The sequence below is a fragment of the Hemiscyllium ocellatum genome, unplaced genomic scaffold, assembly GCF_020745735.1.
Source record: "Hemiscyllium ocellatum isolate sHemOce1 unplaced genomic scaffold, sHemOce1.pat.X.cur. scaffold_115_pat_ctg1, whole genome shotgun sequence".
Taxonomy (NCBI): Eukaryota; Metazoa; Chordata; class Chondrichthyes; order Orectolobiformes; family Hemiscylliidae; genus Hemiscyllium; species Hemiscyllium ocellatum.
Window position 1 is genome coordinate 484,558 of NW_026867690.1, and position 72,089 is coordinate 556,646.

The following is a 72,089-nucleotide window of genomic DNA, read 5'->3' on the forward strand; positions in this document are numbered from 1 at the left end:
CCATCAGATGCAGCATAATACCAATCTTAAATTCAGTGAGGTTGTGAAAGGCATACCTTTTATTAATTCTAATTTTCTGCTGTTCCCCATTTTCACCAGTCACTCTGTTCCCCTGTATTTCTGGAAGTTTCTTTCTGTATCTTCCTCAGGGAGATGGACACAATATGTTGCTCTCAGCGTACAGATTGGTTCTGTCAGCCAGTGAATATCTCGGAGGACTGCACTCCAGTGATGATGGATATGTTACTCACTCCTGCCTGGAAAGTTCCAGAATTAATCCAGTCGAATTCGTGGTGAACATCTGCACAGTTCTGTCACAGGTGTGAGGCTACACAGTATACTGAAGGAGGGGACACAGCTCAGTGACCACCTCAATTTTGAAACAAATTGGTTTCATACCTGACTCCTGGTCCAACTTAAACAAATGTCCCGGGAAATCCCAGGAAAGATATTGCACTGTCCTGCACCACCCGTTTGATAGAGAGTCCCTCCTGTGGTGCCCCATCTCCATTTGTTTACCATGGACCCAGACACTCTGTAAATGCAGTGTACAGAGTGGGGTCACCAGACCCAGCAGCTGACAATACAAACCCGAGATAAGCATCCACAGAAACTCCATTGATTTTCCAATGACAGGAACAAGTCAATTCCCCACACGGAACGTGCACGCGCTCAGTGTTGGAAACTATTTCCACTCCTGAGTTTCTCTTCCTGGCTGAGAAAGCCATTACATCTCTGCACACTCCCACACTAACAGTTTCTGTCTCCAAAGAAGTAGTTGACATGTAACATTACCTTTCTCTACATCTCAGCAACTACAAGGGCAGCACCTGTATTGCTAATGGATTTGATCATCACACTCAGAGAAGAGAGGTACAGAGAACCTAACTCACTTTAAACAGGGACAAATCTAAATGGATGCAATATTCAGGAATATGGGAAAACGGGGAAATGTGAGAATAGCTTGCCATTTTGTTTTCCTTTCAGTTCATCATCAGAAATCCTTTTGCTCACTTTTCATTTCTTTTCCTCTCTTTTTCTGGCCATTTCTCCACCCATTCGATTTAAACCTGCCCCCCATCTCTCTCTCCAAACTAACCATCCATGATCCCAGGATAAATAATATTATTGCCCAGTTTGCTTTCAGTTGTGACACAGGGTCACTGGACTCAAACGGTTGTCTGCATTTCTCCTGACAGAGGCTGCCATACCTGCTGAGATTCTCCAACACTTTCAGACGATGGAGAATTTTATTTTCGATCTGTAGCACCCACCGTTCCTTGGTTTATTTCACCTTTCATGCTGGTGTTTCTCGGGATGCCAGCATCACGGGCAAGGGCAGCATTTGTTGTCCATCACTAATTGTCTGTGACTACGCGGCCATTTGTCAAGTCAAAATGGAACCCACAATGTTGTTGTGGGTCTGAAGTCCCACTGAGTTCAGACTGGGTAATAATGTTAAGTTTCTTTAGCAAAGACATTCAGGGAAATAATAAAAATAAATCTTAACGGTTTCTGGTTTCCATGAGTGGAATTACGTTTCATTCCAATTTTTTCATTCGAATTTAAACTCTGTCATCGGCTGTGGTAGAATTTTAAACACTGCCTTGGAGTCACAACCCGTGCCTCTGAATTACCCGTCTAGTTACATGATCATTCTGATACATAGTCCTTATTGCCTAGTCCGTATTCTCTAGTTCCTGCCAGAGGGAGATGGCGGGGAAATCAGTTTAAGTACCAACAATCATAAGGACTTTGGGGAATAAAGCGAAAGGGAGATTGAGAGACAATTTCATGTAAGATCACAGGTTTCAGAATGCTGAAATGAAGACATTTCGACATCATCCTGCAACATGAGCCAGTATTCCTAGGAATGATAGGTGAAGGGGATATTGGCATCAATAAAGATGAGAGAGAGTTTTAGATGAACATTTGTTCTGCAACTTTGTAACTGGGTGTGGGGTCATCAGAGTCTTCGACTCATTGGGCTGTATCTAACAATAGTTTGTCACAGTGACATGTTTATTGAGTGTGACAGAGGGATTGTCTGTACCAGACTGAACTAGTTTCATGGTGCTATCTTATCGAACTCACCACGTTAACTACTCACTCAATCTCATAGTGTTCCTCGCATTCAATGCCACTCCAATTCTCCAACCCAACATGGCTGGAGGGACTCACCATCGCACTGATGCTCCGGCTATTCTATAATCACTGACACTTGTGCTATCTTTCAAACCCCAATGGGCACACTGTTGTACTTCCTCAGTTTGGAGCCACCCTGCACAGGTGACCCCGAGCATGACAGACAACACCACGATTTTTCAACAGGGGCACAGTGGTCCTAGTGGATGGGCTAGTATGGGGTGTCCAATCTCTTCTGAGAGGAGGCCTAAGCATGGTCTGAGCTCACCACCCAGCTCAGTGCAGTACCTGCGGTCTTTCTCTCTCTCCCTCACACACATGCACACACTTTAATATGAATTCCAGGTCGTGTTCCAAAGAATTCCCATTTTCAGGTATAGGAACTTTCAGCCATTCAACCTCCTGGGTTCGTGCAAAAATATGCACTTATTTTATATCCAATCACAATTAGTAATTCTGGCTATTTCACCTTGTCTCACTTTATTGTATTCAGCCAAAAACTGCTTCTAAACACTTGTCCTGTTATGAAATACAATTTTGAGCAGAGAACGTTTTATCCTCAGCTGTTAACTTGACCTTTATCTGAATTGTCCCATTTTCCTTGTTATGAAAGTTTCTCTTGCCCTTTGCCTGTGCCTGTTTCTGTCTGTAACAGTTACACTGTCTCCCACTCAGTTGGCTGGAAGGCTGGTTTTTGATACAGAGAGAGGCCAGCAGCGCAGGTTCAATTCCCCAACACTGACAGAGTTTACCATGAAGAGGACGCTCTTTCAACAAAGGGCAATCTAGCATGGCCAAACCACTCTGAGCTGCACATCTCTGTACTCTGGGAGGAAACTGGAGCATTAGGAGGGAATCCACACAGATATGTGGAGAATGTTCAAACTCACCTGAGGTTGGAATTGAACCCAGCTCCTTGGTGATGTGCGGCCTCAGTGCTAACCACATATCCATCAAATTCCTCAGTTGGTTCTGTTAATTACTTGTAGCTGACTGAAGAAATCCAAATGGCTTGTTCTGATAACTGAACCTGACGCAGTCTTAGACCTTTACCATCGGTCATATTGCCAACCTGGTTACATTCAAAATTTATGGTGAGCAGTGGAGGAGTGGGTCTAGAAATGAAAACAGTGACACCCTCCAACCTCAGTCAGAACCGGAATGAGGAGAAATTCACGAAGTGAGAATTCATTCAAGTGGGAATTCTCTCACCCAGAAGATTGGGAGGGCTGAATCTTCATATTATATCGAGGCTGACTTTGTCTGATTTCCCATAGACAGGTGAATCAGGGATCATTGTGAAATCAGAGAAAAGTGCAGCTGGGAACACAATGAGATGAATCATGACCTTATTGACTGGTGGAAAAGTGTCAAAGTGCCGAATGGCCCAGTTGTGTCTGTCAGCCCTATGTTCTGATGTTCCATTCAGCCCTTCGGTCCTGCTGTGCAGGAGCAGATTAAGGCCACTTCGATGGTTTGGTGTAGTTTGGCAAATGTATTGGAAAATCCAGGTTGGGTCAGGCAGTGACCCCCTTCCCCCAGTCCCTCTTTTCAGGCTTCTCCTCTCTGTAACTTCTGCTCCTGATGTAGGTCATGTTATAGGCACAGATTCGTATTGAATACAGCCCCCATGCCTGACCCAAGGTCAACTCAGACAAATCCTCTGCTGTCTGAGAATGCAACAATTTACATCTTGAGGTCCAGGAAAACAATTATTTTCCAAAAACATAAATAAGAACGTAAGAAATAGGAACCTGCGCTGTCATTCAAGAAGAACATGGCGGATCTACTCCACTGTTTAACTCCATTTTCCTGCTAACCCCTTGCATCCCTCAACTCACTGAAATGTCACAAACCAATCCATCCATCTGTAAATACAATCTGTGAGCCAACCTCCACAACTCTCGGGTTAGGAAATTCCAGCCATTCACTACCTGCTGAAAGATGATATTTCTTTACATCTCAGTTTGAAATCGATATTCCTTATTCTGTATCTACATCCCTGACTTCGAGACTCTGCCCTGGTGTGGAACCACATTCTTAATACCGACCTTGTCAAGCCCCCTCTGTATCTTGTCCGTTTCAGTAATGACACCCTCATTCATTTAAACCACAATGAATAATTGCCTCAGCATTTTTGATGTATTCAAAAGTTCAATCATTTCATCCCAGGGACCAGTCTAATGAACAAACATTTCCGCATCAACATGCTGACGTTATGTTTCATACACAGAAACACACCACTCCATTGTACTGTTCCTTTTTGGGAGTTCTCTCCATTTAATAACAACCTGCATTATGGTTGTCAGTGTCATCGTCAAATTCAAATGTATATTGCACTCAGCTCCCACCGTCAGGAGCTGAGTGCAGCTCTTGCAAGCATCTCTTGTCATCAGACTGATATTTGTGGTAATCCAGTAGATACTTGCTTTTCGTAAAGTTCGATGAGGCGTGACTCTCCGATTTTTAAGTGTTTACCAAGTGTTATCCCATGCTCATGCATTATCCACCATACTATGAGCTTCTGTCTTGCGTAAGAACCTTTATTTAGTGATATCTTGTGGTAAATCTCTGGAAAGCCTCGTGTCTACCAGTCCTCCTTTATCAAATCCACTTGTTACATTCTCATGGATTTCCAGAAAAAACTTTGCATGATTTTACAGGCAAAATATAGTTCGCCTTTAACAAGACCATGCTGACTCTGTGTGAAGCTTTTCTAAATGATCTGAAGTCCCTTACTTCATAACAGATTCTCACAGATTCCCAGTAATAATGACTAGGCTAAGTGGTTCCTGCTTTCAGTCTCACTCGTTTCTTGAAGACAGGCGCAACATTGGAGGGTCTCCAGTTTCACTGGAACACTCCTTTAATCCAGAGAGTTATGGAGTATTTCACACTGTGCCACCAGCCACTCTGGGATCACTTCTTTTAAAACCAGCTATGAATTGCTGATGACCTGCTTACCCTTGGTCTTACCTGTTTGAGAAATGCCTTGTTCCTTCTGTTAGAGACTTCCCTCCTATTACTATTCTGTGTGTACCATTGAAATATTTACAGCACCTTCCCTTGTGAGGAACGATGTAAAATACTGGTGTAAATTATCTGTCTGTTCCCTGTATCCAGTTCCCCAGTCACACCCTCCAAATCTCCTCAATATACTTTCCTGACTTTCTTTATACCAAAGATCACACACACCTCTTTTACTCTTCTCTGTTACATGGAAAAGCTCGTGCTGCTTGTTTTTATATTTCTTGCCAATTTGCTTACATCACATCTTTTCTTCCTTTCCTTCACTTTCTATATTCATACAATCATATCGCGCACAAACACACTCTTTGGTCCAACTTGTTCATGACGGCCAAGTTTTCCAAACAAAACTATTCCCGTCAGCTTGCATTTGGCACATATACCTCTAAACGGTTCGCATTTATATGTTTGTCCAAATGTCTTTTAAATGTTGGAGCTGTACCTGCATCTGCCAGTCTTCCTCTGGCAGCTCATTCCATAAACACATCACCCTCTGCGTGAAAAAAAGAAGTTCCCTCTTCCTCCCTTTTAAATCTTCCCTCTTCCAGCATAAACCAATGGCTCAATGATTTAATTTTCCTATCCTGTGGAAACGATCTTGGCTTTTCAACCTGACCATGCTTCCCCTGATTTTGTAAATTTCTATAATGTCACCCCTCAACCTCCTACTCTCCATCTCATACTAACTTCAAGAACAAGCATTGCAAGTTAAGCACTGTAAATTTGAAACAATGTTAAAAGTGACGGGTAAACAGCCCTCGGCCCAAACCTCGTACTGTCATTTGCTTTCTTCTTTATGTTACAATACTAAGGCAGCATGAAAATCTTACTAGTGCCAATAAGCCGGCAAGCACCTGAATTCCTTTGTCTGATTCCTGTGATGATTTCTACAGTGAAAATGTATCTCAGGCCATATCTATGTAATTCTACATGTTCAACATTCTCCCTCCTGGCCTCCATACGACTTTATGTGGTTGTGTTTTCTTTATCTTGCACTCAATAGAGAGAATCCCTATCTTCATTCTCATCTTAATTTAAACTCATTTTATATCACGTTCTCGTTCACTACAGCTAAAAGCCTGTTCATCTGTTGTCACACCCTCAGTTCCCTGTCACCTACCCCCCACCTCTGGCAAGGAACTAAAATGCCGAGTTTCCAATTCTTTTCAGTTCTGAAGAAGTGTCCATTGGACCTGCTTAGTTTCGTCAGCAATTTGTGTTTTTCAGCATTATCCAAAGATGTGTGTTAAATCTGCTCAAAAGCTCTGTCCATCACAAAGTGCTGTACATTGGGAAGGGAACAAAAACGCAAAGTGCACAGGTTCATTGGCTCTGAAACGACATAAGGCTGGCATCACTGACACGACAGAGGTCTTAATCATGGTCAGGGAGAAAAACAGAGGAAAAACATTCACTTCAAATATAGAAGATGGTATGACTGGAAAGAAAATGATTCAGATTAATATGTTAAAGTATCTGAGTAATGTAACAAATTGGAGGTGTGACATCAGGGTGAGACCCTCAGCAGAATGAGATTATGAAACTGGATGTGCTCTCACATCAGAAACCAGGTTAGGTTACTGAGTACAGGGCTAATGGGTGAATGGGTCTCGGTGTGAACTGGGGGGAAGTCAGTAGAATTGATTTGCAGATATTGTACCTCATACTGGGTTGTCATGTGATGCTGTAGGTCTCAGCAGCAGCCGCAGCAGAATTGCATTCAATCACAATCCATAACTTTTCCCCCAGGATAATCCATCACTCCACCATTATCATCAAGCCGAGTGATGGTTCAGTGCCAAACATGCCAGAGTCAGAACCATGTGCATCGAAACCTGATGACAACCCACTAAAGCTACCACACTTGACTGGTTACATTACAAACAGCAGAACTACCATGTGATGGAGAGAATGAAATTATCCCAAAACAAACTGATATGATCGAAACTCTACAGTCAAGCCACATCCAGTCATCAATGTCGATGGACTATTAAACAACTTACAGTAGGAGAGGACTGCACAAATATCCCTAGCCCTGCACATCAGTGTACAAGACAAGGTTGTAGTATTTGCATGGGTCTGCGTGGGTTTCCTCCGGGTGCTCCGGTTTCCTCCAACAGTCCAAAGATGTGCGAGTCAGGTGAATTGGCCATGCTAAATTGCCCGTAGTGTTAGGTAAGGGGTAAATGTAGGTGTTTGGGTGGGTTGCGCTTCGGCGGGTCGGTGTGGACGTGTTGGGCCGAAGGGCCTGTTTCCACACTGTAAGTAATCTAATCTAATCTAATTCTCAAAATATCGAGTCATAAAATCTGGTGCCAGTAATATTGCCCTTGAATCTAATGTCCATTGTAAACATCTGTTCCTTCCCCAATGTACTTTCAGGAAGTGAATCTCCCGTGCTTCCTGGTCTGGCCTACATCTGTCTCCAGACACACAGACATGTGATAAACTCTACAATGGTCTCTGTAACGGCCAAGCAAGATACTCAATTGTATCGAATTGCTCTGAGTTCTTAAAGGATAAAACCAGACAGAACACCAGCAATGAGCTTTCATCCGGACAGATGCTGCCTTCTGAATGTTTAAGAGCTTGTGACAACAATGACAGAGCTTTCCCGCACACTGCACAGAAACATCAGGAAGGGAGCAAGACATTAGACACTTTTAGCTTTCCCCGTTCTAGTTCATGGAGACAAGTTCACTTTTATAACCCTAGTTAATACATTCTTCTGAAACTGATCAATTCCTGTCTTATGCTGCTCAATGATTGACCGTCCAACCTATACAATCACAGAAGCACTGGCTCTGTAGTGTCATAAATACAGCACGATCTACATTAGTCCCACTTTCCGATACGAGGCCCATACCATGGCACTTCAAGGGCACGACCATGTATTTGTTAATGGTTGTGAGGTTACCTGTGCCAACTGCCCTCTCAGGAAGTGCATTCCTGACCCCAACAGCCTCTGGATGAAAACCAATCCTTAAATCCTGAATAAACATCAAACCCTTCACTTTAAAATGGTACTCCCTTGTTCTTCGCCGTTTGACTGAAAAGAACAGCTGCTGTCTATCCATGCTGTCCGCGCCCCTGGTAATCTTATCCTTCTGAAGCACATCCCTCTCAGCCTTCAATGCTTCAAAGTAAACAACCTGGGCTGAACTACTCCATCCAAGGGAACATCCTGGTGAATCTCTACTGCACCCTCTCCAGTGCATTCACATACTTCCTGTAATGTGGCTCCCAGACCTGAACATAATATTTCATTTGGCCTAACCAAATTTCCACATAGCCCTTATAATCTGTGCCTCCATGAATAAAGGCTATGTTGATTGTCGCTATGCTTTGTCAACTTCTGCATTAACCTGTTTAATCACATTCAGGTATATGTGGAGAAGCACTCTCTGAGCTTCCTAATGTGCTTCTATTCATTGAGTCCTCCACTGTCTGGTTGCTTCTTTCAAAGTACATCACCTCATATTTATCAGGGTTACATTCTATCGGCCATTGATCCACCCGTTTCATCATTGCATCTGTATCTTTCTGTAATATAAGACCATCCTCCTCACTGCCAACTAACCAGCCAAACTTTGTGTCAAACGCAAACTTATTTATCACACTCACTCTAACCCAATCCAAATTCACAGCATTTATGAATACTACAAATAATAAGGTTAAAAATCACACAACACCAGGTTATAATCCAACAGTTTTATTCGCAGGCACGAGCTTTCGCAGCGCTGTTTCTTCATCACGTGATTATGCTCTTCGAAATGTCGTGCTTAAATAAACAGCTGGACTATCATCTAGTGTTCTGTAAATTTTTAACTTTGCCCAAGCCAGTCCAACACTGGCATCTCCGAATCACAAACAATATGGGACACAGCACTGATCCCTGTGGTACACGATTGGATACTGGTCTCCAGTCAAACAAACAGATTTCTACCAGCAGACTTTCTGTCTCCTACAACTAAGTTGATTTAGATACAACTTGGCAAATTACTAATGAGTCCTACCTGTTCCTTGGTTATTCTGCTCCACTTGACGTACCTGTAGAATATCTGGGGATTCTCCCTAATCCTTCCTGCCAACAGGTTTCCATGACACTGTGTTCGTCAGTCTCCTTCAAATGAAGAATTGCCTTCTTATTGCAGTCTGAAATGGTCTATCCTTTACCTGAAATAATTTGCCTTAAATGTAGAGTAGACAGCCAGAGAAAAATCCTGTTTATTTCCAACTTGTCATATGTTTAGTGATTTCTCTAAATTTCACTATGATCATCTCTCATTCTTTGAAACTGCAAAGAACACAGGCCGAGTTTCCACACCAGGCAATCTCACCATCTGAGTGATTAATCTCGAGAATGTCCATTGCACACCCTCCGTGGCCATTATATTCTTTCTCAGATTGGTTCACCAACACTGGACTCAATACTCTATGTACAGTTTCATTAGCAAGCTGTGAAACTGCTTCAGCATGACCTTCCGACTATGTTCTGATTCTCTTAAATGAAGGCGAACCTGACATTAACTTTTCACTTTTATATATTCCTCCAATTACCATTCACGTTATTTATGAATTCACTGCATGAGTTCTCATACAAAAATCCTTCTGAAAATCAAAATACGCCATTTCTATTTTCCAATAAACAAGTTCAAGTCATTCTGAAGTTTGTCAAAGATGAAGACTCTGCCAGATTCTGTCAGTGCATATTGATTCTCTCCAATGTTGTTGTTAATTTCTAAATATCCAATATCACATCCTACATAATAGGTTTCATCAGCTTCGCTACAGATGTCAAGTTAATTGGTCTGCAGTTCTCCACATTATCTCTTCTTCCCTTTGCAGATGCTTGAATCCCTTCCATTTATCTCCAATGCTTGGAACACATTTACTAACTTCCAGCCTCTGCAGAATGTACAGGAAAATAAAACAGTCATCGACAGCACAGGTAATGTGTCTATTGCTGATTTATTTCTAATATTTTGATACGAAGTACAACTGGCTCATTAGACTTAGCAATTCTCAATCCAGCGACAATACTACTATGCTAGCCTTCAACTACTACCTTGTTACTGATATGAATTGACTTTCTGTCTTTAGTTCCACAAGTTCCATGTGATCATTTGGTGTTACTCAGCGATTTTATGGATCTTGCTCCTTGATGACAGATGCAAAGGAACTGGTTATTTTCTTGGCCATTTCCCTTTTCTCCTCAATAACCTCCCCTCTCCTGATTACAAAATTCCACATTTGACCCTGCTTTTATTTTGTTTTCTTTGCAATACAGATTGTAGATTTATGTAATCTTTGTGTTCTTCTTTCACAGAATCATTAAAAGCCCACAGTGCGGAAAAGGCCTTTTTGGTCAGCAAGTCCACCCTGCCGCTCCGAAGAGTAACCACCCAGACCAATTCCCATCCAATTCTACATTTTGCGACCTAATCTACACATTCCTGAATACTTTGCACAAATAAGCATGGCCAATTCACCTACCCTGTAATTCTTTGGACTATGGGAGGAAACCGGAGCACCCAGAGGAAACCCATGCAGACACGGGGAGAATATGCAATATCCACACAACCAAATTTCTCAGAATTCTCTGGTTGCCACAATGTCTAAAATTCTCCTGAGCTCACTTCCTATGATTAATATAATCTTTAAGTTATTATGTTAACCTTCATAAAGTCACTTGCCCTTTCTTTGGTGATTCTACCTTAAAGAAATAGACATATTTTTCAGACAGTGCAGGATTTCTCCAGATCTCCGGGTCCTGACCAGCTGTATCCAAGAACACAGCAAGAGGCGAGAGAAGATATTGCGGGGGCCCTGGCTGATCTTTTTCCATCCCCGCTGTCCACGGGGGAGGTCCCAGAAGACTAGAGAGTCGTGAACGTTGTGCCCTTGTTCAAGTAGGGCGGCGAAGAAGAACCTGTGAACTATAGACCAGTTAGCTTAACAACTGTGACATGTAATTTCCTTGAGAAGGTTCTGAGAGATAACATATGCATGCATTTGAAAAGACCCGGTTTCATAAGGAGCAGTCAGCACTGCTTTGTACATAGGATATCATGGCTCATATTGCTTTCGCGTTTTTTTGAGGAAGGGACCTCAAAAGGTGGTAGTTGGTAGACGTAGTCTATTTAGGTTTCAGAAAGGCCTTTGATAAGGTTCCACATGATAGGCTGCTCTGAAAGGTTCGATGGCATGGAATTCAGGGGGATCTGGCAAATTTGACACTCAATGGGCTTGATGGGAGAAAGCAGAGGCTAATACTGGAAGGATGCTTATTGGACTGGAGGCCTGTGACGAGTGAAGTGTCTCAGGAATCGGTGCTGGGCCTATTACTGATTTTTATCTATATCAATGTGTTGGATGAAAATGTACAAAGCATGATTAGTAATTAGGATGATGACAATAAAATAGGCAGTACTGTGAACAGTGAGAAAGATTATTAGAAATTGCTGCAGGACCTTTATCAGCTGGAGAAGTGAGCCGAGAAATGGCAAATAGAGATTAATATAGATATGTGTGGGGTGATGCATTTTGGAAAGTCAAATGCAGTTTGGAGTTTCATGATGCATGTTAGACCCTGAAGGAGTGTAGGGGAACAGAAGGACCTTGGAGCTCGTGGTTCTCTGAAAGTAGTTGCACGTAGACACGGCAGTGAAAAAGGCTTTTGGCACACTGGCCTTCATCAGTCAGGGCATTGAGTACAGAAGCTGGCGAGGTATATTGCAGTTGGACAGGACGCTGGTGAGGTATGCGCTTGGAGTATTGTGTTCGGTTTTGTTCACTTTGCCATAGGAAGGATGTGATTAAACTGGAAAGAGGACAGAAGAAATTTACAAGGATGTTGCCTGTACTCGACGGTCTGAGTTGTAGGGAGTGTTTGGACCGGCCAGAATATTTTCCTTTTAGTGTAAGAAACTGAGGGGTAATTGTATAGAAAAGTATAAAATCATGAGATGCATAGATAAGGTGAATACACTCCTTTTTGCTAGTTTGGGGAATCAAGGTCTAGAGGACTTCAGGTTAGAGGTGAAAGAATAAAAAGGATCCTGAGCGCCAACTTTTTTATGCAGAGGTTGGTACACATATGGAATTAGCAGACAGCGGTTTGGTTGAGGCACGTGCATTAACAACATTCAAAAGGCTTTTAGACAAATACACGGATAGGAAAGATTTAGAAGAATAAGGGGCAAGGGCAGGGAAATGGAATGAGCAGAATGGACATTTTGGTCGGCACGGCCGACTTTGGTCCAAAGGGCCTGTGTCCAAGCTGCAGGGCTCCATGGTTCTATGTCTCTAACAACCATTGCGTGTCTACCACTTCATGCTCAAACATTCGATATTGTATGCAAGCGCCATGTAAAATACAACATATTAACATCTCTAGTCCTCAGAGCAAGGTTACTAATGAGTCCTTCTGAGCACACAACACCAAATCGAAAATAACCTCCTCTCTTGTTAGAGTCACAACATACTCTTCAAACAACCTGTTTTACGCTTATGGAATTTGTTTTTCACAACATTAACGCAATTTAGATACAATTTAAGATCATTCAATAATACTGCAGCACCCACAGTATTTGCATCTCTGATTTCCAGAGTATACAATGCACAAAATTTGCACGAGAGCATTGGTTTGGATACAATGCTTGCTTCTCCTTCCTATTTGTAAGATCCACCCAAACTGATTCTGTGGAATCTGAGGGACAGGGTCTGTGGTGTTATTAATGATAGACTTGGACAAGACATTTGGAGAGGGTCACCTCGACACTGACATGATCTGAAGAAATGACCAGCATCACAGGACAAGTATCAATATCCTCCCCACTCTGCCAGGTTAACTGTTACCGTACTCTCTCTGCTCCCTCACACTCACTACCTGTTATAGCACCTACCCCCTAACAAGGCTCACATTCTATCTCCAAATAAGGCTCACGCACTACCACTCTCACTATTGAATTCAGCATCTTTCCCACGCCACCCCCACCCCGCACGCTCTCTCTCCCTCCATTATACTCCCAACACTAATAACACAGCATGGGATACAACACTGTGGACTGACTCCCTCCGGATACCTCACCATTCCCCCTCCCCCTCCACCTACAGCAGCTCTAAGAGCAGGGCCACACCCCCCCCACCATCACTCCTCCCCGCCGTTCTCCCATTCCAGGAGAAACGGACTGTAATAGGAGAGAAAGGACCAAGCCAGATGGTGGAGCACCCGATACCTGACCCATCCTCCAACCCCCCCCCCCCTCCGGCCCGAGCCATGTGAGGAGGACCCTGGTATGAGCTGGAGAGGAAGGGGACGTGTTGTATGGAGATTCTGTGACATCCATATCCTCTAACTGAGTAAAAAACAATGTTCAGTGAAGGGCAATTCGCACTTTAACCACTCTGTCTGTTCTCACAATTTTCTCCCTCCCAAAACAACAAATATCTCATTGCAGAGCGATACAGACACAAAAATATTCAGAGACACATGTGAACACGCTAATATATTTACACTCACAGTAATTACACGGAGATAGAACCGCACACAAGTAGTGGCATACGGAGACATAGACAGTCGCACACAAATAGGCACAAGCACAAGTAAAACGCACAGGCTAATACACAGATTAACCGATGTCAGCACATAAATACACAAACACACAGACACGTAAACAAACACAAACAAGTACACATATGGAAACGCAGAGACACAGATGCTAGTGCTTATAAGACAGAGATATATAGGTTTTTGATGAATAAGCATGTCAAGAGTTACAGAGAGTAGTCAGGAGAATGATGTTGAGAAACCTCTAAGCCTGTATTAAATGGCATTCAGAGTCGATTGGCCGAATGGCCTAATTCTGCGTTTTTAATGTTCGTGTGGTGTCATGCTATCAGTTATTCTCTTCCTGGGATAGGAGCAGAGAATGAGTTTAATACATATTTGATTGAAAAGAGTCAGTGGTCCTATTGGACAGGTTTAGAGGGCTGAATGGTTTATGTCTATGCCTAATTATTCTGTCCTTGTGTTTCAAAAGAGGTGGCGTTTCATGTTAGGTTAACACAGTTTAATATAACTGGTCCCACACTGAAATAAGGTCGCCCCTTTCACTTTAGTGTTGTACTATCTGTAGTGTCCTCATCCTCAGGGAACAGTGAAGACTCGGTTTTTGTAGATATTCAAGACTGAGCTCGACTGATCTTTGCTGGACAGGAGAGTCAATACTTATTGCGAACAGACAGGAGATAGATGGTCAAACACAATCAGATCAGCCATGATCATTCTGACTGGTGGCGCCGAATAGCCAACTGCAGCCCCTACCCACGTGTTGTTTCCTCAATCCACCCTCGATGCTGTTCCAGGGATATACTGCTGCCACTACCCCATGTATTGTGCCCTCCATCCACCCGTCGAAGCTGGGACAGAGATAGGGGACCACCTCATTCAGCCAGTCTTTATCGTTACCATGAGACTGGAGGAGACCATTCTGCCTCTTTAACGAGTTACAGACAAAAATGAAACGAATCATTTTAGCTCATTGAGTACATTTTACTGCACAGCAGCCCATTTAAACTGCCTGAACTGCTACACAGGAAGCGGTTGCTAACAGTCAATAGAGAGAAGATGTAAATGCTTATTTTCAAATTACAAAGCTGAAACTGTGGAATCATCAACGATCAATATCTGTATCAAAGATCTGGAGGAAGGGACTGCATATAACAATGCCCAATTAGCTTAAACACCAAGCTGGTCATCCAGTATGTTAACAAATGGAAGTCGTGTGTCATCAATGTGATAAAGGCAAAGGGAAGTTAGTGAGCAAACCTTCAGCAGATATAGCATAATGTGAGTTGTCAATTTTGGATGGAAGGATAAAACAATGTTAAACAATTTAAGTGTAGAGAGAATAGAGAACTCTGTGATACAGACGGTATTCATGATCCTGGTACATGAATCATATGTAGTTAGTCTGCACTTGCAGTAAGTGATTTGAAGCTAAGTGGAATGATTGTGTTTCTGTCAAAGGGTACTAGATTTAATCAGGAATGTTTTACTACATCTGTACCGGTAAAAGTCAGAAGTGCAGATGCTGGAGATCAGAGTCGAACAGTGTGAGGCTGGATAAGCATAGCCAATCAGGCAGCATCCGAGGAGCGGAAGAATTGGCGTCACGGATATAAGTCCTTCATCAGTAATGTGCCATAAATATCGAGTCTCCTGTTCATTGGGTGCTGCCTGACCTGTTGTTATTTTCCAGAATCACATTTTTCGAGTCTACATCTGTACAGGCATTGCTGAGACCACATATGACATATTATGTGCAATTTTGATCCCTTAACCTAAAAACAAGATAATTATTTTAGAAGCTTATCAACAATGTTTTGTTAAATTTTTCCTGGAGTGAAGGCCTTTTGTTCTGAAACGTTATCAGTTTTGGTCTTAGATGAGAAATCTTTTTGAAGCATACACAATATTGAGAAAAATCAGCTGGATACATATGTTCTCTTCTCAGGGACACTAAAAATATGGAATAAATGTTAAGAATCAAATGTATTGATTTTCGCACAGATATTTTGAAGACATCAAACGGTTTTCAAAAATTAAGCATATGCATACCTACGTATCATCAAATTATAAAGCAGGAATTTTCTTTTTTTGCTAATGAAAGGCACTGTGTATAACAACAGCAATGATGCACTTACATATCGTCCATTATCATCCATTCCAGAGAATGTCCACAACGAGCGCACACGGTCCAGTTTGGTGTTCAGTTGACATGATTGCTTGTTTCAACACAGAGAGGGGGAACAATGTTCCCTGCCGGAGAATCAGCAACTGATTGATCCCTCTATCTTCTTTTGTTCCACCTGACAACAGTAAATCCCTGACTCACTGCTACCTGATGTGTCGTGGAGAATTCCTGATGAGAGATTCATTGGAATCTCCCTACCATCTGAAACAAAAGTAATTCAGCTAACTCCAACTATTCTGGGGAGAAATCGCATTGCAAGCAGCATGCCTGAGCAGAATGGGCGGCACAGTGGATCAGTGGTTAGCACTGCTGCCTCACTGCACCAGGGTACCAGGTTTGATTCCAGCCTCGGGCGACTGCCTGTGTGGAGTTTGCATATTCTACTGGTGTCTGCGTTGGTTTCCTCCAAGTGCTCGGATTTCCTCCCACAAGTCCAAAAATGTGCAGGTCAGGTGAATTAGCCAGGCTAAATTGCCCATAGTGATAGGTGCATTAGCCAGAGGGAAATGGGACTGGTTGGGTTACTTTCCGGAGGGTCGGTGTGGACTTGTTGGGCCGAAGGGCCTCTTTCTACACTGTAGTGAATCTAATCTAATAACTTCAGAGGACAGAATGACATTTGGGGCTGTCTATCATCTATCCATTTGTTATGAGTTCAACTATTGTGACACTCTGGAAAACTTTCATTTTTCTATTTTGTCTTGAGATGTGAGTGTTTGTGTGTGTGTGTGTGTGTGTGTGTGTGTGTGTGTGTGTGTGTGTGTGTGTGTGTGTGTGTGTGTGTGTGTGTGTGTGTGTTTGACATTTTTCTAGAGGATGAGCCAGGCTGACATTTATATCATTACCCATATCACAAACTTTGAAATTTGTTGTAAACAGTGGAGCAGTCTGACTACAAAAGGTAATACAGACACTGCAACATTGATTGGACCACGAATGACATATTCTAAAAGGGCTGTTCAAGTGGGAGTACCCTTCCCCAGAGGTTTGTGGTGCCTGGATGTTTACATTTATTCAAAGTTGTTTCTGTTAAATATTTGAGAGACAAGTGAATATAGGAAAATGGTGCACGTACAGAAGAAGTACTGCTGAGACCACAATCAGATCAGCTACGATCTTAATGCGAGACAGAGCAAAGACAAAGTGCCTATTGGCCCACTCCCACTCCTCAGTCCGATGTTCCTATATTCCATTCAGCCCCTCATAGCTCCTGCACAGTTGTAGATGCAGGCCACTCGCTCGAAATATCTAATCCACTGTAAGACGAGATCTTCTTCTGTTCCTCACATTTGTCACACACAGTTTGGCGTGGGTTGAAAAATGTTTATTCAAAACCCAGGCTGGACTCAAAAGACGCCTCTGATCTATTGAAAGAGTGTCTCCTCTCTGCAACTTGTGCTTCGCTTGGTTGTCATGGTGCAGACCCAGATTCACTGTGAATACAGTCCCAGTACCTCACTCAGAGATGACTCATAAAATGCTTTGCTCTCTCTGACTGCAATGTCCAATAACGGAATGCTCAGGAAAATTGCAACCATTAACTTTCTAATTACAGAATATGAGAACATACGGATCAGGATCAGATGGTAATTCGGATGGTTAGGCCTGCCGTGCCATTGTATAAGATTATGGATGATCCACTGTTGTTATCAACTCTGCTTTATTTTCCGATTCTTCACATCCCTAAATTCTATGGCAGGTCAAAAACCCACCTACCTCATCTGTAAATACTTTCAGTGATATAGCTCCTGGAACTCTCTTGACCAGATAATTTCTGACATTCACTATTCTCTGTGAGAAGGTTACACTCCCCAAACATACACAATAACCTATTTGTATGTTCAAAAGAGGTGAACACAGCAGCTCATGTAAGAGTGACCGATCCTTATATCAAGGCCGGAGTTGCTCCGGCTGGTATCAAGAAACGTTGACGAAATTAAATTTAATAGGAATCAGCCACAATCTCTCTTCTGGGGGGTCAGAAGACAATGGATCAGAATCTGAGAACATTTGACTGGAATGTTCCGTCAATGAACAGGATTTTATCCAAGGGTTTTTTACTACCTTTCTCAGCCTTGGATATCATTAACATCACGGATCGAAGATATCCTTTGGATTACTCAAGGTGGTTACTATCCCATCCTCGCTATAGTTTGTGTTCTAGTAAGTCATTCTCTTTGTGTATTAAACCATTCAGCTCAATCCAGTCTGCTCAAACATCAGTCAAAGCTGATAAATTTCTCAAACCCATTCTCCCCGTAACCTTTGATCCTCTTTTCAGTCGAAAACCTATCCTACGCAGTCTTAAATATACTCAATGACTTGGCCTCCACAGCCTTCTGAGGCACTGAATTCCATAGACTCACAATGCTCTGTCTGAAGAAGTTATTCGTTATCTCGGTTCTAAAAGGTCTTCGCTGTGGTCTATGGCTGTGCCTCGGATCCTAGTCTTACCTAAGAATGGACACATTTTCCAAAAATCCACTCTGTCCAGGTCATTCGAGTATCGAACCAGGCCCTCAAACGTTCATCGTATGTTAAGCTTTTCATTCCTGGGACCAATCCAGTGAATCTCCTCTGAACACGCTCCAGGAACAGTACACATCTGCTGGGATATAGGACCCAAATCTAAATGTGGCCTGACCAGAGCGTTTTAGTACCTTGTAAGTACTCCCCGCTTTTAACTTCAATTCCTCTCGAAATAAATCCCTTCATTGTATTTACCTTCTTAACTACTGACTCAACTTGCAAGTTTACCGTGAGAGAAGCCTGGACTAGGATTCCCAAGACTCTTCGCATTTCAGACTTCTGAATTTTCTCCCCATTTAAAAAATAGCCCGTGCCACTATTCTTCATACCAAAGTGCATGACCTCATACTGGCGCATGTTTTACTCCATCTGCCACTGCTTTGCCCATCTCCTAACCTGTACAAGTCCTTCTGCAGCTTTTTTGCCTCCTGCGTGCTAACTGTCCCTCTAGATATCTTTATAATGTCTGCACACTTAGCCAGAATGGACTCCGTTCCATATCTAGATCATTAAGGCACAATGTGAAAAGTTGTCCGAACACTGAGTCTTACAGAATACATTTTGCCACCGTTTGCCATCCTGGGAAGGACCATTTTATCCACACTACCTGCTTTTTGCCAAACAGCAAAACTTAAATCCATGCTAGCACTTTGCCTCTGTCACCATGGGCCCTTATCTTAATCAATAGTCTTGTGTGGCACTCGCCAAAAGCCTTCTTGTGGTCCGGGTAAGGATATCCTTTGGCACTCCTGGGTCGAAGCTGATCGTTACTTTCTCAAAAGGTTTAAGCAGATGCGTCAGGCATGACCTCCCTTTGATGATACCATGCTGACTTTGCCCTATGTTTCTATACACCTCCAAATATTCAAAAATATTATCCTTCCCGATCGGTTCCAGGATCTTACCCACGACTGAGGTTAGGCTGTTTGGTCTGTAATTTTCCGTCTTCCGCCTTATTCCCTTTGTAAACAGGGATTGAACATGAGCGTTATTCCAGTCCTCTGGGACATTCCCTAATTCTAATGATTCCGGAAAGATCACCACTAACGCCTCCACTACCGCTGAGCTTTCTCTCATTGAACTCTGTGGTAAAGTCATTCTGGTCCAGGTGATTTATCCATCTTCAGCCAATTTAGCTTTTCTACCCTCTTTGCCTTGGCGATGGGTGACATACTGAGCTTTGCCTCTTCATATTCTTGAACTATTGGGAAATTATTCGTGTCCTCGGCCATTTCTTTGTTCCCCACTACTGTCTGTCCTGTGCCATTTTACAGCAGCCCAATGTCCACTTTTGTCTCGCCTTTGCCTTTTTTATATCTAAAGAAAATCTTCCAACTTTCCTTGATTTAACTGGCAAGCATATCCTCAAGTTTAATCTCCTCCCTCCATATTTATTATTTTGTTGTCCTCTGTTGGTCTTTGTGAGCTTCCAAGTCGTCTGGTTTTCCTGTGCCCTTCGTCACATTATACGCTTGCTCTTCTGTCCCTGACTTTCTACACAAACACCCGTTGAAGGAGCCGCACTCTGAAAGCTAGTATGCTTCCAATTAAACCTGATGGACTATAACCTGGTGTTGTGTGATTTGTAACCTAACCATTCATAGTTGCTTCATCCTCCCCTATACCATCCTTCTTTTTTCTCGGGAAGAATCTCTGTTGTGTCTCCTGAACTACTCGCAGATACTCCTGCCATTGTTGTTCGACTGCTTTTCATGTTAGCCCCATCCCAGGGAATTCTACCAACCTCCTCCCTCATGCCCCTGTAGTTGACTTCATACAGCTGAAATACCATTACCTATCATTCTAACTTTTCCCTCTTAAATTGCAGAATAAAATCAATCATATTATGATTACTGCTTCCTTCGTGTTCCTTCGTTTAAGTTCTCTAAAACAGTGTGCCTCATTGCACAACACTAAATCCAGTATTGTCCTGTTCCTGATTGGGCTCCACCACAAGCTGCTCCAAAAAGCACTATCGAAGAGATTGCACAAATCATTTCTCCTGCAAACTACTAACAACCTGATCTTCCCAGTCCACCCGTGTATTGAAATCTCCATGACCACTGTATTTTGCCTTTTCTATGCATCTTTTCTATCTCCTGGTGTATATATACAGGTCCTGTCTACTTTTTCGAGTCCTGAACATAACGACATGTAGAACATAGAATATAGAACATTACAGTATAGAACAGGCCCTTCAACCCACGATCTTGTGCCAACCATTGATCCTCATGCATGCACCCTCAAATTTATGTGACCATATGCATGTCCATCAGTCCTTAAATGTCTCTAATGACCTTGGTTCAAAAACTGCTGCTGGCAACGCATTCCATGCTCTCACAACTCTCTGTGTAAAGAACCGGCCTCTGACATACCCTCTATACTTTCCTCCAACCAGCTTAAAACTATGACCCCTCGTGTTAGCCATTTCTGCCCTGGGAAATAGTCTCTCACTACTGACTCTATCTATGCCTCTCATTATCTTGTATATCTCAATTAGATCCCCTCTCCTCCTCCTTTTCTCCAATGAAAAAAGTCCGAGCTCAGTCAACCTCTCTTCATAAGATAAGCCCTCCAGTCCAGGCAGCATCCTGGTAAACCTCCTCTGAACCCGCTCCAAAGCATCCACATCTTTCCTGTAACAGGGCGACAAGAACTGGATGCAATATTCCAAGTGCGGTCTAACCAAAGTTTTATAGAGCTGCAACAAGATCTCACGATTCTTAAACTCAATCCCCCTGTTAATGAAAGCCAAAACACCATATGATTTCGTAACAACCCTGTCCACTTGGGTGGCCATTTAAAGGGATCTATGTACCTGCACACCAAGATCCCTCAGTTCCTCCACACTGCCAAGAATCCTATACTTTATCCTGTATTCAGCTTTCAAATTCAACCTTCCAAAATGCATCACATCGCATTTATCCAGGTTGAACTCCATCTGCCACCTCTCAACCCATCTCTGCATCCTGTCAATGTCCCACTGCAGCCTAAAACAGCCGTCTATACTGTCATCGACACCTCCAACCTATGTGCTGTCTGCAATCTTGCTGACCCATCCTTCAATCCTCTCATCCAAGTCATTAATAATAATTACAAACAGTAGAGGCCCGAGGACAGAGCCCTGTGGAACACCACTCACCACTGACTTCCGGGCAGAATATTTTCCTTCTACTACCACTCGCTGTCTTCTGTTGGCCAGACAATTCTATATCCAGACAGCTAAGTTCACCTGTATCCCATCCTCCTGACCTTCTGAATGAGCCTACCATGGGGAACCTTATCAAATGCCTTGCTGAAGTCCATATACACCACATCCACTGCTCAAACCTCATCAACTTTTCTATTCACATCCTCAAAGAACTCGATAAGATTCGTGAGGCATGACCTTCCCCACACAAAACCATGTTGACTGCATTTAATCAAGCCATGCTCTTCCAGATGGTCATAAATCCTAACCCTCAGAATCCTTTCTAACACCTTGCAGACGACAGACGTGAGACTTACTGGTCAGTAATTGTCGGGGATTTCCCTATTTCCTTCCTTGAAGAGAGAAATTACATTTGCCTCTCTCCAGTCCTCAGGTACGACTCAGTGGAGAGTGAGAATGCAAAGATCTTCGCAAGTGGCGAAGCAATCGAATTTCTCATTTCCCAAAGCAGCCGAGGGCAAATCTTAATGTTTGACAAAATTTTCAGAACATCAGCTTCCTCAATCTCTATCCATTCCAGAATGCATACCTGCTCTTCAAAGGTTTCATTAAACATCTATATTTCTTTTTTCAACCTTTGGGGATACTCAATTCTATCCACACCGATTTTGTGCCATCTGACCCTCCTTTATGTCATACAGTCACAGAGCTATACAGTCCGAGAGATGAACAAAATGGCAACAGATCCTTCGGTCCAACTCGTCTATGCCAATCAGATTACCCAACCTAATCTTGTCCCATTTGCCAGCACTCGGCCTATATCCTTTTTACGCATCCTCTTTGCATACCCATCCAGATGCCTTTTAAATGTTGGAATGGGGCTAGTGTCCACCACTTCCTCCCACAGTTGTTTCCATATACATGCACCACCCTGTGAATGATAAAAAAAACTTGCTGTTTTGGGAACTTTTAAATCTTTTCCTTCTCAACCTAAACCTACGCCCTCTAGTTCTCCCCCACCCCAGGGAAAATGATTTGTCTATTTCTCCCATGCATGACCCTTGTAATTTTTTAAATTTCTCTAAGGTCACCCCTCAGCCTCTGAAGCTCCAGGGCAAACAACCCCAGCCTATTCAACTTCAGCATATAGCTCAAATAGTCCAATCCTTGTAAATTTTTCAGAATACTTTCAAGTTTCACAGCATTCTTCCGATAGCAAGGAGACCAGTATTCTTACAATTGATTTATTTTCATTCTTACTCCCCCCGACTCAACCTATCTTTTCGATAGGATACATACTCTTGAATGCATCAGCTGTCAATCCTGATTCCCTTGCAGCACGTCTCTGCCAATTTCAATCTGCGCTACAAGCTCATTTACCTTATTTCTTATACGGCATGCATGCAGATATAACACTCACAGTCCTGTATTAACTGTCCATCCTCTCAGTTTCATTTGTCTGTCCAGTGTGCTTGAAGTTTGATGGTTTACATTTTCAATACACTGTGTCCTATTTGTGCCTGTGCTCGAGATTTCATTAAACTCTCTTGCGTTCTTCACTCTTACCTCCTCTTTGAATTCAAGTTTTCTAATTTCCCCTATAACTGAAATCCCACTCAAACCTAAAGATTAATTGAAAGATCTGACCGCAGCCCTCATTACGTGATTTGTTAGGACTCTGGTCCCAGCATTGTTCAGATGAAGACCATACCATCAGAACAAGTCCCTTCTTCCCCAGTAATACAATATGCATATGCAACACGAAATACAGGGACAAAATGGCTTGTTGTACATTCCAAAATATGGAAAGCACAAACAGATAAGATTGGTAAAATACACTCATGACCTTGAGCTGTATAAATTCGAATGTGAATTACAAAACCATGGAAGTGCTGTGCAAACGTTAACAATCATTATTCGGCCCACAGCTGAGATGCTGATTTCCCCTTTGTCAGTGATCTCCCTCACTGAGACTCTCTGGTCCAATCCCACACACAGTATTTCGGGGGCTTATCAGTTCCTGCTGCTGTTCTCCCAGTCTATTTAAATTAATCCACTTTCTCCCTGGAACCAATCAATTGGCCTATTGGATTCCGTTTAACTGTCAGAAACCCAGCTCTGTGATGTTTTTGGAGATAAATGATCTGGGATGACAGCTAGTATCAGCACAGTGCTCACAGTGGCAACAGGCAAACAGCTTGCAGTCCAGGGGAATATCTAAATAAAATTTCCATCTTCTGTCTATTTTCCTCATGCTGACTCCTGATCTATCCAGCTTCACTTTCTTCTAACACTCGTTTCTCCCACTCAGTCAGTCGCTCCTCTTTCTATCCACTCTGTTGACCTCCCTTCACATACTTTCTTTCTATTTCATTCTCTCTCTCTCTCTCTCTCTCTCTATCTGTGTCTCTGACCGTATCTCTCTCTCTCTCTCTCTCTCTGTATCTCCAATAACTCTCTCTGCCTTCAGATAGTGCAGTTGGAGAGCTTGTGGATGGACAATGGGCTGAATTGCCAACGTCTGTGCTGTATTATTTCTGAGGTTCTCTGACCCACAATAAAGACTTTCAGTGCCTGGAGAAACAAGCTGGTCCTGCGAAGGTCACAGTGCACAATCATCCATTATCTCTTCCTGTTTTCTGACAGGCAATATCCTCTAAATATCTGTTCAACAAAATAGATTGACATTCGAGCAGTTGGGAGGACATTCGCAAGACGATATTGAAATCAGGATTTAATAAACAGTTCCGCCATGCAAAATGTGGATTTGCCTGATAGCAGCTCCTCCCAATTAACAGCCCCTCGCTTCTGCCTGATGTGGATTTGCCTTCCAACAATTTATTAACTTCCACAAGATCCTGACTTATTCCATGATCGTAGCTATCTCAAACCTGAGGTCATTTTGATCACTTTCTAAAATGATCTTCCACTGAATGGTCAGTCACGTGGGCATGCTCATTTTCTACTACGAGGTCCAGTATAGCCCATGCTGTAGTTGGACTATCCACATACGGCTGCAAATAACTTTCTTGGATGCGCTTAAGAAATTCTACCCCGTCTAAGCCACTTGCTGTAAAGGATTCCCAGTCAATATTGGGGATGTTAAAGTCCCTCACTATGGCAACTCACGTTTCCATAATCGGCCAACATGTTTGTTCCTCAATTTCTCGGTGGCTGTTGGAGGGACTACAGTACAATCCTAACACATGCATCCCTCATATCTTGAGCTATCTCCATGTTGCCTCAGTAGATGAGCTTTCCAATACGTCCTAAGTGCAGATGTAACAAACTTCCTGATTAGTAATGCAACTTCTCCCCCTCTTTTAGCTTCCCCTCTATATCATCTAAAACAACAAAACCCTGAAAAGTTGATCAGCCAGTCCTGTCTCTTTCTCAACAAAGTCCCTATGATGTTTGCAACATCGTAGTCCCATGTAGGGATTCAGTCTCTAAATTCAACTGTTTGCCCATAATGATCCTTGCATCGAAATAAATACACTTCCACCAACCACATCAGATACACATCCTGACATTTGGTTTGAGTTTCCCTGAAGGACTTTCTGCTGCTATTTTCTGGCGACAAGAGATTATAAAAGACTATCAATAAAGCAGAAGATATTGTAGACAGACAATTCCAGTTTCCTCCTTTGTCACATCAAGCTGTACCTTGCCTTACACATGGTCTGATTTCGACAGAGTGCTGATTAATTATTTCACTTTAAACTACTGTCTCCAGCTACTCACTGCATATTCAACAAGTATTTCTGGACCCCCTGGATTGATTGCTCTCTTGTCCCTCTCTCACGAATTCTTGGTAATATTTAAGTTGAAGTTATACGTACTCATACAATCTCCAAGTACTGCCTTGCCAGAATCCTCACATGAAACTAATAACACTTCAGGTTGCCAGTCCCATTGTGTTCAGTGTCCTCTGCTTCTTTGTTGTTGGTCTTAGATGCACTGGTTTTAGTCTCCAATTCCTACTCAGTCACTGTATTGTGGACCGACTGCTCTGGTTGCCACTCCACAGTGTCACAGTAGTTTTAAACTCTCCGGAGTGTCAATACCAAACCTGCTTGCCAGGACATTGCAGCCAGTACAGGTCCATTCCGTCCTTCTTGTGTATATCCTACCGACCCGGGAATCCCAATGATCCACATATCGGAAATTGCCGCCTGTTCAGGTCCATCCCGTGCTTCTTGTGTATATCCTACTGACCCAGGAAACCCAAAGACCCACACATCAAAGATTGCTGCTAGTTCAGGTCCATCCCGTCCTCCTTGGCTATATCCTATGAATTGGCAATCCCAATCATCCACATATCAGAAGTGCTACCAGCTTTTTGGCCATGTATTTAACTGTACTACCTTCCTATTCTTAATCTCACTCGCACGTGACATATTCTAGCGTCTCCAAAAGTCAAATATCCTTTCAGCACAACTCCAGCAAGGCCTTTTCTTTAAAGTGGATAGACGTGATTATAAAAACGTAAGTGTGACCTCATTAACCAGGAAGGTGGAGCCCACTGACTCAGTCCAATGACCACAGGATCTGAGATCTATCACCTCCACCAAACCTGTTTGACAAGGTAGACATAGAACATAGAAGGATACAGCGCAGTACAGGCCCTTCGGCCCTCGATGTTGCGCCGACCGAATCCTACCTAACCTATACTAGCCCAATAACTTCCAAATGCCTATCCAATGCCCGCTTAAATGACCATAAAGAAGGAGAGTTCACCACTGAGACGGACAGGGCATTCCATGAACTCACAACCCGCTGTGTGAAGAATCTACCCCTAACATCTGTCCTATACCTACCACCCCTTAATTTAAAGCTATGTCCCCTAGTAACACCTGACTCCATTAGCGGTAAAAGGTTCTTAGTATCTACCCTATCTAAACCCCTAATCATCTTATACACTTCTATCAGATCTCCCCTAAACCTTCTCTTCTCCAATGAGAACAGCCCCAAGTGCCTCAGCCTTTCCTCATAAGATTTTCCTACCATTCCAGGCAACATCCTGGTAAACCTCCTCTGCACTCGTTCTAAAGCTTCCACATCCTTCCTATAGTATGGCGACCAAAACTGCACACAATACTCCAGATGAGGCCTCACCAGAGTCTTATACAACTGCAACATGACCTCAGGACTCCGGAACTCAATTCCTCTGCCAATAAAGCCCAGTACACCATATGCCTTCCTCACAGCACTATTTACCTGGGTGGCAACTTTCAGAGATCTGTGTACATGGACACCAAGATCCCTCTGCTCATCCACACTACCAAGTAGCCTACCATTAGCCCAGTAATCCATCATCTTGTTGTTCCTACCAAAGTGAACGACTTCGCACTTAGCTACATTGAATTCCATTTGCCACATTTCCGCCCAGCTCTGCAACTTATCTATATCCCGCTGTAACCTACCACTTCCTTCCTCACTATCCACAACTCCACCGACTTTTGTGTCATCCGCAAACTTGCTTACCCAGCTTTCAAGTCCTTCCTCTAGATCATTTATAAAGATAACAAAAAGCAATGGTCCCAAAACAGATCCTTGTGGTACACCGCTAGTAACTGCGCTCCAAGATGAACATAATCCATCAACTACTACCCTCTGTCTCCTTCCAGCCAGCCAATTCCTAATCCAAACCTCTAATGTATCCTCAATGCCATACCTCCGTAGTTTTAGCATTAGCCTACCATGGGGAACCTTATCGAACGCCTTACTAAAATCCATATACACAACATCTACTGCTTTACCCTCGTCCACTTCCTTAGTCACCTTCTCAAAGAACTCAATAAGGTTTGTGAGGCACGACCTGCCCTTCACAAAACCATGCTGGCTATCCCTGATCACGTTATTCCTACCCAGATGTTCATAAATCTTATTCCTTACCAATCTCTCTAAGACTTTGCCCACCACTGAAGTCAGACTCACTGGCCTATAGTTACTAGGGCTATCCCTACTCCCTTTCTTGAACAATGGGACCACATTCGCTATCCTCCAGTCCTCTGGTACTATTCCCGTTGACAATGACGACATAAAAATCCAGGCCAATGGCTCTGCTATCTCCTCCCTAGCTTCCCATAGGATCCTGGGGTAAATGCCATCAGGCCCAGGAGACTTATCTATATTCATCCTTTCCAATATTCCCAAAACCTCTTCCCTGCATATTTCCAGGGCATCCATTCTAATTATTTGTGATTCCATATTCACATCAGCAACAGTGTCCTGTTCCTGAGTGAATACTGATGAAAAGTACTGATTTAATGTCTCTCCAATCTCCTCCGCCTCCACACACAACTTCCCACTACTATCCTTGACTGGACCGATACCTACCCTAGTCATCCTTTTATTCTTGACATACCTATAGAAAGCCTTTGGGTTTTCCCTATTCCTACCAGCTAAAGACTTTTCATGTCCCCTTCTCGCTTCTCTTAGCTCCCTCTTTAGCTCCTTCCTGGCTACCTTATAACTCTCAATCGCCCCTACTGACCCTTCACGCCTCATCTTTACATATGCCGCCTTCTTCCCTTTCACAAGGGACTCCAATTCCTTACTAAACCATGGCTGCCTCACAAGGCCCTTTACACCATGCCTGACTGGTACATACCTATCAAGGACACGCAGCAGCTGCTCCTTGAACAATCCCCACATCTCATTAGTGTTCTTCTCTTGAAGCCTGTTTTTCCAATCCACACATCCTAAGTCATGCCTCACTGCATCATAATTTCCCTGCCCCCAGCTATAACTCTTGCCCTGCGGCGCACGATTATCCCTCTCCATCACTAAAGTAAAAGTCACCGAGTTGTGGTCACTGTCCCCGAAGTGCTCACCTACCTCCAAGTCTAACACCTGGCCTGGTTCATTACCTAGAACCAAATCCAATATAGCCTCCCCTCTTGTTGGCCTGTCGACATATTGTGTCAGGAAACCCTCCTGCACACATATGGACCATTTATTTGCAGATTGACGAGGATAAACAGAAGACTACAAAATGACAGAGCAGATGGATGTCATTCAGCCTGTTTACTCTGTTTTGCTATTAATTTGGATTTTAATTATTCTGTTCCTTTCAATGGCAGGGTCTTTACCCCAGCATCCCCAGCGGGTATGAGAGTGCCAAGTGTCATTGGGTGCACAGTCCTGTGAAGGGAGTATCTAGTGCCAGGCAATGGGGTGTGGGGAGTCCCAGGTTTGGCAAAGGAAAAGCTGCATGCAGTGAGGATGGACTGAGGAACTGAAAGAGATGGAATGGGTATCCAGGGACACTGCATTCAGCAAGATTCCTAAACACCCAGGGAACACGAGAATCATGGCTGCTTTTACAAAAGCTGCCACATTTACTGCATTTCTCCATGAAATATATGAAAATATACTGTAGATTGTAGAAATCCGAAGCAAATACAGAGACATCCTGTGGAGAGAGAAAGGAGGTAATGCTCCCAATGCAGACATGGGAAGAATGTACAATGTACACACAGACATATTCCAGAGATTGGAATTGAACCCGAGTCCCTATCACTGTGAGGCAGCATTGCTGTGCACAGAACTCTGGGTTGTTGCCGGTGCCACATGACAGTGAGACAAGGAACAGGGAGAGAGTGCAGTTGAACACGTGGCTGCAAGGATAGTGTATGAGGGAGGGCTTCAGGTATTTGGACAATTGGATTGCATTCTGGGGAAGGTGGGACCTGTACAATCAGGATGGGTTGCACCTGAACCAGAAGAGTACGAATATCCTGGGATTTGCTAGCACTCTTCTGGAGGGGGGGGGGGGGGGGTGGTTACATTTATTTGGCAGGGGGATGGGATCCGGGCTTGTCGTCCAGAAAGTAGGTTAGCTGTTTTTCAGCTGCAAATGTGTTGCTGGTCAAAGCACAGCAGGCCAGGCAGCATCTCAGGAATAGAGAATTCGACGTTTCGAGCATAAGCCCTTCATCAGGAATGAGGAGAGTGTGCCAAGCAGGCTAAGATAAAAGGTAGGGAGGAGGGATTTGGGGGAGGGGCGATGGAGGTGGGATAGGTGGAAGGAGGTCAAGGTGAGGGTGATAGGCCGGAGTGGGGTGGGGGCGGAGAGGTCAGGAAGAGGATTGCAGGTTAGGAGGGCGGTGCTGAGTTGAGGGAACCGACTGAGACAAGGTGGGGGGAGGGGAAATGAGGAAACTGGAGAAATCTGAATTCATACCTTGTGGTTGGAGGGTTCCCAGGCGGAAGATGAGGCGCTCCTCCTCCAGCCGTCGCGTTGTTATGTTCTGCCGGTGGAGGAGTCCAAGGACCTGCATGTCCTCGGTGGAGTGGGAGGGAGAGTTAAAGTGTTGAGCCACGGGGTGATTGGGTTGGTTGGTCCGGGCGGCCCGGAGGTGTTATCTGAAGCGTTCCGCAAGTAAGCGGCCTGTCTCCCCAATATAGAGGAGGCCTCCTCTATATTGGGGAGACAGGCCGCTTACTTGCGGAATGCTTCAGAGGCCTCCTCTATATTGGGGAGACAGGCCGCTTACTTGCGGAACGCTTCAGATAACACCTCCGGGCCGCCCGGACCAACCAACCCAATCACCCTCCAACCACAAGGTATGAATTCAGATTTCTCCAGTTTCCTCATTTCCCCTCCCCCCACCTTGTCTCAGTCGGTTCCCTCAACTCAGCACCGCCCTCCTAACCTGCAATCCACTTCCTGACCTCTCCGCCCCCACCCCACTCCGGCCTATCACCCTCACCTTGACCTCCTTCCACCTATCCCACCTCCATCGCCCCTCCCCCAAATCCCTCCTCCCTACCTTTTATCTTAGCCTGCTTGGCACACTCCTGATGAAGGGCTTATGCTCGAAACGTCGAATTCTCTATTCCTGAGATGCTGCCTGTCCTGCTGTGCTTTGACCAGCAACACATTTGCAGCTGCAGACCTCACTTTTTACTAGCTGTTTTTCAGGATGTCCAAGAATGTAGGGAGGCTGTGGAGAAGGTAGCACTGACAGGGAATACTTGCGGATACAGAGATGGGCTCAAGTGTGTATACTTCAACACAAGGAATATCAGAAATAAGGTGGGTGAACTTAAGGAGTGGATCGGTACTTGGGACTACACTGTTGTGGCCATTACGGAAACATGGATAGAAGAGGGACAGGAATGGTTGTTGGAGGTTCCTGGTTACAGATGTTTCAGTAAGATTAGGGATGGTGGTTAAAAAAAGGAGGGGGTGTGGCGTTGCTATCTAGAAATGGTATAACGGCTGCAGAGAGGCAGTTCGAGGGGGATCTGCCTTTGGAGGTAGTATGGGCTGAAGTCAGAAATAGGAAAGGAGCAGTCACCATGTTGGGTGTTTACTATAGCCCCCCCCCCCCCCCCCCCCCCCCACTAGCAACAGGGATGTGGAGAAACAGATTGGGAAACAGATTTTGGAAAGGTGCAGAAGCCACAGGGTAGTAGTCATGGGCGATTTCAATTTCCCAAATATTGATTGGAAGCTCTTTAGATCAAGTAGATTGGACGGAGCGGTGTTTGTGCAGTGTGTCCAGGAAGCATTTTCTAACTCAATATGTAGATTGTTCGACCATAGGGGAGGCCATATTGGATTGGTATCGAACCGGGACAAGTGATGGGCTTGTTAGTGGGTGAGCATTTTGGTGAAGGTGACCACAATTCTGTGACTTTCACCTTGGTTATGGAGAGAGGTAGGTGCGTGCAACAGGGTAGGTTTTACAATTGGGGGAAGGGTAAATATGATGCTGCAAGACAGGATCTGAGGAGTATAAGTTGGGAACATAGGCTGTCAGGAAAGGATGTCGTTGAAATGTAAAACTTTTTCAAGGAACAGATACGACGTGTCCTTGATATGTATGTACCTGTCAGGCAGGAAAGAGATGGTCGGGTGAGGGAACCTTGGTTGATGAGGGAGATTGAATGTCTAGTAAATAGGAAGAAGGAGGCTTACAGAAGGATGAGGAAACAAGGTTCAGACAGAGCGCTGGAGGGATATCGGATAGCCAGGAGGAAGCTGAAGAAAGGGATTAGGAGAGCTAAGAGAGGGCATGAAAAATCTTTGGCAGGTACGATCAAGGATAACCCCAAGACCTTTTATGCGCATGTGAGAAACATGAGAATGACAAGAACGAGGGTAGGTCCGATCAAGGACAGTAGTGGGAGACTGTGTATTGAGTTGGAAGAGATAGGAGAGGTCTTGAATGAGTATTTTCCTTCAGTATTTACAAATGAGAGGGACCGCATTGTTGAAGAGGAGAGTATGAAACGGATTGGTAAGCTAGAGGAGATATTTGTTAGGAAAGAAGGTGTGTTGGGCATTTTGAAAAACTTGAGGATAGACAAGTCCCCCGGGCCTGACGAGATATATCCTCGGATTATGTGGAAGCAAGAGAGGAAATTGAAGAGCCGTTGGCAATGATCTTTTCGTCTTCACTGTCAACGGGGAGGTACCAGGGGACTGGAGAGTGACGAATGTTGTGCCCCTGTTCAAAAAAGGGAAGAGGGATAACCCCAGGAATTACAGGCCAGTTAGTCTTACTTCGGTGGTAGGCAAAGTAAAGGAAAGGGTACTGAGGCATAGGATTTATGACTATCTGGAAAGACACTGCTTGATTAGGGACAGTCAGAACGGATTTGGGAGGGGTAGGTCTTGCCTTACAAGTCTTACTGAATTCTTTGAGAAGGTGACCAAACATGTGGATCTGGGTAGAACAGTGGATGCAGTGTACATGGATTTTATTAAGGCATTTGATAAGGTGCCCCTTGGTAGGCTTATGTGGAAAGTCAGGAGACATGGGATAGTGGGAAATTTGGCTAGTTGGATAGAGAACTGGCTCACCGGTCGAAGTCAGAGAGTGGTGGTAGATTGTAAATATTCAGCCGGGAGCCCAGTTATAAGTAGAGTTCCGCAGGGATCGGTTCTGGGTCCTCTGCTGTTTGTAATTTTTATTAATGACTTGGAAGAGGGAGTCGATGGGTGGGTCAGTAAATTTGCAGACGATATGAAGATTGGTGGAGTTGTGGATATTGAGGAGAGCTGTTGTCGGCTGCAAAGGGACTTAGATATGATGCAGAGCTGGGCTAAGGAGTGGCAGATGGATTTCAACCCAGTCAAGTGTGAGGTTATCCATTTTGGAAGGACAAATAAGAATGCGGAATACAGGGTTAACGGTAGGGTTCTTAGTAAGGTGCAGGAGCAGAGGGATCTTGGGGTCTATGATCATAGCTCTTTGAAAGTTGCCACTCAGGTGGATAGAGTTTGTAAGAAGACCTAGGGTGTATTAGCGTTCATTAGCAGAGGGATTGAATTAAAGAGTTGTGAGGTGATGTTTCAGCTGTACAGGACCTTGGGAAGGCCACATTAGAGCACTGTGTGCAGTTCTGGTCGCCTCACTTTAAGACAGATGTGGAAGCTTTGGAGAGGGTGCATAGGAGATTAACCAGGATGTTGCCTGGAATGGAGAATAGGTCGTATGAGGATAGGTGGAGAGTGCTAGGCCTTTTCTCATTGGAACGGCGAAGGATGAGGGGTGACTTGATAGAGATTTATAAGATGATCAGGGGAATAGATAGAGTAGACAGTCAGAGACTTTTTCCACGGGTACAACAGAGTGTTACAAGGGGACATAAATTTAAGGTGAAAGGTGGAAGGTATAGGGGGGATGTCAGGGGTAGGTTCTTTACCCAGAGAGTGGTGGGGGAATGGAATGCGCTGCCTGTGGGAGTGGCAGAGTCAGAATCATTGGTGACCTTTAAGCAGCAATTGCATAGATACATGGAGAGGTGCTTAAGCTAGGACAAATTTTCGTCACAACATCGTGGGCTGAAGGGCCTGTTCTGTGCTGTATATTTCTATGTTCTATGTTCTATGTTGCCCAATTATGTATAATTGCGGATAGTACAGTTAGAGGCATAGATAATATTCTCTGTGACCAGGATTGAGAGTCCTGAAGGTTGTGTTGCCTACCTGGTGCTTGAGCTTGGAATATGTCATCTGGAGTGCAGGTGAACTTGGAGTGGGAGGGGAATTATTCAGTGGCCAGGGTTCGTTTAGGTACCAACGGGCTGGACAAACAAATGACAATGAGAAGAGGTATGGTAAATACAGAACTGAACTGTTATATCGGAATGCAAGCAGTGTAAGGAATAATGTAAATGAGCTTGTGACGCATACACAAATCGGCAGGTATGACGTGGTGGGCATCACAGTGACGTCCCTGCAAGAGGATCAGGATTGGGAGCTGAATGTTCAAGGATATTGAATAGGCAGGTGGGAAGAGAAACAGATTGTTCTCCTTAATATAAAATGGAATTGGATCAATTAGAAGAAATGATGGTGAATTAGATGGTGGAGAATCTGTGTCGGTAGAATTGGGGAATCAAAAAGATGAAAAAATGCAATTGGAGTTACGGACAGGCCTCCAAACAGTCGTCAGAATCTGGGGTGCACGATACACCTGGAGATAGAAACATCTGTAGGAAAGGCAACTTTACAGTGATCATGTGGGATTTCATTATGCAGGTGGACTGGGAATTCAGTTTGATAGTGCTTTGCAGGAAAAGGATTTTGTAGAATGTCTATGAGATGGCTTTTTGTCGCAGTTTGTGCAGGCAGATTAGATGAGGGGAGCTTTAGATGAAGGAAATAATAGGAGGCAGTGATCATAATATGATTGAATTTACTCTGCAATTTCAGATAGAGAAGTTAGAATCAGAGGTAATGGTATTACAGCTGAATAAAGGCAATTACAGAGGCATGAGAGAGGAGCTGGATAGAATTAACTGGGAGACGGGCCCAGAAGGAACGACAGTGGAACAGCAATGACAGGAGATTTTTGGGCTAATTCAGGATGCAGCAGAGAATTATCCTGAGGAAAAAGCGGCATGGTACAGGAAGGATGAGGCAACCATCGCTGACTAGGGAATTCAGGGACAGCATAGAAGTAAATGAGAACGCATATAATGTGGCGTGGGTCAGTGGGAAACCAGAGGATTGAGAAGCTTACAAAGACAAAACAGAGGGCAAACAAAATAAAATAAGGAGGGAGATCATTAAATATGGGGGTAAACTAGCCACTAATATAAAGGAAGTCTGTAAGAGCTTCTTTCAATATATAAAGTACAAAAGAGAGGCAAAAGTGGACATTGGACTGCTGGAAAATGACACTGGAGAGGTAGTAGTGGTAAACAAGAAAAGTCCGAGGAACTGAAAAATCAGTTCACTGTGGAAGATATGAGTGATACCTTAACATTCAAGATAGTGAGGGGCCAGAGCTGAGTATGCTGGCCACCATTATGGATAGCATGCTAGAAAAATCTGAATGGCCTGCAGGTGGTTAAATATCTTGGACTGGATGGACTATCCCAGAGATATAAGGAAGATAGCTGTCGAGGGTGTGGGGGGATAGTGGTGAGCTTTCAAGAATCACTAGAGTAAGGAACGATCCCAGAACACAGGAAACCCACGAACGTGACACCCCATTGTAACAAGGGAGTGAGGAAAAAGACAAAAAGAAATCCACAATTAATAGCTTAACTACGGTCGTGGGTGAGATCCTGGAATTCATTGTGAAGGATGAGATTTCTGAATACTTCAAAGTGTTTGTTAAAAAGGGCAAAATCACTTTGGTTTCATCAAGGGAAGATCATGCCTGAAAAATCTGTCGGAATTATTTGAAGAGAAAATGAGCAGGCTTGATCAAGCACAGGCTATGGATGTTATCCACTTGGATTTCAAGAACGCCTTTGACAAGGTGTCACACAGGAGATGACTGAGTACGTTTAGGGTCCGTGGTGTTAGAGGCAAGGTAGTGTCATGGATAAAAGCTTTTCTGTCTGGCAGAAAGCAGAGAGTGGGGATAAAAGAGTACTTCTCAGGATGCCAGTAGGTGACAAGTGATGGTTTACAAGGCTCAGTGTTGGAATCGTAACTTTTTACTTGTTACGTCAATAATCTAGATGATGGAACTGAGTGTCCTCTGGCTAAGATTGCAGACGATTCATTGATAGGCAGATGGACTATGTCCTATTGAGGAGGCGGAGAGACTGAAAAAGGAGATTGGCAGATGAATTCCAACGTTGGAAAGTGTGAGGTCATTCACTTTGGTACGAAGAATAGAGGTATGTTCCATTTTTTATATGGGGAGAAAATTCAGAAATCTGTAGTGCAAAGGGACTTGGGAGTTCTAGTGCAGGGTTCTCTCAAGGTAAACTTGCAGGTTGAGGCAGTAGTCAGGAGGGCAATTGCATTTATTATTTTTGGCATTTATTACGAGAGGAATTGAATATAGAACAGGTTGTATACATCTCTGGTCAGACCACGTTTGGAGTATTGTTCGAAAGTTTGAGCGCCATATTTCAGGAAGGGTATAGTGGCTCTGTAGCTTGTGCAGAATATTTTCACGAGAATGGTCATAGGATTGAAAAGTTTATCGTATGAGGAATGTTTGTGGACTCTGGGTCTATCCTCGGTAAAGTTTAGAAGATGAGAGGGAAAGTAATGGAAGCGCAGGATGCTGAATTAACGGGATAGAGTTGATGTTGGTAAGATGTTTCCATTGGACGAGAGGTCGAGGACACAGACTTTGATGAAAGGGAACACCTTTTAGAACAGTGATAAGGAGAAATGTCTTTTACCAGCGAATGGCGAATCTTTGAAATGTATTACCACAGATGGCAGTGTATTATCTATATTTGAGACGGAGATAGATAGGTTCTTGATGATCCAGAGGATGAAGAATTACGAGGAGAAGCCTGGAGAATGGATTTGAGAAACCTATCAGCGATTATTGCATGATGGGCAGACTCAATGCGTTAACTGGCCTAATTTCTGTTCCTGTGTCTTTTAGACTTATATTCTAAACCTGAAGGAGTCACCTTGCATCTCTGAGAAGATGGATTCATGTTCTTCATGAATGTCAGATCCTGGAGGGCATAGTTAACTGTTTTAGATTGAACGTATTGTGGCTGCTGTCGGGGTGGTGGATAATATGACATTCAGTGCAGGATCACACACCTACTGCACTGTATTAATGTGGAGAGAGTTTATTCAAAACCTGGACTTCTCTGTCTCTCTCAATCACCGCGGGGAGTGGAGGTTGAAGTGGGTGGGCATAACGTCCTCAGAGGCACTTAAACTATCCAGAATCATGCATCCTGAGTGAAACAGCAGACATAGTATTTATCACCTTCTCATTAGCTGTTTAAATGCAATCAGTGCTTACCCATCCCACTCAGTGTTCAATGCAATCATCTCTTATTCTCTGAAAGATCAAACTACTACAGATCAAACTTCACTTACTCCTTATGATGCCATTATCCCAGGGATTAATCTGGTAGAACTCCTGTTCACTCTCTCCGTGGTAAGGAGATCAGTCCTTGTAAAGGACAGAAAATCTGTCCACAATACCCCAAATACTGCCTCAAAAAAAACTCTCAAGTTTGATCGCAATAATTCATTTCCCTCACTGAGCTGGCTCCGTTTCCTTCATGTGACAAAGGAAACCATTCATTTACAATGCATCACCACTGATGTGGAAAATCAAATATCCTTACATCTGTAGGTCAGCATCAATAAAGCCAGCACCAGAGGTGCCTATCGAGATGGACATCACTCCCAAGGAGAGACTCAATCACAAAGAATACGTCTAAAGCAGTGAATGGCCACCTACTTGAATGGTAATCAGATGTCAGATTATGGGAAACAGGCAGAGGAAGGGAGCTGCCTTCACTTTTGTTTTTCCCTCATGGGATGTGTGCATCCCTGATCAGACCAGCATGTTGTACTGACCTTGAACTGAGTGGCTGGTTCAGCTGTTCCACAGGACAGGAAAGAGTAAAACAAACTGCTGTAATTTTGCAGTTAAACTGAGACCTGACCAGGGAAGTATGAAACTATTGCCTTCTCTAATGGGCATCAGGCAAGCCGGTATCAACAGATTGTTATTCTGTGGATCTAGATTACAAGCCACTGAAGTGACCACCATACACTATCTTCCAGTCTTTCAGATTCTGCACAGAGAAAAAGTTAAACATTTCAAGTTCAATTATTTTGCAACGCACACGTGGTAAGAAGGGGCTTGAAACATGTATCCAGAATTAACAAAGGCTCAAATAATGGTTTATTCAGAAGTTGCACTGAGGATGAGGAGACTGGGAAGTTTTAATGTTTGTACTGGACAGGATTGGTATGTGGGGATGATATGGAGATATACACTTTGCATATCCTCGCATATTGGGAGTAATTTGTCAATAACAATTTGCTAGTTATTATTTCCAAGGAATAGAATCTTTGATTGGAACTGAAAAATTTGACTTGCACCTTTACAAAATTTACATATCATCAACATCAATTCAGTTCAGTCGACAGACAGAGTGACTTACCAGGAACACCAACTATAGCAAGAATAGGATAGTAGCCAGCTTGAATAACCATCAGTGCACCTTCAATCTGATATGCTAGTGATATCCAAGGCTGGGAAAGCCAGTAAAGACCATAGGATAAACTCCTGTCCATTGTTGGAACAGTGCAGTCTAATGTTCTCACAGACTGATCTCTCCTCCACCTCTCTGGAGCTGCTGATCCCTGTTACTGGTGTGGATTATGCTCCCGCTCATACTATGGGATAAAACACTGAAAGCATTCCTTTATTGATAGAAGAGAGAAACTCTCTCGGAATGATTAGGATCCACGGAGACTGACACAATCACAATGGCTGAACAAATAGCTCCAGTTAACCGAATGGAATTCAATACTGCTTTATTAAAGTTCAAAATAACTTTGAACCTTTATGCTTTCTAGGTGTGATATGTGAGTGTGACTGAAGGAAGGAATGTTGAAGATAGCAGATTGATTGTGTGTAATCATTCAGTCTACTTTGGACATGGAAGTAATGCCAGAGGCTTGACGGAACATAAACATGATTCTCTGCTCATAAATAGAGAAATAAATCCTGTAACTACAGATCAGTCATTGCAATATCTGTAAAACATTGAGAGACCAGCTTTTGTCCATGCTCTGATGGCAAATTGTGTCTAAGAAAACGAATGGCATGGATATGTTAACAGAGAATTGTAAGTGACAAACACAATTTAGATTGTTATTCCAGAATGAGACAGGGCAGGTGTGGGTTATGTTGTTGATGGTATCCATGCTAACAAACTGTGGTGACGTGTCATTTAATGGACTTCAATTACATTGTGATTATGACATTGGGGAAAGACAGAAGATGGAGAGGACTGGGGGACATGGTTGTTGAGAGTGGGTAGAGGGACAGTGATGTTTTCCAGTCACCAGTATTGGAACGTTATTCTTTATAACTCATATGAAGAACAGATTCAAGGATACATTTACAATGAAGAAATAGCAGAGACAATATTAATGAAATGCATTCATGCAATATAAAATACAGAAACAACATGATTTTCTGCATATACTAATATATGCAAAGTACAAAGAGGTAAGGTTGATAGAATGCACACCTGATACTGTGCTATATAAATTGAAATGAGGATTACAAAACTAGGTAAATGGTGTGCAAACTTTATCGATTATTATTTCACCCACAGCTGAGATGCTTATTTCCCCTAGTTAGTGAGTCCCCTGACAGAGATTCTCTGGCCTAGTCTCTCATACAGTACCGGGGTGTTGGGGGAAGGGGTGTCATCATTTCCTGTTGCTCATGGCACAGTCTATTTAAAAAGTCTGCTTTCCACATGGAACCAATCTATTGGCCGAATGGGTTCTGTTTAGTTGTCAGTAAATTATGTGATATTATTGGAAATAAATACTCTGGGATGACAGCCAGTATCAGCATAATGCTGACAGGGTATGGCGCCCAGACAAAGGGCTTACAGTGCAGAGGAATTTCTAAATAAAACTTCTAATTTCTATCTGCCCATATTTATATACTCTAATGCGATCTCCTGATCCATCTAACTTCAAACTCATCTAACACCTCTCTCACTTAGTTAGTCACTCCCCTTTCTATCCTCTCTCAGTTTATCTCCCTTCAAATTATTTCTCTCTGTTCATTTATCTAACACACCATCTATCTCCACACACTCTCTCTATCTCTGTTTGTGCTGTTGGCGAGCTTGTGACACCTCGATGGGCTGAATGGCCTCCATCTGTGCTCTAATAATTCTGAGGTTCTCTGACCCACACTAAATACTTTAGGTGCCTGGACAGACATGCTGGTCTGGTGACACGTACAGTGCACAGTCAGCCATTCTTCCTTCCTGTTCTTTTCTGATGTGCAGCTGCCTTGAAATGCCTGTTCAAACGAAACAATATACGGGTCACTGTAGCGGACAGCTGGAACTGACAACCGGATGCGGCAGAGACAAACCATTATAAATGCCGGAGGAAAGATCACCGAAGCGCTTCACAGGAGGCTCCCAAGCACTGAGGATGTCACCTAGACAGGGGACGAAATGTTTGCAACACAAATTCCCAGCTCGGCGAACAGAACCATAACAAATGTTTCAGTAGTTCCAATTTGAGCACCTCGATGGGACAGGTTGTCTGATTTGAACATGAACAGGAAAGTAGTGTTTCTGATGATGAACATTTTAGACCTTTCTGCTATTAGAAGGGTGATCAGTGTTCCATGAAATATTATTGCTGAGCGCTGTGATAAATTTCACCTGTTTTGTTAAATTCAACAATATTAGCGTTGCAGGATCGATCCTTCAAAAATACGGGACTGAAGATGACAATCATCGTAGATACAATGTACTCCCGCCAGATGAGACTCACAGATAGCAGCTTATATTCAACATATTACTGCGCTACTGGTTAACACTGAATCCTCCCACCATTCATATTACAGAGGTTACCATTGACCAGAGGGTGAAGTCAAATCAACATACAGATACAAGGGTTACAAGAGTAGGTCTGGGATTTACAATTCTGCACTGAATAATAGACTGTATGACCATAAGGGCATGAGATATAGCAATAGATATAGGCCATTCAGCCTATCTCTTCACTCTGAAACTGTGCCATTTTGTCTTAGTCTCTAAAACTAGTGGAAATATCTTCTATACTCTAACTGTATCAATCGATGCAGTAATCGATCAGTTTCAATCAGTTGCGCCCCCTCCCATTCTTCTAAATTCCATTGAGTACAGACATAGAGCCCTCAACTGCCGCTCATATCACAAGCCATCATTCCCAGGATACCCGTAGATCCTTCCCCAGAACAGCTCACAATAATCCAATTGCTGTCTGACCATAGCCCATTACATTCTCAGCAGTATGTCTCCGCCCATGTATTCTCACTCTCTTGAAATGAATGTTAGCATTGCATTTGCTTTCCTAACAGCCAACTGCACCTGCGCATTAACCTTAAGAGAGGGTGAGGACTCCAAACTCCTTTTGTGCTTCAGATTTTTGAAGCCTTTTAGAACATAGTATCTGCCTGTATTCTGCTTACTGAAGTGCATAATCTCACATGATCCCATGTTGTGTTCCATCATCCACGTGTTTTCCTAGTGTCCTAATCTGTCCAAGTCTTTCTGCAGCCTCCCCACTTCCTCAATATCACCTGCCTATCCAATCATCATTGTATCATCTGCAAACCTGGTAAAACTGCCGTCAGGTCAGATGGTTCACGTAAATGGTACTTCCTGACTACCTAAGGAAGGTCCCCCATTGGAAAGGCACAACGCTCAAGATGATTGACTCCATTCAGGTTAAAGCAGCATGACTGGAATTACACGTGCCAAGTCTTCACTCCTTGCACCACTGGCACTGACACCCTGCCCACCATTTTATTATGAATTGACCCCATTATGGTGACACAGAACTTGATGGCGCACGATCCCAGTCTATCAATGGCAAACTGCCTCAATGCTGACTGTGTGGTGCTCACACCGACCAATGTCATTGTGTGTTGAAGACAACAGAGGGAGGTGAGGGGAGGGGATGTCGGTCATAAATGACTGCGTGACTGTCACTGAGGGCTGACATTAGCCGTGAAAGCCCCAGATGTTGTTGTGGTTCTGTTCGCCGAGCTGGAAGTTTTTGCTGCAAACGTTTCGTTCCCTGGCTAGGGAACATCATCAGTGCTATTGGAACCTCCTGTGAAGCGCTGCTTTGATGTTTCTTCCGGTATTTATAGTGGTTTGTTCTTGCCGCTTCCGGGTGTCAGTTTCAGCTGTAGTAGTTTGTATGTGGGGTCCAGGTCGATGTGTCTGTTGATGGATGTTCTTGCCGTTTCCGGGTGTCAGTTTCAGCTGTAGTGGTTTGTATATTGGGTCCAGGTCCATGTGTCTGTTAATGGAGTTAGTGGATGAAGGCCATGCCTCTAGGAATTCCCTGGCTGTTCTCTGTCTGGCTTGTCCTATGATGGTAGTGTTTTCCCAGTCAAATTCATGTTCCTGGTTGTCTGAGATGTACCTGTGGCTGTTGTCACCGTTGCAGGCAAGGTCAGTCTTTCAGTGAAATCAAAGAAAGTGATGGGCCTGGACAGTGTTTCTGGCTGAGCACACAGATCCTGTTTGTACCAACTAGCAGAGGTATTCACATACAACTTCAGCTTCTCCCTCCAGAAGATGAAGTCCCAAACTGATTGAAGAAGGCCATCATCATCCTTGTAAGTGAGAAAGCATATGGAACATGCCCTTAGAGACGACAATCCAGTGACTCCAACCTCAATAATTATGAAGTGCTTTGAGAGGCTGGTTATGGCCTACACCAACTCCAGCATCCCAGCCTGACCTGCTGCACTATAGTTTGCCGACTGATGTAACGGATTCACAAAGGATGCCATATCCGAGCCGGCACGCATACCTGGAACATCTGGACAACAAGGACACCTACACCAGACTCCTGCTCATTGACTAAAGCTCCACCTGCAAAATCATTATCCCTTACAGAATAATCACAAAACTCCGAGTCCTTGGTCTCGGTTCCATCCTCTGCACCTGGCTCCTCAGATTTCTGACCCACAATCGTGAAGATAGGTTAAAACCACCTCGTCCACAATAACAATCAACACGAAAGCTGCAGAAGGACGTGTTCTCAACACCCGACAATACTCCCTGTACACCCATGGCTATACCCTCAGCTCACTACTGTCCTCCCTATACACGCATGGCTGTGCCCTCAGCCCACTACTGCCCTCCCTATGCACCCATAGCTGTACCCTCAGCACTTTACTGTACGCCCTGCACACCCATAGATGTGACCTCAACCCCCTACTGTATTCCCTGTACACCCACGTCTGTGCCCTCAGCCCCTTACTGTATTCCATGTATACCCACGTCTGTGCCCTCAGCCCCTTACTGTATTCCATGTATACCCACGTCTGTGCCCTCAGCCCCTATGGTACTCCAGGTACACCCACGGCTGTGTCCTCAGCCCCTTAGTGTGTTCTCTGTACACTCACGGCTGTGTCCTCAACCTTCTACTGTTATCCCTGTACACACACCGCTGTGTCCTAAGCCCTCTAATGTCCTCCCTGTACACCCACGGCTGTGGCCTCAGTCCCCTACGTACTCCCTATACAGCCAAGGCTGTGTCCTCAGTCCCCTACGTAATCCCTATACAGCCAAGGCTGAGTTTCCAAATTCCAAACAACGCCAGCTACAAGTTCGCTGATGACATCACTATAGCAATACGGATATTAAACACCAACGAATCAGAATGCAGAAAGGAGATATAGGGCTTGGTGGCAAGGTATATTGAAAATGACCTCTCTCTAATCCGGCAAATGTAAAGGACTGTTCACTGACTTTATGAAGAAAGGAGGGGAACATACTCCATCTACATCAACCATTTGAGGGAGTGCAGAGCATGAAGTCCCTCGGAGTAATGATAACTCACAACCTGTCCTGAACTTCTCACATAGGTCCAATGGTCGGAAAGGTTCAACAATGCCTCTCCTTCCTGAGGTGATACAGGAAATTCAGCATTCGCTACTTCTACACATGCACCATTGAGAGTGTATTGTCCCGGTGCATAACAGCCTGGTATGGCAACTGCCCCAGTCAGGACCGTGAGAAACTACAGAAGGTTGGGTGCACAGCTCTGACCAACACGGACTCTAACATCCCAACCAATGATTCCATTTACATGGCTTGTTGCCGCAGAAAAGCTGCCAACATCTACCCCAGATTACTGAGCGAAGGGAGACAGGAAATAGCTGGGGCATTAACAGATATCTTTGTAGCATCCGTGAACACGGCTGAGGTCCTGGAAGACTGGGAAATTGTTAATCCCCTTGTTTAAGAAAGGTAGTAGGGACAATCCAGTCAATTATAGATCGGTGAGACTGATGTCAGGGGTAGGGAATCTGCTGGAGAATATACTGAGGGTTAGGATCTACTCTCATTTGGATGAAAACAGACTTATCAGTGATGGACAACATGGTTTTGTGCAGGGAAGGTCATGTTTTAACAACTCAATAGAATTCTTTGAGGAAGTGACAAAGTTGATTGATGAGGGAGATACTGTAGATGTCATGTACATGGCCTTCAGGAAGGCTTTTGGTATGTTTCCCCATGGTCGGGTTATGGAGAAAGTGAAAGTCACATGGTGCGTTAGCTTCGTGGATAAAGAACTGGCTGGGCAACAGGAGGCAGAGAATAGTGGGGGAGAGAGTTTCTCAGAATGGAGAACTGTGACCAGTGGTTCCATTGAAGATGTTTCTGGAAAGATACATGAATGGGCAGGGAGCAAATGGATACTCACAACCTGAAAATAGGCGACAGATTTAGATAGAGGATTTGGATCGGCGCAGACTTGGACCATCAAATGGCCTGTTTCTGTGCTGGAATGTTTGTTCTAACATTGTCAAAGACCCATCACATACCAGTAAGGGTCTCCCACAACCTCTTCTATCAGGCTAAAAGATGTGGAAGCTTGAAAACACTGAGCAGCTGGTTCAGTAACAGCTTCTTCCTGGTTGTTATTAGACTGATGAATGTACTCTCTAATCTCAGATAATACTGATCTTGTTCATGTTGATCTCGCCTCGCGCACGCTCTGTGCAGCGTAACCTATATGCCTCTCAGGCATGTTTTACAACCATTGTTCTGCACATCCTTGCTTACTAAGATCAGCCTGTACACCTTGCTACAGATCAAAGTAAATCCTCATCTCCCTCCGCCAGCTCACTCCGAACTCTGTCTGGTCCTCACCCCCAGCACCTCTCATTCCCCATCCCCAGCTCACTCTGTGCTTTGTGTCTCACTATTTCTCTCACACTGTCTGTTTCCTTGTATTTTCCTTTTCTCTGTCTTCTGTTTCTTTCCATGAAATGACTATCTCCCCTTCTCCCTGTCCATGGGGGTGTATGTTTCTTGTTTTGTTTCCTTTCTCTGTTTTACTTACTGTCCTTCTAGTTACCTCGCTGTGTTCTCTCTCTCCTTATACGTGTCTGTCTATTTCTCCCTCGTTGTGATGGTGATGGCTTCTCTATTCTTTTGAAGCATGTGATGGCTCTTTGGTTGGATGTTGGCAATAAAATAAACTTCCAGATGAAGGGCTTATGCCCGAAACGTCGAATTTCCTATTCCTTGGATGCTGCCTGACCTGCTGTGCTTTAACCAGCAACACATTTTCAACTGTGATCTCCAGCATCTGCAGACCTCATTTTTTACCCGAAGATTTTAACCTTCTGCGAATCCTCTTGCAAGGATGCCTTCCTTGAAGAAGCTCTCTTCCTCCCTCTACAAGGATTTCAGTGAGTCTCTCTCTCACTGCACCCCCCAGGTCATCTCCTCTGCACAGAAACTCTTCAGCCACGTTCTCAAACAGTTTCCTGATGAAGGGCTTATGCCCGAAACGTCGAATTTCCTATTCCTTGGATGCGGCCTGACCTGCTGTGCTTTAACCAGCAACACATTTTCAACAATAAAATAAACTCACCTGTGTTTTGGTATCTTGTACATAATTTAAATTTATTGGTTAAATTTCAATTGTTGTCAAAAAAGCAACCAGAACTTGGATATCCATTTAACAGCCAAATATACATCTAACAAATGTTACATCTAAATATATTGGAACTCCCTTCTCCCAGTGCTCAGCATACTGGCAACTTAAAGCATTCTATTCTTGTGCATAATAGTGTGATGGTAACAGCTCTTCACAAGACCATAAGAAACTACAGACGGTTGTGCGCACAGCCCAGACTATCATGGAAGACAACCTTCCATCCATTTATACTTCTCATTGTCAGCGAAATGCTGGCAAGATCAAATATCTCTCCAAAACCGGTAATGATCTCCTACAACCTCTTCCAAAAGGGAGAAGATACAGAGGCTTGAAAACATGGACCAGCATGCTCAGGAACACATTCTTCCTTACCTTAATTACACTGACGAATTGAAATCTCGAACTTTTCAAATAATATTAATCTTGTGAAAGTCGATCTTGCTTTTCACACCTCCTGCACAGCTGTCACCTTGTGTGTCTCACTCTGTGTAAGTGCCATTGAGGCTCAAGGTCTTCTCAAGGGCAAGAAAATGAGTGAACTAATGCTTGCCCAGCCATTGGTACCTATTTCACATTAATAAATTTAAGAAGATGACGACACTCAGTGAAGACAGACAAGTGGGATCAAATCGCTTTAAACGTGATCTTAGATATATACAGGTTTCCTTCGGTATCTGAAAGTAGAGTGTTCCTACAAAACCTTTCATAAGCTGATATGGCGTAAAGCAAAGTAACATTAATTTATGTGGGAGAACAATCATCTTTCTTGGGAAAAGTGAAAATCCTCTTCAGATTTCTTTTGGTTATTGAAAACAGGACGTAATGGAGGTTTTTCGGAAACTGAAGTGGCAAAAAACGAATTTTTGAAAAGCGGGATGTACATGTACCGGCATGGACATGATATTCAGGAAGATGGGAAAAGTTAAAAATAAATAAGGTGAATCTCACATTTTATTTCCATCCCAGCTGATTAGCAATCGCTTTGTTTGCTCTTTTTCTTCTAACTCTCTTTTTCTCTATCGATTTAACTCACTCCTCCTCCCCTTCAAAGCAGACTTCCCTGTCACCAGCATTATTCACACTATTTTCCAACTATTTTCAGTTCAGAGAAGCTCCCCAGCACTTTCTGTACTTTTCTTTGCATTTATTATACAATTTCAGATCTCCAGCATCTTCTTTTATTTGGTTTAATCTTCAAAGTCACTTGAAACAATGTCTTTTGTTTAATAAGCTTTGCTCCTGAATTATATCCAGCGACATTCCTACTCTGACACATTGTTCTAACCATGAAGTAACGTCTGAGACAAGAACAATTTTGCGTTTGAAATACTTGTAACTGGAAAAGTGGCCAGAAAAGAGCTTGAAACATTAAGTCTGAATTTTGCCAACGTGCAACCACTGGGTTGTTCAGCCACTGCACTGACGCAGAGATGGACATTGGGGATATTATGAGCTGGTAGTGGACAGGGTTGGTGACAGAGGGAACATGGGACATACTTCAGTTCAGGGCAAAAGGGGATCTCGAGGTTGTTCACAGTTTTGTTCTCAGATGTTTGTAAGTGGTCTGCAATTCAGATGAATGGAGACAGCAATTTGAATTGAAGATAATAGTTTCTTTCTTTGACAAATATAGATAACAGAAATTGCAATGAAGTTCAAATTTGTTTATGGGATTAATGAATGGGCAGAGGTAGAGAACACCATCAATAGTGAGAATAGGTTAGTAACACACCCTCCATCCCGCCCAAAATGATATTCAGCACCACTAATATCCGATATGGTAGAAATTCCCAATAGAGGGAAATGTTGAAAAAGACCCAAGGAAAACCTCCTCTCCATTGGTGTAATTATCCAGTCCATTATTCTCAGATTCAGACCTGTCCTCTCCACGTCGGTGCAGCTGCTGATCTCTGTTACTGTTGGAGCTGATGCATCTGCGCATACACTGGGATACTGCACTGTCACCAATAGGAGAGGGAAAACCTCCAACGACACAGTTGCATTGCATGGAGACTGATAGCAATCACAGTCACTGAGCAAACAGTTCTAGCTTTCAATACAGCACATTCAGTTCACAATATAACTGGACTGAACTGGATGCTGACATTGCTGGCCTTTGGTCACATCTCCCATCACCAATTGCTCTAGTGAAGTCAGTTGTGAGGGAGAATGATGGATGTTTTCTTATTGCAGGCTACATGACTCTGCTCTGTTGTACGTTTGCAATGCTGTAACCATCTTACCCAGAATTTAAGCCGCTCCACTAAAAAAAGAAACACAGTCAGGATGTTGTTACTGTGCTGATCTCTCCTCCACGGGAACAAACCAGCCAACACACTGTCACTGGGAACAGTTGCCCTGAACATAGACAGGAAGTGTAGACTTCTCTGAATGTTCCTCTCACTGCTCTAATAAAGAAACGTTGGACCTTCCATTCATAACATGCTTCAGTAATTAAATTATATAAATTGACAAACATGTTAATGCAGTTTTACTTGCTGTAAAACAGTCCAAAACCAAAAGTCGACTTATTCATTAAGACTTATCAGGTCATGTTTAGCTAGGAATTAGGGCGGAATGGGGGCAGTGGCTGTGGAGACTGCATGGGAAGTACAATGATATTCCCCAGTTATCATCACTCTTAACGTCAGATAGAATTGAATATAGTTCACAACAAGGAACGAGCCAACGGTTGGGAGATGCAATGCTGAATGACAATATGAACTGAACAGGATTATTTTAAATGCGATAAACTGAACTATATTTTATATACAAACCATTTAATCATTGGGAATACAGATTGAGTAGGGTCATCACACCTGAAACATTAACTTTGATGTCTCTTCACAGATACAGCCAGACCTGCTGAGCTTTCCCTCCAAAGTCTGTTTTTGTTTGAGATTGATCATATTGTTCATATCTGGCAGAATGCTTACAATTAAAAGCAGATGCTAATAACAAAATGTACAGGGCTACGGGGACTATACAGGACAATAATGGTAGAAATGTCGCTCATTCCAAACTGGAGGAGGCAATGGGCTGAGTTTTCACCACCTTTCCGTAATAATTCTATGTAATGCATTGAAAGCTTTTGGAGATTGGGGAGACAAGCTAGTTCAATGAAAGACACAGAATGTTCCATCATCAAAAATTATCTCTATTATTTCATGAAGTTCAGCTGCCTCTCAAATGCATTTTCAAACAAAATAGATTTCCAGAGATTTCCAGAAATTTACAAGATGTTCAGAATGTTTTTTGTACTTTGTATCTTAAAGAAGAAACATATTTCGGCTGTAATTCAGGTGTCACAGACACACCAACTGTAATAGAAACAAGAAAGTGCCACATTGTCCAAATATTACCAAGGTCAACACGTAGACCTGTCAAGAAACATGAAATACAGAGATAATGAAAACATGAAAAACAAACAGAAAATGCTGGAGAAACGAAAAAGATGAAGAAGTATCTGCAGAGACAACAGAATTAACATATGTCATATGATGTGACACTGTCCTGAAAAGTCATGTTGGAGTGAAAGGTTAATTTTTTTGCATCTCTGCTGAGATGTTACCAGATCTACTGAGTTTCACTCCAGCTCTTTTGATTTCTTTCTTCTCTCTGAACTGTGACTAAGTGTTGGTCTGAATGATAGCAGCAAAGCTGTTATCTCAGTTGAATATCGAATAACTTGTTATGAACATTAAATGAGAAATTAGAAAGTTCCTATTTTTGACAGGGCTCTAAATATCGGTGACGTATTGCATTGTGAGAACTTGCGATGAAAATGTTGAAACAAAACAGGAGTTGCTGTAAATGCTCAGCAGGTCCGGCAGCATCTATGCCGACAAATCAGAATTAACGTTTCAGGTCCAGTGCCCCTTCCTCAGAACTGATGGTAACACGGAAAATGTTGGTTTATATGTAGAAGAGACTGGATAGCTCTTAATGGAGACTGTTAGTAGCTAACAATAGAGTGTGAGTAATGGAAAGCTATATGACAACTCGAGGAGAAAGTGAGGTCTGCAGATGCTGGAGATCAGAGCTGAAAATGTGTTGCTGGAAAAGCGCAGCAAGTCAGGTAGCATTCAAGGAGCAGGAAATTCGACGTTTCGGGAAAGAAGGGCTTCTTCCCGAAATGTCGAATTTCCTGTTCCTTGGATGCTGCCTATTTGACAACTCTGCCTGGTGGATGGGTAGCGGGCTAGGACATAGGGGAGTTCAGGCTCGAAAATTATTGAACTTGATTATGAGTCTAAAGGGCTGCAGGGTCCGCACATGGAAAATGAGGTGTTCTTCCAGCTTGCGCTGACCATTTCTGGAACACTGCAGCAAGCTAGACACAGAGATATCGGCCAGGGAACAGGATGGGCTGTTAAACTGTCAGGCAATTGAAAGCTCAGAGTCATTTGCAGTGGTACAACTTGGATGTTCTGTGAAGCGGTCACCCAGTCTACTGTTCATTTCCCCGATGGAGAGGAGACGACATTGTGAGCAGCGCATGTAGTAGACCGGATTCTGGGAAATGTTGGTAAGGTGCTGCTTCACCTGGAGGGCATAGTTGGGCCCTTCGATACTAATGAGGTTGGAGGTTAATGGGAAAATGCTAAACCTCTGGCAGGGGAAGAGAAGTGGACCTGTGTTAAGAATGAATAAAGAGTAGACCGGTGTGTCCTCGAGAGAATGATCCTTCTAGAAGGTGGACAATGGGGGAGAGTTGAATATGTCCAGGTGGGGGCATCTCGCTGGAGGTGGGGGAAATGCGGGCTGATTATCCTCTGCATGTGAATGTTGCTGGGATAGTAGTTAAGGACAAGGGAAAAGCCGTTGCTAGAGGGAAGGGGAGGGAAAAACTTGAAGTGCAGGAGATGGGTCAGACTCGGTTGAGGATCCTGTTGACAACAACGATGGGGAATCCCTTAATTGGGGAACAAGGTGGACATTTCAAAGGCCTCCTTGTTGAATTTAGTATCATCAGAAGCAATGTGGTGGAGACGGAGGAACTGGTGGAATGGAATTGAGTCTACGCAGGAAACTTGGTGTGAGGACGTATACTCCAGGAAGCTGTGGGAGTCGGTGGGTTAATACTGGACATCAGTGGCTTGTCTATCCCCAGAAATGGAAGCAGAGATGTTGAGGAAAGGAAGGAAGGAGTCAGAGATAGACCAGATGAAAGTGTTGGAGGGGTTCAAATTCCAAGCGAAATCGGTGAACTTTTCCAATTCCGGACAAGATAGAGAGGCAGCAGCGATGATATCATCGATATACCGGACAAACATTGTGGATGGGTGCTGAAATAGAACTGGAACAGGGAATGGTCGAAGTACCCCAAGAAGAAACAGGCATACGTGTGTATCCATGCACTTCCTCTGTGTGGCAGGAGCAGGCTGAAGCAATTGGTCTGCCCAGGCAGTTCTGTTTTAGCGGGGAGATAGAAGTGAGCACTGCTATCAGAGGACCATCAAATTGGGGGCAGTTAGTGGGGTGAGGTGAGTGGGGCAGGAATCTTCAGCGGAAATATGGTCAGTTATCATAGTTGATACAATGCCATGATGTGCCGTGGTACAGTCATCGTGCAGGGGGAGATTAGAGGAGGTATCTGAGAGAGGGCATTCAACCTCTTCAATTTCGAAATCAGTCCAGCAGACTTATAGGGACAGACTGAGTAACACAGTTAGGGTTGAATGTAAGCACATGGAATGTAGGCTGTTCGGACAGTGACAGGTTGGATTTGGCGAGGGGAGTGCAGAGAAATTAAGACAACCAATGTCATGTGGAGATTTCTCAATGAACCGATTTAGTTCAGGTAAAGGCCAGAGGGAGGGGTCCAGGTGGCCGGAGAGTGTTGCAGCTGGGTAACGGGGTATATGCGACAGGGAGAGGAATCTTGCCAAAAGAAATGGGCTCTGAGGCGAAGAGAGCGGAAGATCTCAACTTAATGTCATACCTAAAATTCTTTAAAGTGAGGGCACACAGAGGTAAAGTTTAGATATTTGCTAAGTACAGAACCTTCAGTATCAGAGAGTGGAAGTTCAGGAGGTATGGTGAATAAACGACAGTAGGTGGAGTTGGGAGAGGGCATGGAGTCAGAGGACAGGGTATGGGAGTGGAGGAAGTTTCCAGAGGGTCAAGGGCATCTCCACGTTGTTGCAAATTGTGTGCCCAGTGCATCTGGTTAGCACGACGAATAAGCCGGTGAATAAATTAGAATTGTGGAGTGGTGCAGCCTTGAGACAATATGATGCGTTGCTGCTGGACAGAGAAAATGTTGATCTCAGTAGTACTGATGTCGCACGATCAGTCCTCAGAAAGTAACTGATTGAAAATAATTGGGAAGGTAATCTTATTGTAACATCCTGATTTCACTGGAGTGACACTCAACAGCAAGGTCTTACTTTTGTAGACTTTAGACCAATCTGAAAACATAATATATCTTGATGTTAACAGGACAAATTTATCCGTGGTTTATGAATGCACTGGCAAGGGCAGAGTTTATTTCTCATTCCCAATAGCTCTGGGGAAAGTGTCGTTGTTCAGTGAGGAAATTACCAGTGCAGAATTTCCTGCGATTCTCATTGACCACAATTTACTCAGGATCCCTGATGTCACATGAGTCAAATACTACTTTGATGTAACGCAAGTTACTCTGACCTCAAATTAACTGACATTGGAAAATCAGTGAAATGAATAAAAAAACAAAGCATAGTACACGGCCTATTTGAACAATGTGCTCACTCTACTCACATCTTTTTAAGGGAAAACTGATGCATGGATTTCTGATTCTGAGGAGAGGTTTGTCCTATTTGTGATAAGGATGTTTGGTTAAATGCTGTGACAGAGAGACAGAAAGAAACTCCACTCTGTACCATGAGGATCAAAACCAGCCTGTTCACGGTGCATCAGACAATGACGGAAACGCACTATTGTCTGTTCCTATTGGACATTGATCATCTCAATCTCATCATTGACTGATGACAAATAGCAGCACAGATGTCAGCGGCTTCCATTATCACAGTTGGAAACCAAAAAGGGGAAGGGATGGACAGAGAAAGTGGGAGTAATCGGGGAAGTGGTGTAACTTACAGTGGGAGTGGCAGAAGAAGTGTGTGAAGGGAAATAATCAGTGGAAGAGTATGTAGCAGCAGAAGGGGTAGTGCAAGGGGAGTAGGAGTGTAAGAAAGGAGTAGGACGGAGGAGGAAGAATGGCAGATGAAGTTTTAGTGACAAGAAAAAGCCTGTTTTTGAGGAAGCGAGATTGGATGAGAAAACATCATTGTACAAGAAAATCGGGATCTGGTTTCCATTCAAAATGTAGAAAGGATTCCTTGTACTTTCTCTTCTATCACTTGATTCTTGTCCACTTGATTCAGGTTGGACATGTACTATATATTTCTATATCTCCATCAAGTGCAGACGACATTTTTCTTTGTCCCCTACGGTGCTGTTTCAATAATTTTGATTTTATTTGCAGTATATATTTGCTTCCATTCATGGTGGATATGAGAATATGATTTGATCTTCTGCAGTTTGCCCATAACATAGAATTTATTTGAATATTTATGCTCATCACACTCGCTGATTTAAACAAACGATGAATGAGTACATGTCCATCCTGCAGATTAAAAAAATTCTTCAGCTCTAGTAATTGCAGGGAATGTTACAAAGAACAGTTCCACACAAAATACTAACGTTCCACTGCAAGGTGCCAAACCCTAGTTTATCCTACATTATTTACCATGTTTCTAAATAAAACATGCAGAGGGGCAGAGTGTAAAAGGTGAATTCAACTCATTGTCGAAAATGGTACTTGTGGCTCCCTCGTAAAATGTGCTAAATACATCACTCATAAAATGAATAAAATAGGAAAAGCAAGAGACTGGAATTGTCAAACTACCCTCTGAATAACATCTGGAGAACAGGGAGGAAATCAGAGTTTGTTTGTGATATTCAGAAATGACGATTGTGAGAATGTGGAAGGTGGGGAGCAGTGGAATGATGACCAATGTTATGGATGATACAAAGATGACCTGGGTGGATCACAGTCAGGAGGAAAGTGTTAGGCTATAGGAGGATAGAAACAGATTATTCAGATATCCAGATCAATGGCCTGATGAAATTTAACACCGATAAATTGGGAAGATGCAAGTCTGAAGTAACAAGGCAAGTGAGTACTCAAAAGTGTGTATGAAAGAGGAGGGCTAAATTTGCTCGTTTTTTCTTTGCAGCAGAGAAGGTTGAGTAGGGAACCTGGTTCAGGTGTACAAGAGCATAAAGGGTATGGAGGGGATGAACAGACAACAGATTTTTTCCTTAGTCAAAGAATCAAAAACAAAGGGATACACATTTAAAGCGAAAGGCAGGGGATTGAGAGAGGATATGTGGAATGTCTTTCGAACTGAGAGGGTAGTATGAATCTGGAATGCGTTGTCTAGGAGGGTGGTTGAGGCAGGTAACCACACAAACGTTTAAAAAGTCTTTGGCTATGCACTTGCTAGCACTGACGTGATAGGCCTGTTTTTCATTGCAGGATTCTTTGCGGTGGCAGCCATGAGCACTGTGATATATTCTGAAACAATAAGCAATGGCAGTTGCTGTTTTGTTCCATTGACTGTACTCAATAAGTGGCTATAATACAAACCAGCATCATCTCATGCAGCTTCAGCACTTACTCAACCAAAGTCAGCCCAGCCATCTCTGGGAACATCCAGGGTAATTCACATGGTCTTTGCAAGCATTGTCCAACAACAGCACTGATATTGTTCTGGCTGTTTGCCACCATTATTATAGTCACAGCCATAACTTGAACACAGCTTTTCCTCCATTATAATGCAGACCTCTAGCAAGAAGGGTGTTATTTCTCTGAAGCATAATAAATTATTTCCCAGGTATTCACTTTGACAAACAGCAAGTTTTCCTGTGCTTTTTGCCAGTTGTTTCTCACAGAATTCACCCCCCCAAACTTTTTCCACTTTAACATTTTCTTGTGCACTGTCTCCCTGATCTCACACACCTCACTCCCTCACATCCCCCACACTCTCCATCCTTACTGACGAATCTCTGAAAAACCTGCGCCTCATCTCGATAATTTATTCCAACTCCCAACTCACATTTTGGACTGATTTGATTCCTTCTCTCGGCATGGTCATTAGACTTGCCGTGTCTGATGTCCTATTCACCTCGACCTTCTACTTAGTTCCTGATCTGCTGCTTTGGTTCTCACTCTCCTGGTTTATTCAAATCCATATGACTCGCAATAGCAAATCTCCACACAAGGATGTTGGTGCTCGTCCACCTAAGAGACAAACTGTCTTTTTTGTCCAGGTCCCCACCTGTGTTGGAAGAGATTCCAATGATCCAACAATCTGAAACACTCACCACTGAAGTAGCATGTTAACAACATATTAAGCTATACTGTCTTCCTCATCCTTCCCTCTTTTCCACATGGCACGTGGAGTAATCCAGACATTACAGAGGATTGGTCTGTCTGTCTGTCTGTCTGTCTGTCTCTCTCTCTCTCTCTCACGCCCCCCCTCCCCACACACACACACACACATTCAGAAGACAGACAGACACCACATTACTCGGAGGATGAGAGAAATTGTGTTTCTTCTGGATGTCAGTTTGCTCGCTGAGCTGGAGAGTTCATTTACAGATAGTTCATCACTATACTAGGGAGCATTATCAGTGAGCCTCTGGTGAAGTGCTGGTGTTATGTCCCACTTGCTATTTATGCATTTAGGTTTCCTTTAGTCAGTGATGTAATTTTCTGTATTGGTGATTTTATGTCCGGTTCTTTTTCTCACAGTGTTAGATGGAATCAAAATTGATGTGTTCGTTGATAGAGTTCAGATTGGAATGCTATGCTTCTAGGAATTCTCGTGCGTGTCTCTGTTTGGCTTGTCCCAGATCGATGTGCAGATGCAGTCGAAATGGTATACTTTCTCATCTGTATGTAAGGATACGAGTGATAGTAGGTTATGTCTTTTTTTTCTGGCTAGTTGTTGTTCACGTATCCGGATGACTATTTTTCTGCCTGTTCTTCCGATGTAGTGCTTGTTACAGTTCATGCAAGGCTTATTCTTCCTGGAGCAGAAAAGACAAATATGTGAACTTATTGCAGTGCTCAAAAGTATGAAAAGCTGTAAAACAGGAGTACTCCGTTTCCGTTAGTTGGCATTACAGCATCAAGGAGTTCTAATTTCAAGATTATCAGCAAGCGAGCCAGGAGGGAGATAAGGAAAATCTTCTTTACTGAAAGAGTCGTTAGGATTTGGAATGGACTGCCTGGGAGAGATGTGGATGAGCCAGACCTCTGTGGTGGGCAAGTTGTTGGATTGAATCCTGAGGGACAGGATGTGCATGCATTTGGAAAGACAAGGACTGATGCAGGATAGGAGGAGAAAGTGAGGACTGCAGATGCTGGAGATCAGAGCTGAAAATGCGTTGCTGGAAAAGCGCAGCAGGCTAGGCAGCATCCAAGGAACAGGAGATTAGACGTTTCGGGCATAAGCCCTTCTTCAGGGCTTATGCCTGAAGAAGGGTTTATACCCGAAACGTCAAATCTCCTGTTGCTTGGATGCTGCGCTTTTCCAGCAACACATTTTCAGCACTGATGTGGGATAGTCAACATGGCTTTGTGCGTGAGAAATCATGTCTCACGGACTTGATTGAGTTTTTTGAAGAATTAACAACGAAGACTGATGAGGGCAGAATAGTAGATGTGATCTATATGGACTTCAGTAAGACGTTAAACAAGGTTCCCCGTGGTAGTTTGATTAGCAAGGTTATATTTCATGGAATACAGGGAGAGTAGTATTTGGATGCAGAACTGGCTCAAAGGTAGAAGACAGAGATTGGTGGTGGAGGGTTGTTTATCAGACTGAAAGCCTGTGCCCAGTGGAGTGCCACAAGGATCGGCGCTGGCCCATCTACTTTTTGTCATTTACATAAATGATTTGGATGCAAGCATACGAGGTACAGTTAGTAAGTTGCAGATGACACCAAAATTGGAGGTGTTTTGGACAGCAAAGAGGGTTACCTCAGATTACAGCAGGATCTGGACCAGATGGGCAATGGGCTGTGAGATGGCAGATGGAGTTTAATTCAGATAAATGCAAGGTGCTGCATTTTGGGAAAGCAAATCTTAGCAGGAATTATATACACTTAATGGTAAGGTCCTAGGGAGTGTTGCTGAACAAAGAGACCTTGGAGTGCAGGTTCATAGCTCCTTGAAAGTGGAGTCGCAGGTAAATAGGATAGTGAAGAAGGCATTTGGTATGCTTTCCTTTATTGGTCAGAGTATTGAGTACAGGAGTTGGGAGGTCATGTTGCGGCTGTACAGGATATTGGTGACATCACACTTGGAATATTGCGTGCAATTTTGATCTCCTTCCTATCGGAAAGATGTTGTGAAACTTAAAAGGGTTTAGAAAATATTTGCAAGGATGTGGCCATGGTTGGAGTATCTGAGCTCGAGGGAGAGGCTGAACAGGCTGGGCCTGTTTTCTCTGGACCGTCGGAGGCTGAGGGGTAACCTTATAGAGATTTACAAAATTATGAAGGGCATGGATAGGACAAATGGACAAAGTGTTTTCCCTGGGGTCAGGGAGTCCAGAACTAGGAGATATAGGATTAAGGTGAGTGGGGCAAGATATAAAAGACACCTAAGGGACTTTTTTCACACAGAGGGTGGTACGTGAATGGAATGAGCTGCCAGAAGATGTCGTGGAGGCTGGTATAATTGCAACATGTAAGAGGCTTTTGGATGGGTATATGAATCTGACAGGTTTGGATGGATATGGACTGGTTGCTGGCAGATGGGACTAGAATGGGTTGGGATAACTTGTCGGCATGTACAGGTTGGACCGAAGGGTCTGTTTCCATGCTGTACATCTCTATGACTCTAGCTGGGTATGTATTTGGAAATGTGAATTTAACAGGCTGCAGAAATATGTCTGGCAAATGAGTGGGGCTTGGGAGACACTCCTGGACCTGATGCACACACAATGGCCAATGGCCTCCTCCTGTACTTTAAAGTTTTGCACTCTATCATGTGTCTAATGTGAATGAAAGTCAGTATCCGATTATTTCCCATTGTAAATGCTCGCGAATATCTGATTATTTAGTGCAGTATAAGCATTTAAAATGCAAGTATTGCAAGGCCAGCATCATTATGTAGTCTAATTATTGCTCAGAGCATAAATTTTTTAAATGTTCAAAGTTTGTGAGACGATTTGTAGCTCGGCTTCTCGTTGTTGTGGTTCTGTTCACCGAGCTGGGAATTTGTGTTTCAGACGTTTCGTCTCGTCTCAGTGCTTGGGAGTCTCCTGTGAAGCTCTTCCGTGATGTTTCCTCCGGCATTTACAGTGATTTGTATCGACCGCTTCCGGTTGTCAGTTCCAGCTGTCCGTTGCAGTGGTCGGTATATTGGGTCCAGGTCGATGTGCTTATTGATAGAATCTGTGGATGAGTGCCATGCCTCTAGGAATTCCCTGGCTGTTCTCTGTTTGGCTTGTCCTATAATAGTAGTGTTGTCCCAGTCGAAGTCATGTTGCTTGTCATCTGTGTGTGTGGCTACTAAGGATCGCTGGTCGTGTCGTTTCGTGACTAGTTGGTGTTCATGGATGCGGATCGTTAGCTGTCTTCCTGTTTGTATTGTCTCCCTCTAAAACAAAATGTGGAGTGGTCTATTGACGTGCTGTTAGTTGCAGAGTAGGTAATAATACTTTGGTTCCAGAGGCTTCAGTGAGCAGCAACTCAGCAAAGTTGCAGGTAAGCTCAAGTAAAGTCTTTTTAACGCTAGTCTGACAGCAGTTGAAATGGCAGTTAGGGCAGTTGCATGCTCTTCCTGCGGGATGTGGGAGCTCAGGGAGATTCCACCGTCCCTGATGACTACACGTATGGGCAGTGCAACCAGCTGCAGCTCCTGGGAGACCGTGTTCAGGAGCTGTACCTGGCTGCTCTCCGGATCATCCAAAATACTGTCAACTTCATAGATAAGAGCTTTAGTGAGGTGGTACCGCCCATGTACCAAGAGGGGATGGGGTTGCATTGCTGATTAAGGGGAGTACCACAGCAGTGATCAGAGATAAAATAACTGGTGAATCATCCGATTAGGCTTTGTGGGTGGAACTAAGAAAAAGAAGGGGATGGCGACATTAATGGGTTTGTACTATAGGCCCCCAAATAATCAACAGGAATTACAGGAACAAAAATATCTACAGAGATTGGGAAGATGTGCAGGGCCATTCGGGTTGTCATAATAGGAGTTTTAATTTTTATAATACAGACTAGAACTGACAGAGCATTGAGCCATTCGATGGGATGGAATCAAATAGGTGCGTCAGGAAACTTTCCTCAAGCAGTAAATAGAGGGTCCTAATCGGGAAGGGGCAAAATTTGACCTACTCTTAAAAATAGGTCAGGACAGGTGAGTGAGGTGACAGGAGATGTGCACTTTGTGACCAGTGACCATAGTTCTATTAATTTTAAAATAGCTATGGAGAGAGAAATAAATTGGTCCAAAGATTCAAGTTCTAAATTGGGACAAGGTTAATTTTGATGAACTCAGACAGGAGTTTGTAGGGGTTGATTAGAGTAGTCTGTTTGCAAGAAAAGTGAGCTCCAGCAAGTGGGAGTTTAAGATCTATATGTTCCTGTGCGGGTGAAAGGAAAGTTGACAGGAATGAGGAACCCTGGATAGCAAGAGATGTTTAGGCTTTGACCAAACAAAATGTGGAGGCATAGCTTAGGTAGAGGCAGCTAGAATCAAGGAAATCCCTGGAGGTGAACAGGGGATATAGGAGCTACTGAAGAAGGAAAACAGGAGGACGAATAGGTGGTATGAGATAACGTTGCCTGAGAAGATCAGGGTGAATCCAAAGATGTGCTTTCAGTATATTAAAGGAAAAGCAGTAACTAGAGAGAATGGGACCCCTCAAAGACCAAAGTGGACATGTATGTGTAGTACCATAAGGGATAGGCGATGTCCTCTACAAATATTTCTCCTCTTTATTTACAGTGGAGAAACACATGAATACATGGGAATTTGGGGAAATTAGTGGTGATTACTTGGGTGCAGTCCATATCACAGGAGAGGAGGTATTGGATGCACTAGAATGTTTGGAGTTGGAGAAATCTCATGGGCCTTACCAGATATATCCAAGAACACTGCAAGGGGCTAGAGAAGAATTTGTGGGGGCCTGGCTGATAATTTTGATCATCCCTTACGACAGGTGAGATCCCCGAAGGCTGAAGGATGGCAAATGTTGCTCCCTTATTAAAGAAGGACTGAAAAATAAAGCCTACATTTGTGGTAGGTATATTACTTGAGAAGATTCTGAGGGAGAACATGTGCATGCATTCGGAAAGCAGGGTTTGATTAGGAATAGTAGGCAAGGCGTTTTGAATGTAAGATCATGCCTGATGAATTTCCTAAAACTCTTTGCTGACGTGACCAGGAAAGTCGAGTAGGGCAGGCCGATAGATGTCCAAACGTGTGGTGCTGGAAAAGCACAGCAGGTAAGGCAGCATTCGACGGGCAGGAGAATCGACATTCCCGGCATGATTCCATCATAAGGAATGTACAAAACACCGATACTCCTGCTTCTCGGATGCTGCCTGACCTGCTGGGCTTTTCCACTGCCTCACTTTTCGACTCTGATCTCCAGCATCTGCAGTGATCACTTTCTCCAAGGTTGGTAGACCTTTGGGGATAGTGTATTTCAGTTCCACCAGAAAAGGATTAAGATTTTCAGCCCCTGGCGCATGTTACACAGTTACAGGATGAGACCAATCATCCCCTTGAGTAGATAGAACGAGACCCAGTTTAGATCTTTAGATCATGCTGCAACAGTATCTGACTATTCAGCTACTTGAAGTCAGTAACACAGGAAATGGAAGAGGCAACAAAGTGACTGGAATATGGGGTATGCTGGAAGAACACCAGGCTATATAAATCCTCAAGCCTGCCCTTCCCTCCAGTAAGGTCAGGACTGATCTCTCTCGACCGCAATTTCTCTTTCATGTCGAATTCTTTGTAGTCCTCAACTCCCTGATGTGTCAAAATCCATTAACATCTCCCTGCGCCCCAAATCATTTCAGAGGTGTAGCTGTCTGGGATAGAGAAGCCCCAACAGTCGCTACCCTCTGAGAGAAGGAAACAGTCCCCACACATATACCTTGGCCTATTGATATGATCACAAGTTATGGACATAGCGTCCAGATGTCAACTGGACTCATTCTTACCATTGAGCAACTCGGTGGTATCCTTTAACTGTGTTCCCCATCTCACCATGCCGCCTCCTCCTACTCCCCCACCTCGCCTCTTTATCTGTACAAGCACCCCCAGTCCTGAAGAAAGGGTATACCCAAGGTGTGGACTTCTTCTCCTGATGCTGCATGGATTGTTGTGTTCTTTTAGCCTCCTGCATTCCAACATTCACATTTTTAAACCAAAACCTCTTCTTGTGTAATAGGTCAGAGAGAGTGAACGAGCTGTGCCTCTTCTTATCCAATAGCTGCGATGGGCTGAATGGCGTTCTCATTTTTTCGTGAAACAAGCTTTAGATGCCGAATGAGCTCCCCGTTTTTAGTCCTGTGGAAATGTTCAGGTTCGTGTTGTACTGTTACATGTTAACAGCACGAGCTTGAATGTTGTCCAGGTTTTGATGCTTTATGCGATCTTTTCTGAGCATCCTGATTTCTGATCGAAATATGGAGGGTCAGACATTGCTGAAGCAGCTGAAGGTGTTTGTGTCGATGAAGCTACTCGGAAGATGGTCCACAGAGATATCCTGGGACTGAGAAGATTGATCTCCACGAGCCACAATGTGTTCTGAATGGCCCAACCAGTGGGGAGTTTACAACTGATTGCCACGAGGTTCAAGTTTATTCTGTCTCCTTGACACCTTGTTCAGTCATGGGGTAAAAACAAAGAGTGCAGATGCTGGAAACCAGAGTCTAGATTACAGTGGTACTGGAAAAGCACGGCAGGTCAGGCAACATCCGTGGAGCAGGAAAATCGTCGATTCGGGCAAAAGCCCTTCATCAGGAACAGAGGCAGGGTCCCTGCAGAGTGCAGAGATAAATGAGAGGGGGGTGGAGGTGGGGAGAAAGTAGCATACAGTACAATCGGTAAATGGGGGTGGGGATGAAGGTGCTAGGTCAGAGGAGAGGGTGGAGTGGTTAGGTGGAAAGGAGGATAAGCAGATAGGACAGGTCATGGGGACGGTACTGAGCTGGAAGGTTGGCACTGGGGTGAGGTAGGGGAAGGGGAAATGAGGAAACTAGTGAAGTATAAATTGAAGCCCTGGGGTTGAAGTGTTCTGAGACAGAAGATGATGCGTTCTTCCCCCAGGCGTCTGGTGGTGAGGAAGCGGCTGTGGAGGACGCCCAGGACCTCCATGTCCTCGGCAGAGTGGGAGGGGGAGTTGAAATGTTGGGCCACAGAGCGGTGTTGATGATTGGTGCAGGTGTCCCGGAGATGCTCCCTAAAGCGTTCTGCTAGGAGGTGTCCAGTCTCCCCAATGTAGAGAGACCGCCTCGGGAACAACGGATGCAATAAATGATATATGTGGATGTGCAGATAAAACTTTGATGGATATGTAAGATTCCTTTAGGGCCTTGGAAGTAGATGAGGGACGAAATATGGTGTGTGAAATAGGAGGATGTCACTGATGCTACAAAACGACAAACCAACGAAGTAGAGACTACAAAGACAGAGTTCTCCATGATGTTCCTCCTAGCTCCCTTGACAATGGTTCACGTGCGTTACATTAACGTGGTTTCCTGATGGTAAGGAGACACACCGGATGGTTTATGCGATGTCTCAAGGAAGCATCTTCCATCTCTGAAAAGACAGACTAATCTTCTGCACGGATGTCAGAATTTTTTGAGAATGGCCAACTCCATCAGTGTGTGGCTGCTGACAGGTTTGTGAACAACATGATGCTCAGTGCAGGGTCTCACTCCAACTGTACATTCAGAGAGTGAGAGTTTGTTCAGAGCATGGAGCTCTCACTCAACCAACATGGGGGCTCCACTATCATAGAGTAATAGAGTTCAACAGGCCCTTCAGCCCAAACTGGCCCATTCCGACTAAAATGTTCATCCATGCTAACTCCATTCCCTGCATTTGGCCCCTATCGTTCTAAACGTTTCTGATCATAAATTTGTCCAAATATGAAAATATGTATTGCGGAAAACACGTTATATTTCACGATATCAATGTTTTGTTTTGGAAATAATGAATGTTGGTTAATAACACTCAAGTTTTATTGCAATCACATTTTATTCTTTTGTCACATTACAAGTTAAACACTCATTTCCTTCACAATCTCCCCATGGTACCATCACCGCATGGATTAGTGTGGTGTAACACCTCTACACTGTCTCATTGTGGCAAGGAGATCATTGCTTAAAAAGGAGAGAAAATCTGTTCCCAGTGCCCCAAATACTGTCTCAATATCATTCCACAACTTCAATAAAGTGTCTGCACTTTTATACTTCCATCATTTTTCAAAGAAGGACAGCACACATTTACTGTGCTGATTACGTACTGCTCCGTATGACTTCTGTCAGTGGCTCTTGACCAAGGACATCCAGCTCTTTTTCACTAAGAGCACTTCCCATCATCTCGCCTTCTCATAAATACAAAATGAGAATGATGGTATGTTTGGCCAAATCACTTCATTGCCGTGCAAAGCGCAGTGCTTTAAGCACAGCCACGCCGGCAGCACAACACTATTGGCGTGGAGATGGGTGAAGATGCTGAGGAGGTGATGGCCTAGCTGTGTTATCTCTGGAATATTAACCCAGGGACACAGGTGATGACCCAGACACCGAATTTGAATCTCTCCACGGCAAATGTTGGAATTTGAATTCAATATAATATCAGGAATTGAGAATCAAATGAAATAATTTAACTGCTGTGTTTGTCCGACCTGGCACACTCATGCCCTTCAGGGACGAAAATCTACCATCTTCACCGGTTTGGTCTTACATGTGACTCCAGATCCACAGCACCGTGGTTAACACACAGTTGCAATTTGAAATGGCTAAGCCAGCCACTCTGTTACATCAAAGTCTACAAAGAAATGAAACGGGGCGGATCTCAGCACTGACTAATTACAGCCCATGAACTGCAGTGCATCAGGAAGGCAGCTGACCAATACCTTCTCAGGACAATGAGGAAAGGGAATTAATTACTGGCCCACCATCCTATTAATAAATAAAGGAAGATGATCACACTCACAGAAGAGAGACAAAGGGACATAACTCACTTAAAACCGGGACTTTGATGTACACCTTACAAGGGCATGAATATCAATAATATGGGATCAGGAGAAAAATAAATAAGATTAAACTGGATTTTATTTCCATCCCAACTGATCATCAACAATCCCTTTGTTTGTTTCTTCCTCTCTATCTCTCTATTTCTCGATCTATTCAACTCCCTCCTTTTCCCCTCCACAACAGACATCACTGTCACCAACATCAGTCACACTATTTTCCAGTTGCGTTCAGTTTTGATGTATGGTCGTTGGACTCGAAATGTCACTTGTTTTTTACTCGACCTGAGACTGTCAAATCTGTTCAGTTTCTCTGGCACTTCCTCGATCTTTTTGTTTCTGATCTCTAGAATCATTCTTTGCTCTTTTTTTCAACCTTTTCTGTTATTATGACATGGGATGTCTGCATCACTGTCAAGGGCAGCGCTTGTTGACCTCACTAAATGCGTTTTACTGTGAGGCCATTCCTAAAGGCAGTTGGTCTGACATCAGTCTTAATCCAGACCAGATGATAATGCTGGATATCTTTAACAAAGGACAACAGTGAAACAGATAAACTTATTGACGAAGTACTGGTGGGATTATATTAGCATAATTCGCTTTTGTTTCCTATTCCCATCATTTGAATTTAAGTTCTATCATTCTCTGAAATAGGATTTTAAACAGTGTCGATAGTGCAGTTACCTGGGCCACTGAATTACGTGGCCAGCGACATTACTACTCTGACACAGTGTCCCTGTCCTGAATTTACTTTCCAGACAAGAACAAGATTGTGATGGAAACATTTGTAATGGAAAGAGTGATTAGAAGAGAACTGGAACCATAAAGTCTGAATTTTACCAAGGTATAGATAATGGTTTATTTAGCACCCGCATTGACGTCAAGATTGGGTCTGGGGATATCATGGAGCTGGTCGTGGGTAGCTTTGGTGATGGAGAGAAAACCAAGACATAAATCAATTCAGGGCAAATAGGTACTTCGGGATTGTGAACAGTCTTGTTCTCAGATGTTTGTAAGGACGGGAGTGTGGGCAGTTCTGAAATTTGTGGAGAATTAATGGATTTGCATTTGAAGCTGAGAACAACAGTTTCGATCTTTACTAAATATAGATAATCGAAATATCACTGAAGTTCACCATTGCTTGTCAGATTAATAAATTGATAGAGATAGGGAGACTTACCAGGAACACCAACAATAGCAAGCATTGGATAGTAACCAGCCTGAATAATCAGCAGTATACCACGTATCCGATCTGGTAATATGTGCCAATACCAGGAAACAAGGAAAAGACCATAGGATATACTCCTGTCCATTGTTCCAGCATTCCATTCTATTTTTCTTAGATTCTGAACCGCTGGTGCGACATTCCAGTCTACTGTTCTCAGACTCTGATTCATTGTTGGAACATTCCAGTCTGTTGTTCTCAGATTCTGATCCATTGTTGGAACATTCCAGTCTATGGTTCTCAGATTCTGACCTCTCCTCTCCCCGTCTCTGCTACAGCTGATCCCTGTTAGTGTTGGAGGTGGTGCATCCGCAGCTATAATGGATAAAGCATTGCAAGAAGCCCTTTACATATAGAAGAGGAAAACCAACCAGTAACATAATTCGGATCCATGGAGACTGACATCAATCACAGTCACTGAACAAACAGACCCAGTTAACTCTTTTCGGTATGTTACCTTCAGTTCGCAATAAGAATTGGATTGAATTGAATGTTGACATCGCTGGCTAATGGTCACATCTTCCATCAGCAATTACTGTCGTGAAGTTAATTGTGAAGGAAAATGATGGATGACTTCTTGTCGCAGGCTCGATGCTTCGGCTGTGTTGTCCATTTGCAATACTGTAACTGTCTGAACGCTCCACCATGACCACACAAAATAAACACAATCTAGATATTTGTTAACATGCTGACTTCGTCTCGACTAGAACAGGTGCCTAGCAACAGATTTTCAGTGGGCATATATGCCCTGAACATGCACAGGAAGTGCGGATCTGTCTGGACATTCCTCTCATTGCTCTAATAAGACAATGTTGAATCTTAAACACACAATACGATTAAGCTTTGTTTTCTGTAAACTCACGAACACCTTAATACACTTTATTGACTTCAAAGCAGTAAGACTTACATTTTTGGAATTCAGTCCAAAGCCAAATGAGGAATGTTGTCGGAAAACCAGTCCTTGATTTTCCTTGATTTCTTTAAAGAGGCTCTAAATGACCCAAGATTCTAATATGTCAGCATTTTGAAAGGTTGTTTGGTGCCCTTTTGTTTATACCTAACAGATAATGCCTCATCCAGAAGCCTTTCATGTCTTTAAAAAGAAACCTGTATAATCAAGAGGACGTGGCCAGCTCCCTAGCTGGACAGGTCGAAACATTTCTGGGCTTAGTTGAGTCAGGGTCAATGGACGCTCTCTGCTTCCTTCTGCACTTCTGACTTTTAACCTGTCAGCAGTTGTGTCAGTTTTACAATTAGTGCTAAGGTGTTAATTTATTGGGATTGTTGCAAGTATTCTGGAACAGCATTCGGAATAGCCTGTTGGTTTCAGATATGATACGCTATTCAGGTATTATATTTTCGGTTCCTTATATTTCATTTGGAAATTTGGTAAATAAATGTTGTGTAGTTAAAACTCGGCAGTCTCACCAGCTAATTCACTCTCGGAATATCAGCTACACACTAATCTTCAACAAGCAGCAAAGTTATGGTCTGGGCTATCTGCTTAAAATGTTTTGAGAGGTTGTGTGTTGGCCCATAACAGACTGGGGGCCCTTTTCAGTATTTAGGTAGCGAGTGGCAGGTGTTAGTGTCTCTTATTTGGCGAGTAAACAGAGCTTCAGATGGCGATGGTTCTTGCAGGAACCAGGCTTGTTTTGAAGTTGGTAAAAGTGAGCTTGGGCATTTTACAAAATGCACATAAGTCCAAGCAGCGAGAATTAGTAGACGAAGGGAATTGAAGCTACCTCCTAATGAGAGGAAAAAATGAGATGATTGCAGCAGTAGCTCAGCATTCCAAATTGCTGGAAACTCCATCAGGATCTGTAGAGATGACTAATCTTTAATTGCAAATGAAGCAGTTTGAGCTCCGACTAACATTAGAAGAGGAAGAAAGAGAACGAATAGGTTTAGCGGAGGAAAGAGAAAAAATAACAAATAGCTTTAGCAGGAGATAAAGGAAAAGTGAGAGATTTGAGCTTCAGAGATGGACACTTAGAGAAAGTGACTAAACATTTTCAGTGGCCAGTGACCACGTGGGTTTTGTTGACCCAAACAGAACTTCTAGGTAGAGCTGGTGAGTTAAACACAACACTATGAAAGAAGGGATCTGGGGTGAATGAGGAGGAGACATGTGCATATGATCTTGTGCCAGAAGTCTACAGACAATGTTTCAGGAATCTAAGGAGGGATTCTGGTAAAATTCATGTAGAGTTTGAAAAATCAAACAAAGTAATTTTGATAGAATGATAAGAGCTTTAAAAAGAGAGCAAACCTACGATGCTCTTCGAGAAACAATTAAATTGGAGGAGTTCAAAAACTCCCTATGTGACAAAGTGCAAACTCATTTGGAAGACTGGCCGCTGAAGTGGCCAATGATTATGATGAGTGATTAATGATTACAAAACTTGTTTTGGCTTTCAGAATCAATTTCAGTCCATGATGGATAGAAACTGGGGCAAAGAGAAATCCTCACGGAGAAAGGGAAAGGTAGATCTCTGTGAAGATCGAAATGATAACTTTCCACAGGGTAAAAAGGAAATACTTAACGGAGACAAAGAAGTTAACAGGCTATGGTGTTTTCATTGCAACAAATTAGGACACAAGAAATCACTGTATTGGTGGGCTCTGGAGAAAAAAAAACACAGACGCAGGAAAACGGGATAAGCCTGAGTTTTGTAGGAGTGTAACAGAAAACACAATTGAAGCTAGAAACGTGCATCAGAGTGTACAAACTGATCGGAGGTTTGTTAAGGAGGAAGTGACAGATCTGCCATATACCTGAAAGTGAAAGTTTATTCACATACAGCAGGTAAAGAGGATGCAATATTAAGGGACACCGTATCCTCTCAGCCTATACTTCTGAAAGATGAGGAGATATGTACTCCTGAAGAACTATTTCCAGAAAATGTATTGCTGAAGGGAATTCATCTTGAGACAAAAAGTGCAACATTTTGTAAAGCGAAGGTAACACATTCAGAAAAGTGGGGAACAATTGTGGGAGGGGTATTGGACAAACTCTCAGCTCCAGGAAGGCAATTTATCCTTGCAGAATATATAGCTGATTCACCGGTAGGAGTCCTGCCTACTCTGGTTGAAGAGCCAGTAGAGACGCAGGCAACTGAAGCAATGCAGGAGTCTTATACTGGAAACTTTCCTGATTGTGGGGTAACAAGTTCCCAGTGTCACCAGTTGAAACAGGCAACACCAACAATGAAAAGATAAGGAAGTTTAAGTGGCATTAACGGAGAATTGTTCCATCAGATAGTTGAGACAAAACAGGAGCAAGTAGGAGATCGTGCATGTATTTTGAGTTCAGCTAAACTAATTGAGTCACAGCAGAAAGATAACAGATTAAACCAGTTGCATCAAAAAGCATTTACGTTAGGAATTTTGAATGTATCCCTGAGTATCATTACCTAAAATGATGTCCAGATAAGGAAATGGAGACAATCACACAGTCAAAGAGATGAGAAATGGGAATAGATTCATCAAATCATTTTGCCAATGGTGCATAGAAAGGATGTGATGCAAAATGTGCATGAGCTACGAGCTAAAAGACATGTAGGAGTGACGAAAACACAGGGTGAAATACAGAGACATTTCACTGGCCTGGACTCCAACAGGATGTAGTTGAATTTTGCCAGACGTGTCATATAAGTCAAGTATTTGGAAAAACACAGGTGATAATAAAACCTGGACCTTTCTTAACTATTCTGGCATTTGAGGCACCTTTTACAAGAGTCTTAATTGTTAGGTTGGGCCCCGAATACGCACAAAAAGTGGGCACTAATATTTGTAAACAATAATGGGTGCATCGACACGATTTCCAGAGGCAACCCCAAGATGCAATATCACAGCTAAAAGAATTCCAGAGGAATTAACCCTTTTTAAAATAGGTAAGGAACACCAATAGAGCTACAGTGAGATTTAGGGTTCAAAGAACATATCTAAATTATTCACGATAATGTCTTAGGGATAAAGCAATTCAAATCTACTACGTACTATCCAAAATTACAGGGAGCGCGATAAAGGTAACATCAAACATTATTGATCATGTTGAGGGCTTATGAGCAAGATTATCCAGATGATTCAGTTTAGGACGCTCCATTTGCGCTTTTTGTGATAAGGGATACACCAAATTAACAGAGCAAAATTCAATGTATTTGTATTAGTTTTTGAGCCATTAAAATTGATTAAGGAGAAAGTAGTAAATCAGAATTCAAAGGTCACACTTTTGGATTATGTCTCAAATTTTTGGGAACGATTAATAGCGCTGGGGAATTGGATGGACAGCATTTAAAACTATTGCAGCATACATTAAAACAGGAAGCGGACAGGACATTTAAAATTTGCAAATTTTCTATCGGGGATAAGTTATTACTGTTGCTTACAGTGATAGGTGAACCTTGAAAAGCAAGGTTTACTGGACCTTGTAAAATAAAAAGGATATTGAGTGGGGGTAATTACTTGATAAGGACTCCAGACAGAAATCATCTCGTAGTGGATGTCATGTGAATATGCTCAAAAGGTATTTTGACAGGGAAGCAAGGAAAGCAAGGGGAGAAGGTGTGAATGATTATGGTATTCCTTAAATAAAGTGAACAATGAGGTAGTTGTCTGAAATTGGGATAAATTATTGAGTTACTTGAGAAAAATTGTAATGACTAGAAAGAGTTATTACTATTACATGGGAAGATAAGCAGAAATTAACTTGGAAGTATTAACCCAATTGTGCGTAATATAGCTATAGGAGATGCTGTTATGAGTAAGCAACATCCTTACGGGCATAATCCTCTAAAGTTGGCACAAGTTCAGAAGGAGATTGAATGCATACTCTAAGATGACATAATCAACGTGCCTTAGAGTGTCTGGAACTCACCCATAGTCATGGTGCCAAAGCCAAATGGTACCCAACGGTTATGTGTGGACTATTGTAAAGTCAATGCTGTTAAAAGGATTGATCTATGCCCAGTTCCGCGATTGGAAGACTGTGTTGAAAATGTGGGACAAGCAACTTACATTTGGTATGAAAAACATGCCGGCCACATTTCAGGGGATAACCAATAAGTTACCAGATTATCCAATGTGTGGTGTGCATTGATGACCTGGTGAATTTTAGTCAGTCATGGAAGGAACATTTACAGCATTTACCGGATTTGTTTGATTAGCTTCGGAAGGCAGACTTGGTGGTAAACCTGGCAAAAATTGGATTTGCCAAAGCACAAATTACCTTCCTGGGCCATGCTATTGGACATAGATAAACGGTGTCATGGGATGTAAAATTGAAGGCAATTGGGAAATTTCCCATACCGTTGACAAAAGAAGCAGTATTATGGTTCGTGGAATTGTGTAGACTTTATTGAAGGTTTGTGCCTCATTTTCGCAATGTGACTGCTCCACTCACTGAATTATTGAAGAAAGACGAGCGGTTTCAGTGGACAGAGGACTGTCAAAAGGCATTTGACGGCATGAAATATGTATTAACCACTGCCCCACTGTCAGCCACACCTGATTACGCAAAACCATTCAAAGTGGCTTTAAATGTGAGTGATGTGGGTGTCCGTGCTGGGCTCCTGCAGGAAAACGACGTGAATACAGAAAGACCTATAAGTATTTCTCCGAGAAGTTCAATGCTCAATGGTAGAGATATTCAACAGTTGAGAAAGTGACTGTGAGCTTTGTGTCGGCACTATAACATTTCAATATTTATATTAACAGCAACACATCTGAGACAACCATTTACATGGATCATAAACCATTGACGTTTTTGGAAAAATTTAAGTACAAAGATGCGAGACTGTTTTGCTGGAGTTTGTTGGTGCAGCCATTCAAATAGAAAATTTTGCATATGGCAGGTCTTGAAAACATGATTGTTGATGTATTGTCAATACTTTAATGACAGATTGAGGCACTCAGTGATGGGATTACCACACACTGAATCCGGATGGAGTTATGCATTTTTGCATGTTTATAGTAAATTTATATACATCCATATTTTAGTGTACGAACCACAATTTCTTTTTTTTGGGGGGTGGGGGAGTGTTGAAACCTAAAGACATCTTTGGATATTGATGATTCAGTTATATATCAGGGGAGTTGTCACAAAGGTAATCATTTTACAAGGTTATGTTGTTCTTGAACTGTTTTCAGAGATTTTCTAAACCATCCCAAGATTCCAACATGTCTCAATTTTGAATGCTTTATCCGGTTGCTTTGGTTTTTACCTAATGCAACTTTTGGGGCTGTTGTGGAGTGCTGGTAGTGTCCCTACCTCTGGTCCCCAAAGATCTAAGTTCTAATCCAACTAGAGGTGTTTGATAATATGTCTGAACGCGTTGACTAAAATGTTTTTAAAATTGTGGTTTAATAGAGATGGAAAAGGTGTCAGCATTGAATTTCAGAATTTAAGCCCCGGAACCACGGACCCTGGGTGGGAGGCATATTTGCACCTTCTAGAGATGTATAAATTAATGAAGTGCATGGATAGGTGGTGAGTAGTCGTGATCTTTTCCACATGGTTGGAAGTCCAAAATTAGAAGGCATAGATTTAATGTGAGAGGGGAAAGGTTTTAAAGTAACCTCGAGGCAACCTTTTCACTCAGAAAGTGGAGCGTGTACACAATGAACTGCCAGAAGAAGTGGTGGAGGTTGGCATAATTACAATATTTAAAAGGCACCCAGATGAGTATATTAACAGGAAGGATTTAGAATCATATATTCCAATTGGTGGGAAATAGATTAGACGCCCTACAGTGTAGCACATGTCCACACCAAATCTCTGAAGAGGTACCCACCCAGAACTATCTCACTACATTTATCCAGACCAATGCATCTAACATTATATGCAACTTAGCGTGGCCAATTCACATAACCTGCACAACTTTGGACTTTGGGAGGAAACCCGCGAAGACACAGCGAGAATGTGCAAACTCCACACACTCAGTCACCTGAGCCAGCAATCAAACCCAGGTCTCTGGCACTGTGAGCCAATCGTGCTAACCACTGAGCCACTGCATCACCCCAAGTAGGGCATGAATAA